The 71,457-nt window shown below is 51.6% G+C and overlaps 1 protein-coding gene across 1 annotated transcript; it reads right to left on the bottom strand.

The window, feature by feature from the left end:
- Positions 1-11,443: 11,443 nt before the first annotated feature.
- Positions 11,444-54,528, bottom strand: LOC119958406 (polyunsaturated fatty acid 5-lipoxygenase-like). Its single transcript, XM_038786921.1, has 14 exons — positions 54,291-54,528; positions 51,868-52,084; positions 47,787-47,868; positions 33,566-33,688; positions 32,143-32,249; positions 30,532-30,701; positions 30,064-30,207; positions 27,554-27,757; positions 25,887-25,973; positions 22,871-23,040; positions 21,321-21,442; positions 15,012-15,112; positions 13,720-13,890; positions 11,444-11,972 (listed from the first exon to the last, which is right to left on the bottom strand). The coding sequence occupies exons 1-14, from the start codon at positions 54,438-54,440 to the stop codon at positions 11,796-11,798; spliced, it is 2,025 nt and encodes a 674-aa protein (XP_038642849.1). The 5' UTR covers positions 54,441-54,528; the 3' UTR covers positions 11,444-11,795.
- Positions 54,529-71,457: the final 16,929 nt, after the last annotated feature.

The following is a 71,457-nucleotide window of genomic DNA, read 5'->3' as shown; positions in this document are numbered from 1 at the left end:
GCTTTGTTTGGGCGGGCAAGACCCTGCGGGTAAGGAAGGTCATGCTTGAGCGGAGTGGGGGGGAGAGGGCGGGCTGGCGCTGCCAATTTTTAGTAACTATTACTGGGCGGCGAATATAGCCATGATCAGGAAGTGGGTGGTGGGGGAGGGGTCGGCATGGGAGCGTATGGAGGCGTCTTCATGCAAGGGCACCAGTTTGGGGGCGTTGGTAACTGGGGGCAATGGAGGAGACATGTGGGAGCAGAGGGAGCATCGGTCTGGTCCCCAATCTGTAATAATCACCGGTTTGCCCCGGGAAGTATGGATGGGGGTCCGGATGTGGTGGCGAGTAGGATGGGGGATATGTTTATAGAGGGGAGCTTTCCGAGTATGAGGGCGTTGGAGGAGAAGTCTGGGTCGGCGAGGGGAAACAAATTCAGGTATCTGCAGGTGCGGGACGTCCTACGTAAACAGGTGTCAACCTACCCGCTCCTACCGCTAAGGGGGATCCGGGACAGGGTAGTTTCCAGAGGGTGGGTAGGAGAAGGGAGCGTCTCGGACATTTACAAGGAATTTACGTGGCCAGAGGAGACGCAGACCGAGGAGCTGAAGTGTAAGTAGGAGGAGGAGCTGGGGAGGGAGAGATAGAGGAGGGTCTGTGGACGAACACGTTCAGCAGAGTCAACGCGCCCACAACATGTGCCAGTCTCAGCCTGATACAATTCAAGGCCGTTTATCGGGCCCACATGACAGTGGCCCGGGATTAGCAGATTCTTTGGGGTGGAGGACAGGTGCGCAAAATGTGCGGGAGAACCAGCGAACCATGTCCACATGTTCTGGGCCTATCTGAAGCTTCGGGGATATTGACAGGAGTTGGCGGACGTCATGTCCCCGGTGTTTGAAACAAGAATGACACCGAGTCCAGAGGTGGCGATTTTCCGGGTGTCGGAAGACAGAACAGTACAGGCCCTTCGGCCCACAATGTTGTGCCGAACTAGTCTGAAACTAAGATCAAATCAACCTACTCCCAATCATTCTGGTGCACTCCATATGGCTATCCAATAACCGCTTGAAAGTTCCTAAAGTGTCTGACTCCACTACCACAGCTGAGAGTTCCTTCCCAACCACTCTCTGAGTAAAGAACCTACCTCGGACATCCCCCCTATATCTCCCACCCCGAACCTTATAGTTATGCCCCCTTGTAACTTGCATACAATTTACAGTACGGAAGGAGGCCATTCGGCCCATCGAGTCTGCACCGGCTCCTGGAAAGAGCACCCTACCCAAGGTCAACTCCTCCACCCTATCCCCATAACCCAGTAACCCCTAACCCCTAAGGGCATTTTTGGACACTAAGGGCAATTTATCATGGCCAATCCACCCTAACCCGCACATCTTTGGACTGTAGGAGGAAACCGGAGCACCCGGAGGAAACCCACGCAGACACGGGGAGGACGTGCAGACTCCGCACAGACAGTGACCCAAGCCGGAATCGAACCTGGGACCCTGGAGCTGTGAAGCGATTGTGCTATCCGCAATGCTACCGTGCAGCTACATCCACCCGAGGAAAAAGATCTCTGAACGTCCACTCTATCTATCCCCCTCTTCATCTTATAAACCTCTATTAAGTCTCCTCTCATCCTCCTCTGCTCCAATGAGAAAAGCTCTAGCTCCCTCAACCTTTCCTTATAAGACGTCCTCCTTGTGTGTGCGTGGGTTTCCTCCGGGTGCTCCGGTTTCCTCCCACAGCCCAAAGATGTGCGGGTTAGGTGAATTGGCCGTGATAAATTGCCCGTAGTGTCCTAAAAGTAAGGTTGGGGGGGGGGGGGGATTGTTGGGTAACGGGTATAGGGTGGATACGTGGGGTTAAGTAGGGTGATCATTGCTCGGCACAACATCGAGGGCCGAAGGGCCTGTTCTGTGCTGTACTGTTCTATATGTTCTATAAGATCTATCCTCCAATCCAGGCAGCATCCTGGTAAATCTCCTTTGCACCCTTTCCAATGCTTCCACATCCTTCCTATAATGAGGTGACCAGAACTGTACACACTACTCCAAATGTGGTCTCACCGGGGTCCTGTACAGTTGCAGCATAACCCCACGGCTCTTAAACTCAATCCCCCTGTTAATAAATGCGAACACACTATAGGCTTTCTTCATGGCTCTATCCACTTGAGTGGCAACCTTCAGAGATCTATGGACATGAACTCTGAGATCTCTCTGCTCCTCCACATTCTTCAGAACCCTGTCGTTGACCCTGTAATCCGCATTCACATTTGTCCTCCCAAAATGAATCACCTCACACTTATCAGGGTTAAAGACCCGGGAATCCAGGAGGAGAAGGAGGCAGATGTTCTGACCTTTGCTTCCCTGGTAGCCCGGAGACAGAGCTATTAGCTTGGAGGGACTCAAAGCCCCCGAAGTCGGAGACCTGGCTATCAGACATGGGTAGCTTTCTGTTTGGAGAAAATCAAATTCGCCTTGAGGGGGTCACTGTTAGGGTTCACCCGGAGGTGGCAACCGTTCGTCGACTTCTTCACGGAAAATTAATCGTCAGCAGAAGGGGGGCGGGGGGGGGGGGGGGGGGTAGTTTAGCTGAGAGTAGGTTAATAAAGGCGGGGCCTGTAAGGGAGGGGGACGGCTTTTGCTCTATGTTTATAGTTTCATGCACATTGTTTATTGTGTTGTTGTTATAATACCACAAAATACCTCAATAAAATGTTTATTTAAAAAAAAAAAAATTCCTCCTCATCTCTTGTCTGAAATGGGCGCCCCCCCCCCCCCCCCCCCCCCACTCCTCATTCTGAGATTCTGCCCTCTGGTCCCAGACTCTCCCACACGGGGAAACAGCCTCTCAGCATCGACCCTGTCAAACCCCCTGAGAATCCGAGATGTCTCAATAAGGCCGCCTCTCATTCTTCTCAACTCCCAATGAGGACAGGCCCAACCTGCTCAACCTCTCCTGATAAGCGGGTGCCAAGGTAGCACAGTGGTTAGCACTGTTGCTTCACAGTGCCAGGGTCCCAGGTTCGATTCCCGGCTCGGGTCACTGTCTGTGCGGAGTCTGCACGTTCTCCCCCGTGCCTGCGTGGGTTTCCTCCGGGCGCTCCGGTTTCCTCCCACAGTCCCGAAAGACGTGCTTCTCCCTCTGTGTACTCGAACAGGTGCTGGAATGTGGCGACGAGGGGCTTTTCACAGTAACTTCATTGCAGTGTTAATGTAAGCTGACTTGTGACACTAAAGATTATTATTAAACAGAAAATCCCTCGCTATTCGGGATCAATCGAGTGAACCTTCTCTGGACGGCCGCCTTCCTTAGATAACGGGACCAGAACTGTTCACTGTTGTTGGGTTACGGGCATAGGGTTGATACGTGGGTTTGAGTAGGGTGATCATTGTTCGGCACAACATCGAGGGCCGAAGGGCCTGTTCTGTGCTGTACTGTTCTATTGTCCAACGCCGACATCTCCACACCTTTGAAATAAAGGCAAAGGTTCGATACAGAGTCTGTCTGCCTGTGAAACACTCCCAGTACAAGTGCAGCCTGGGGTTAGGGTAAGATATATCCTGTCCTTTTGGGCCAATGATGTTGTGATGCTCCCTCCCTCAGACTGAATTGCTCACGGTTTTCTCACCGCTGCTGCTGTAGCGTCCATTCGCCAGCAGGGGGTGGCGGTGTATCACTTTAATCACAGGCCCTAAAAACAGGTTTGCGGGTAGAGGCACAGTAACTCTGAAATTCATTCAGCCCCAGACACACGATCTCCCGTTGCTGCAGCCCCAGCTGCTTCTGAGGGGAGGGGGGGGGGCAGGATGATGTACCTGGACAGGTGAGTGAGGGGGGGGGGGAGGGGGAAGGATGATGTACGTGGACAGGTGAGTGAGGGGGAGGATGATGTACCTGTACAGGTGCGTGAGGGGGAGAGAGAGAGCAGGGTGATGTACCTGTATAGGTGAGTGAGGGGGGCAGGATGATGTACCTGTACAGGTGAGTGAGGGGGAGAGAGAGCAGGGTGATGTACCTGGACAGGTGAGTGAGGGGGGCAGGATGATGTACCTGTACAGGTGAGTGAGGGGGAGAGAGAGAGCAGGGTGATGTACCTGGACAGGTGAGTGAGGGGGGAGGATGATGTACCTGGACAGGTGAGAGAGGGGGAGGATGATGTACCTGTACAGGTGAGTGAGGGGGAGAGAGAGAGCAGGGTGATGTACCTGGACAGGTGAGTGAGGGGGAGAGAGGGGGGATGATGTACCTGTACAGGTAAGTGAGGGGGAGAGAGAGAGAGAGCAGGATGATGTACCTGTACAGGTGAGTGAGGGGGGAGAGAGGGAGCAGGGTGATGTACCTGTACAGGTGAGTGAGGGGGGAAGAGAGGGGGCAGGATGATGTACCTGCACAGGTGCGTGAGGGGGGAAGAGAGGGGGAGGATGATGTACCTGGACAGGTGAGTGAAGGGAGAGAGGGAGCAGGATGATGTACCTGTACAGGTGAGTGTGGGGAGAGAGAGAGCAGGATGATGTACCTGGGCAGGTGAGTGAGGGGAGAGAGAGAGCAGGATGATGTAACTGGACAGGTGAGTGAGGCGGGCAGGATGATGTACCTGGACAGGTGAGAGGGGAGAGCGGGAGCAGGATGATGTACCTGGACAGGTGAGTGAGGGGGGAGGGGGGGCACGATGATGTACCTGCACAGGTGAGTCAGGGAAGTGGGAGGGCAGGGTGATGTACCTGGACAGGTGAGTTAGGAGGAGGATGATGTACCTGGACAGGTGAGTTAGGGGGAGGATGATGTACCTGGACAGGTGAGCGAGGCTTCCCAAGGTCCATCAGCCCAGGCTATATTGCCCATTGTCCCCTGGCTTTCAGAGACAGCAGCAGCTGATTCACACAATGAGTGAGTTAATAAATAACACGGCTAAACATACAGCAACACACACGGAAAACCACAGCAACACGGAGGGAAAACCTCAGCAACACACAGGGAAAACCACAGCAACACACAGGGAAAACCACAGCAACACACAGGGAAAACCACAGCAACACACAGGGACAGGGAAATCCACAGCAACACACAGGGAAAACCACAGCAACACACAGGGAAAACCACAGCAACACACAGCGACAGGGAAATCCACAGCAACACGGAGGGAAAACCACAGCAACACACAGGGAAAACCACAGCAACACACAGGGAAAACCACAGCAACACACAGGGAAAACCACAGCAACACACAGGGAAAACCTCAGCAACACACAGGGACAGGGAAAACCACAGCAACACACAGGGAAAACCACAGCAACACACAGGGAAAACCACAGCAACACACAGGGAAAACCTCAGCAACACACAGGGACAGGGAAAACCACAGCAACACACAGGGAAAACCACAGCAACACACAGGGAAAACCACAGCAACACGCAGGGAAAACCACAGCAACACGGAGGGAAAACCACAGCAACACTCAGGGAAAACCACAGCAACACACAGGGACAGGGAAAACCACAGCAACACACAGGGAAAACCACAGCAACACGCAGGGAAAACCACAGCAACACGGAGGGAAAACCACAGCAACACACAGGGAAAACCACAGCAACACACAGGGAAAACCTCAGCAACACACAGGGACAGGGAAAACCACAGCAACACACAGGGAAAACCACAGCAACACACAGGGAAAACCACAGCAACACTCAGGGAAAACCACAGCAACACACAGGGAAAACCTCAGCAACACACAGGGAAAACCTCAGCAACACACAGGGAAAACCACAGCAACACACAGGGAAAACCTCAGCAACACACAGGGAAAACCTCAGCAACACACAGGGAAAACCACAGCAACACACAGGGAAAACCTCAGCAACACACAGGGACAGGGAAAACCACAGCAACACACAGGGAAAACCTCAGCAACACACAGGGAAAACCACAGCAACACACAGGGAAAACCTCAGCAACACACAGGGAAAACCACAGCAACACGGAGGGAAAACCTCAGCAACACACAGGGAAAACCACAGCAACACACAGGGAAAACCACAGCAACACACAGGGAAAACCACAGCAACACACAGGGAAAACCACAGCAACACACAGGGAAAACCACAGCAACACACAGGGAAAACCACAGCAACACACAGCGACAGGGAAATCCACAGCAACACGGAGGGAAAACCACAGCAACACACAGGGAAAACCACAGCAACACACAGGGAAAACCACAGCAACACACAGGGAAAACCACAGCAACACACAGGGAAAACCTCAGCAACACACAGGGACAGGGAAAACCACAGCAACACACAGGGAAAACCACAGCAACACACAGGGAAAACCACAGCAACACACAGGGAAAACCTCAGCAACACACAGGGACAGGGAAAACCACAGCAACACACAGGGAAAACCACAGCAACACACAGGGAAAACCACAGCAACACGCAGGGAAAACCACAGCAACACGGAGGGAAAACCACAGCAACACTCAGGGAAAACCACAGCAACACGGAGGGAAAACCTCAGCAACACACAGGGAAAACCTCAGCAACACACAGGGAAAACCACAGCAACACACAGGGAAAACCTCAGCAACACACAGGGAAAACCACAGCAACACACAGGGAAAACCTCAGCAACACACAGGGACAGGGAAAACCACAGCAACACACAGGGAAAACCTCAGCAACACACAGGGAAAACCACAGCAACACACAGGGAAAACCTCAGCAACACACAGGGAAAACCACAGCAACACACAGGGAAAACCTCAGCAACACACAGGGACAGGGAAAACCACAGCAACACACAGGGGAAACCTCAGCAACACACAGGGACAGGGAAAACCACAGCAACACGGAGGGAAAACCACAGCAACACACAGGGAAAACCTCAGCAACACACAGGGACAGGGAAAACCACAGCAACACGGAGGGAAAACCACAGCAACACACAGGGAAAACCTCAGCAACACACAGGGACAGGGAAAACCACAGCAACACACAGGGGAAACCACAGCAACACACAGGGAAAACCTCAGCAACACACAGGGACAGGGAAAACCACAGCAACACACAGGGGAAACCACAGCAACACACAGGGAAAACCACAGCAACACACAGGGAAAACCACAGCAGCACACAGGGAAAACCACAGCAGCACACAGGGAAAACCACAGCAGCACACAGGGACAGGGAAAACCACAGCAACACACAGGGAAAACTATAGCAACACACAGGGAAAACCACAGCAACACACAGGGAAAACCACAGCAGCACACAGGGAAAACCACAGCAACACACAGGGAAAACCACAGCAGCACACAGGGAAAACCACAGCAACACACAGGGAAAACCACAGCAGCACACAGGGAAAACCACAGCAGCACACAGGGAAATCCACAGCAACACACAGGGAAAACCACAGCAACACACAGGGAAAACCACAGCAACACACAGGGAAAACTATAGCAACACACCGAAAAATACACACTTTAAATCTGGAAAGGAAACATTCACACTCTCACTGACTCAACCTCAGCAATCTCCCCCTGCTGGTCATTGTCATAATCACACACACTCACTGACTCAACTTCAGCAATCTCCCTCTGCCGGTCATTGTCATAATCTCACACATGATGTGGAGATGCCGGCGTTGGACTGGGGTGAGCACAGTAAGAAGTCTGACAACACCAGGTTACAGGGCCGGCTCAAGGCACCGGCAACTCGGGCAGTCGCCCGGGGCGCCATGTGCTAGGGGGCGCCAGAGACTCGGGTCCCGCGCATGCGCAGTTGGGCCGGTGCCAACCAGCGCATGCGCGGTGGCCGCACTCCCCCAGGGCGGCCCCCTCCCCCCGGTCCGCCCCCTCTGTCCGCCCCCCCCGGCTCGGTCCGCCCCCCCCGCCCCGCCCCCGCCCTCGGGTCCGCCCCCCCCTCAGGTCCGCTCCCCCCCCTCGGGTCCGCTCTCTCCCCCCCCTCGGGTCCGCTCCCCCCCCCGGGTCCGCTCTCCCCCGCCTCCCCCCCTCGGGCCCGCCCCCCCCCCCCCCCTCGGGCCCCCCCCCCCCCCCCCCCCTCGGGTCCGCTCCCCCCCTCGGGTCCGCCCCCCCCCCGCCCCCCCCCTCGGGTCCCCCCCGCTCGGCCCTGCCCCCCCCCCGCTCGGCCCCGCCCCCCGCTCCCCCCCTTCTCGGCCCCCCCCCCGCTCGCCCCCCCCCTCGGCCCCGCCCCCCCTCTCAGCCCCCCCCCCCCCCCCCAAGGGCGCCGAAGTTCAGCTTGCCCGGGGCGCCAGCAACCCTAGGGCCGGCGCTGCCAGGTTGAAGTCCAACAGGTTTGTTTCAAACACTAGCTTTCGGACCACTGCTCCTTCCTGAGGAAATTGCTCCGAAAGCTCGTGTTTGAAACAAACCTGTTGGACTTTCACCTGGTGTTGTAAGACTTCTTACTATAATCTCACACACTCACTGACTCAACTTCAGCAATCTCCCTCTGCTGGTGACCGGCATAATCACAGGTTGAGTTGGCGACGAGACGAGCGGTGTTCGGCCGAGTAAAGGCGACACTACTACAATGGGACCGCGATTTGGTATGGTATACCCGGCAAAGCTGCGGGTGACGTACAGCGCCTAAGATTTTTATTTTGAAGCAGTGGAGGCGGCTGAGGCATTCCTGAAGGCTTGGGGGACAGAAGTGAGGAGGGGAGCTGGAAGAGAGATTGTGGACTGTGTTTGGGGAGTTGGAAAATGTATCAATGTTATAACTTTCTTTTCATTGACCTGTATTGTAACTCACTTGACTTCACATTGTTATAGAGTTTTAATTTTTTGGTTTGGTTTGATTGACATTTTAGTTCCTTTGTTTGATGTTGTGCTGGTTATACGTTATTTTACTGAATTGTACAGATTAGATTGCTTATCTTTTCTTTTCTTCTGGGACTGGGTGGGAGGGGAGGGTATGCCTTTCCAGGGGCGGGGCCGGAGGCAGAGAGGGGGCACCCGCGCTTGCTAACTAAAGTCGGCGAGTGAACGGAGGTGAGAGGAGGGCATTGGAGCCTGATTAGCCTCGTAGATCGGCCTACGAGGCAAGTAAAAGGGGAGGGGGGTGTGGAATCGATACTGGTTGAGATTTCTTTCGAGGGGAAGTGCAGGGGGGATTCTGGCAGGGGGAAGGGGTTAATACTGGATGGGGCGGGACAAGCTCATGGGGCAGGGCCCGGTGGTATGATGATGGTGGATAAGAAGGGGGGGGGGGGAGAGTAGAGACCCCCCAGTTAGGATAGTCATGTGGAACGTGAGAGGGCTAGGAGGTCCGGTCAAGAGGTGCTTGCGCATCTTAAAAGCTTGAAGGCCGATGTAGCAATGCTGCAGGAGACTCACCTGCGGGTGAAGGGTCAAGTGAGACTTAAAAAGGGCTGGGTTAGTCAGGGGTTTCACCTGATGGAAGGGCTCGAGGGGTAACGGTGATGGTCTGTCTGTGTGTGTGTGTATATCTGCGTGTGTGTCTGTTGCTGCAAAGCCTATGAGTGTGTAATGTGTGTGTATGTATAAGTGTGTGTCTGTGTGTGTCTGTTGTGCAAAGCCTGTGTTTCTGTGAATGTCTGTGTGTGTTTATCTGTGTGTGTTTATCTGTGTGTGTTTATCTGTGTGTGTTTATCTGTGTGTGTTTATCTGTGTGTGTTTATCTGTGTGTGCTTGTCTGTCTGTGTGCTTGTCTGTCTGTGTGCTTGTCTGTCTGAGTGTGTGTCTGTGTGTGTGTGTCTCTCCGTGTGTGTACACACGTGTACTGAGGGAGCGCCGCAGTGTCAGAGGGTCAGTACTGAGGGAGTGCTGCACTGTCAGAGGGTCAGTACTGAGGGAGTGCCGCAGTGTCAGAGGGTCAGTACTGAGGGAGTGTCTCACTGTCAGAGGGTCAGTACGGAGGGAGTGCTGCACTGACGGAGGGTTAGTACTGAGGGAGTGCCGCACTGTCAGAGAGTCAGTACTGAGGGAGTGCCGCACTGTCAGAGGGTCAGTACTGAGGGAGTGCCGCACTGTCAGAGGGTCAGTATTGAGGGAGTGCCGCACTGTCAGAGGGTCAGTCCTGAGGGAGTGCCGCACTGTCAGAGGGTCAGTCCTGAGGGAGTGCCGCACTGTCAGAGGGTCAGTACTGAGGGAGTGCCGCACTGTCAGAGGGTCAGTACTGAGGGAGTGCCGCACTGTCAGAGAGTCAGTACGGAGGGAATGCCGCACTGTCAGAGGGTCAGTATTGAGGGAGTGCTGCACTGTCAGAGGGTCAGTCCTGAGGGAGTGCCGCACTGTCAGAGGGTCAGTACTGAGGGAGTGCTGCACTGTCAGAGGGTCAGTCCTGAGGGAGTGCTGCACTGTCAGAGGGTCAGTACTGAGGGAGAGCTGCACTGTCAGAGGGTCAGTACTGAGGGAGTGCCGCACTGTCAGAGGGTCAGTCCTGAGGGAGTGCTGCACTGTCTGAGGGTCAGTACTGAGGGAGTGCTGCACTGTCAGAGGGTCAGTACTGAGGGAGTGCTGCACTGTCAGAGGGTCAGTATTGAGGGAGTGCCGCACTGTCAGAGGGTCAGTCCTGAGGGAGTGCCGCACTGTCAGAGGGTCAGTACTGAGGAAGGGCTGTACTGTGGGAGGTCTTTCAGATGGGATAATAAATATCGGCCCCACTGCTCCCCCGTGGAAATAACCAATCTCATTGGCTCTAATTTGAAATTATCCTTCCGTTGACATCACAAACAGCAGATGTTCTCATTTTTATTGATAAACTGGATCCCAGCAAGTTGGTGAATTGTGAATCTAGACGCAAATCCTTTTATTGATAGTTGGTTGATATACAAAATGCAGCATTTCATATATTTGCATGCTTCACACTCCCAGCGGTCTCAGTTTATAAATGCTCTATGCACTTAATAAAGCAACACTCAGCGGCTGTGATTCTTACCAATATAATTAACACACCATTAATAACTAAAACCCCAGACATCAGGAACGCGGTCGGGAATTCAAGAGAAATTTCTTCACCCAAAGCGGTGAGAATTTGGAACTCACTCCCACAGGGAATGGTTGTGGTGAATGACATCGATACTGTTAAGGGGAAGTTAGCTAAACACGAGGGAGAAGGGAATAGGAATGTATGTTGATGGGGTTAGAAGAAGAGGGGTATAAGCTGGGTCAGTTGGGCCGAATGGCCTGATTCTGTGCTGTCAGTACTGTGTAAGTCTATGTATGTCATCAGCAGCATGGTGGTACAGCGCTTAGCACTGCTGCCTCACAGCGCCAGGGTCCCATGTTCGATTCCCGGCTTGGATCACTGTCTGTGCGGAGTCTGCACATTCTCCCCGTGTCTGCGTGGGTTTCCTCCGGGTGCTCCGGTTTCCTACCACAAGTCCCGAAAGACGTGCTGTTTGGTGAATTGGACATTCTGAATTCTCCCTCCGTGTACCTGAACAGGTGCTGGAATGTGGCGACTAGGGGCTTTTCACAGTAACTTCATTGTGGTGTTAATGTAAGCTGACTTGTGACACTAATAAAGATTATGATTATTATTACCACAGGCTTTCCCGACACTCTGGTGGTGCAACATTAGCATAAGATTGTCCAACTAAAACTTGAGGGCCCACAGAAACTATTACCCCAACACAAAATCTAAACATTGTGATTAAAACACACTGTGGGCGGCTCCGACACCCTAAAATTACCTCCACCCCCACCCCCAATCCCCCACCTTAATAAATAATTATCCAAGATCTTTAAATCCCTCGGGTAACCATCAACAATGCAGGAGGGATCCACACATGTTTTCCTGAGCCAGGCCACTCTGCCCATCAGATGGTGATGCTGTTCTCGATGTTCTCAGGATGCAGGTACTCGTATTTTAGGCTCAGGCGCGCGTTACGATCCTGGATCTTGCGATCGATCTTCTTCAGTTCTTCCTGAAATTCCCTGATGTGCTCCTTCGCTGCCCCGTCGGTGAAATGCCCCTCATAATCACCGAGTTTTCTCTGCGGGGAAAATGGATGGTTTGTATTTAGTTGGGGTGAGGACACGTTCAGTTGTAAACTGGGGCAGCTTTGTGCTGTTGGGCCCACGCCCAATAGGAATCGGGGGTGGGGGGGGGGGGGGGGGGGAGTGTGACAAACCCATTTCATTCAGGGTTCTTACATCCAGGGGGCTGTGGTGTCCACCCCCACAATCTGACTGGGAACCCACTCCACCCGGACTTGTCCCGAGCAACCGTCTCAGGCCGAACCAGACAGTTTGCAAACTCTGCGCCACGTCTGACCCACACTCACTCCCTATCTCTGTAACCTCCTCCACCTCCACCTCACAAAGGGGCAGCAGGGTAGCATGGTGGTTAGCATAAATGCTTAACAGCTCCAGGGTCCCAGGTTCGATTCCCGGCTGGGTCACTCTCTGTGCGGAGTCTGCACGTCCTCCCCGTGTGTGCGTGGGTTTCCTCCGGGTGCTCCGGTTTCCTCCCACAGTCCAAAGATGTGCGGGTTAGGTGGATTGGCCATGCTAAATTGCCCGTAGTGTCCTAATAAAAAAAGTAAGGTTAAGGGGGGGTTGTTGGGTTACGGGTATAGGGTGGATATGTGGGTTTGAGTAGGGTGATCATGGCTCGGCACAACATTGAGGGCCGAAGGGCCTGTTCTGTGCTGTACTGTTCTATGTTCTATGTACAGAAGGGGCTGATGGGTAATGGAAAGACCACCGGGGGGCAGCACTGGCGTGTATAAAAGCGGGACGCAGCCAGCCCTCTGCCTCTTTGGCTGATTTGACTGTGAGGAGAAGAAATTTATCTGGGGGCAGCTACTGTGGTCAGGCCTAGTTGTAGAGCATAGCAAAGGTGTAACTTTTCTACTAGTACAGTTCCTTAAGTAAGAGCTCACACAATTATTTTAAGTTGCGTTGTTCAATGAACCTTCTGTAAAACTTCTGGACGACTTTGAGCCTTTTTCCAAAGCCTCTACTGTAACTGAGTTGTTGAGTAGCACAGATTAGCTGCTCTACAGGTAACACAACACTCTGCACTCCTCTCGTTCTAGCCTTGTGAGAATCCAGATTGAATCCAGGGATGAAGGCCTCGTCTTGTGAAGAGAGATTGGGCAGTTTAGGCTGCAGTTCTGAAGAACTTAGAACTTAGAGAACTTAGAACACTACAGCGCAGTACGGGCCCTTCGGCCCTCGATGTTGCGCCGACCTGTGAAACCATCTGAAGCCTATCTGACCTACACTATTCCATTTTCATCCATATGTCTATCCAGTGGCCACTTAAATGCCCTTAGAGTTGGCGAGTCTACTACTGTTGCAGGCAGAGCGTTGCACACCCCTACTACTCTCTGAGTAAAGAAACTGCCTCTGACATCTGTCCTATATCTACCACCCCTCAATTTAAAGCTATGTCCCCTCATGTTGGTCATCACCATCCGAGGAAAGAGACTCTCACTGTCCATGAGGGGAAATCTGATTGAGGTGTTTAAGATGGTAAAGGGGATGCACAGGGTGGATGTAGAGCGGATGTTTCCCCGAGTTGGACAATATCGAACCAGAGGCTTTAGCTTTTGGCTAAGCGGGGAGAGGGAGGGGCGGGGGGGGTGCAGATTTGCAACAGAAATGAAGAGGAATTACTTTATTCAAAAGGTGGTGAATCTGTGTTTTCTACCCCAGAGTGCAGTGGTGTCAGAATGCTAAACAAATTTGAGGCAGAGATAAATATACTGAGGAATCGAGTGGCCATTGACTTACCATTGCAGGCTGTGGACGGCTCAGGGTCCAAGTGATGGCCATTTGAATGCAGGAATGGGGGATGTCCGGGAGCGATTCCATGATGTGCTCCATAGTCACCGTCCCCTTGCTGGTCGGGGGAGGTTTCCTCATGGAAGCGGGAGCGTTGGGCACCCAGGCCGTCCAATCAAACTGTTCGATAAAGGAGGAAAATCAAAAGCAGTCCCGAGGCAGGAGAACAACAGAAAGAACTTTCATTTACAGACCACCTCTTCCCCAATCCAGCTTCTCGGGTTGTCCAGGACTTTCTCCGGAGTGGGTGACTAACCCCACCCACCCCCCACCACCCACCACCAACCACCACCCAAGGTCAACACCTCCACCTTATCCTCATAACCCAGCAACCACACCCAACCCCACCTAAGGGCAATTTTTGGACACTAAGGTCAATTTATCACGGCCAATCCACCCTAACCTGCACATCTTTGGACTGTGGGAGGAAACCGGAGCACCCGGAGGAAACCCACGCACACACACGGGGAGGATGTGCAGACTCCGCACGGACAGTGACCCAAGCTGGAATCGAACCTGGGACCCTGGAGCTGTGAAGCTATTGTGCTACCCAAAATGCTACCGTGCTGCCCAGTGCCAATGTTAAATGTTTCTCTATCTCTCTTTCTCTTTGTTGGAATGGTACCTGTGTGAATGATGTCATGATTAGCAGACATGCAGATAATGATATACAGATAGGAAGCTAATGGACACAGAGAACAGGACATAACCAATGAGCAGGCAGGACACTCAGGGGTGGGATCTGACTATAAAAGGCACGAGGCGCTCACACAGCTCTTTCCGCCGATGAACATCTACAGAGTGAGTCAGGGTGTATGTACAGTATCACACCTCCAGCACGTGGCTAAGAGCTAGTTTGGCTCAGTCAGACAGAGTAACCACACTGAGGTTAGCAGAGAGCCGAGCTCATAGAGAACTGAGCTAACTGTGCGACAGGTTCAATAAACCAGATTGAACTAACTTCAAGGTCTGGAGTATCTTTTGGTCAAAGCTGCACCCAGTTGCAGCCAGTGTTACTCCAGAGTACATAACACATCAAATGTTCGCCAACAACAGATTTGAGATGGATTTGGAGACTCTGCAGTTCAATAATCTGTCGGTGCTTCATGTTAATGTTTTTACATGGTGAGTGAGTGAGTGAGTGAGTAAATGAGTACGTACGTACGTACAACAGCAAGAAGAAAATCTGACACACCAGCAATAAACCTGCCCAGGACACCTGAGCGATGTGAAAGAGTTACCTGTCCATTATTGACAGCCGCATGCTGGGCACTGCAGGTAAAGATCATCATGGTAGCAAATTTGCAGAGTTCCATCCTGGTGTTCAACGATGTCGGAAATCCTGAAAGATAAACATCTTTGGGATATGTATCAACAGGAAACCAAATTGTGGGATCTTCATAGACGAATCATAGAATTCCTACAGTACACTAATGCAAGGTGGCTCACAGGAAGCGTGAGACGGTGGTCTGCATGAGCAAGTTCTTTGAAGGGGTGGAGGGTAGGTGTGGGCAGTGTGTGGGAGCTTCCGCAAATCATGTCCACATGTTTTGGGCATGCCCGAAGCTTAAGGGATTCTGGCAAGAATTTGCTGATGCCATTGTTGTGTTCTGCTTCTTCATGCAGCATAAGCTGCTTCCTTAATGTATGCTGGGACAAAGTGTCACGTGAGAGTACCTCTAAGAAATGGATGTTTAAGCAATGTACCTTTAAGAAATGCAGCAGCTCATATTACTGAAGCGATGTCAGAGGGTGGGGGGAGCTGAGCTCACTTCTGCTTTTAGTTTCAGTTTGAGAGAGAGCAGCTGAAAAGTGCCTGGCTGGTTTGCTGTGAGCTGTTTGAAAGGAGAAAGCCAGTTTTGAGGAAAAGAGCTTGGGTGTGTCTGTGTTTGCAGTGAGCTGGATCTGCTGTGATCTCTGCCATGAAAGACTATCTCTGAATCATTTGGGTGATTTAAACTCATAATAGTAATGCCTTTAACCTGATGTGTTTCTGTTTAAAGGTGTTAAGTCTTTTGGAGATTTGAAGGAACAACTGAAGGATTATTTAGTGCTGTATTATTTTTGGGGTTATCTTTGAAGTAAGGGGTGTTAAGTGATCCAATGTTTATTTAAAAGGTTAAGTTGGAATAAACATTGTTTTGTGTTTAAAAACCCACGTGTCCATAATTGTAAGACCAAGCCGTGTGCTTCAAAAGCAACAATACATTAAAGGGAGAGGTTGGTTGAACTCCATGATACACTTTGGGGTTCTGAAAATGCCTCTCCCATAACACAAAGGAAGGTTCAGACTTGGAGATAGGTTTAACACATTTATTGAGCAGTTCACAATTCTCCTACTTGAGTTCCACTCTCCTGTTAATCTTGCTGTAGTAACTCAGTCTAACTAACCAGTCTGCTCTAAGCCACGTGGTGGGTGTGATGCTTCTGATCTGCCCCTGTCCTACTCTCTAAGTGTCGCCTGTGGAAAGAGACAGAGCATGTGTGCCCTGTCCTTATATATGAGTTGTGTAATGCCCCCTTGTGATAGTGTCACCTCTGGGTGTCTTGACTGCCCATTGGTCGTGTCCTATTCTATGTGTTCATTAGCTGTATGTCTGCATGTCGTGATGTCTCTGGTGCTCCCTCTAGTGTTTTTTTAGTCTTACTGTATTTACATTAACCCCTTGTGTATCTATAGTGATGCATATCACCACAGCCATGTCCATGGCCTTGAAGGTACGGGTGGTTTCGAGTCCAGAGGTTGCAATTTTGGTGCGTCGGAAGACCCGGGAGCCCAGGGGGGAAGAGAGGCCTTTGCCTCCCTGGTAGTCCGGAGACAGATCTTATTGGCATGGAGGAACTCGGAACCCCCAAAATCGGGGGTGTGGGCTAGTGACATGGCCGGATTTCTCACGCTTGAGAAGATTAAGTTTGACTTGAGAGGGTCGATGCTCGGGTTCGCCCGGAGGTGGTAATCGTTTATCGACTTCTTTTGGGAAAATTAAGCTGTCAGCAGATATAAGGAGGGGGGGGGGGGGGGGAGGGGGAGTGAAGGGAAAAAGGAAGGCGGGTTCTGACCTGAGATGGGTTCTGCTAGATTGGAGATAAAGAAGTTAGGAGTTAAAATATTTCATTTCATTGTTAAGCATTATTTAACTGGTAATTGTAAACTATTTATTTTATGATGTTAAAATTAGTTGAGGTGGGTTGCTTAGAACATAAGAACTAGAACTAGGAGCAGGAGTAGGCCATCTGGCCCCTCGAGCCTGCTCCGCCATTCAATTAGATCATGGCTGATCTTTTGTGGACTCAGCTCCACTTTCCGGCCTGAACACCATAACCCTTAATCCCTTTATTCTTCAAAAAACTATCTATCTTTACCTTAAAAACATGTAATGAAGGAGCCTCAACTGCTTCACTGGGCAAGGAATTCCATAGTTTCACAACCCTTTGGGTGAAGAAGTTCCTCCTAAACTCAGTCCTAAATTTACTTCCCCTTATTTTGAGGCTATGTCCCCTAGTTCTGCTGTCACCCGCCAGTGGAAACAACCTGCCCGCATCTATCCTATCTATTCCCTTCATAATTTTAAATGTTTCTATAAGATCCCCCCTCATCCTTCTAAATTCCAACGAGTACAGTCCCAGTCTACTCAACCTATCCTCATAATCCAACCCCTTCAGCTCTGGGATTAACCTAGTGAATCTCCTCTGCACACCCTCCAGCGCCAGTACGTCCTTTCTCAAGTAAGGAGACCAAAACTGAACACAATACTCCAGGTGTGGCCGCACTAACACCTTATACAATTGCAACATAACCTCCCTAGTCTTAAACTCCATCCCTCTAGCAATGAAGGACAAAATTCCATTTGCCTTCTTAATCACCTGTTGTACCTGTAAACCAACCTTCTGTGACTCATGCACTAGCACACCCAAGTCTCTCTGAACAGTGGCATGCTTTAATATTTTATCGTTTAAATAATAATCCTGTTTGCTGTTATTCCTACCAAAATGGATAACCTCACATTTGTCAACATTGTATTCCATCTGCCAGACCCGAGCCCATTCACTTAACCTATCCAAATCCCTCTGCAGACTTCCGGTATCCTCTGCACTTTTCGCTTTACCACTCATCTTAGTGTCATCTGCAAACTTGGACACATTGCCCTTGGTCCCCAACTCCAAATCATCTATGTAAATTGTGAACAATTGTGGGCCCAACACGGATCCCTGAGGGACACCACTAGCTACTGATTGCCAACCAGAGAAACACCCATTTATCCCAACTCTTTGCTTTCTATTAAATAACCAATCCTCTATCCATGCTACTACTTTACCCTTAATGCTATGCATCTTTATCTTATGCAGCAACCTTTTGTGTGGCACCTTGTCAAAGGCTTTCTGGAAATCCAGATATACCACATCCATCGGCTCCCCGTTATCTACTGCACTGGTAATGCCCTCAAAAAATTCCTTGTTGGCTGGGTGGGTGTTATTTGTTCTGTTGTTTTTTTTTCCTCTTGAAAATTGTTGTTAAAAATTATATATGCCTTAATAAAAAATCATTAAAAAAATTTCCTCCAGTGCAGAAGGAGGCCATTCGGCCCATCGAGTCTGCATTGGCCCACTGAAAGAGCACCCTACCTAGCCCCACTCCCCTGCTCCATCCCCATAACCTCAATTTTTAGCCTGGACAATTCGCCTAACCTGCCCATCGTTGGATTGTGGGAGGAAACCGGGGCACCCGGAGCAGACCGGGGTACAACGTGGAAACTCCACACAGACAGTCGGAATCAAATCCGGGTCCCTGGCGCTGTGAGGCAGAGGTGCTAACCACTGTGCCACCATGCAGTCACTCTCAGTTCATTCTGTAACCCACTGGGCTGTACTTGCACTGGAAGTTATGATGATCCCAGACCAGACCCCAACAGTTGCTAGGATACCCGACAGAAACCCCAATATTTCTAAATTTGGAAATCTGTGAGGAAAGGGTTCTTTGCTGTAGGAGTGATCCCACAGAGGGGCTATGGTTTATTAAATCAAACTTTATTATTAACTCAGTATTAAACTAACTTTAACATCATAAAATAAATAGTTTACAATTATCAGTTAAACAATGAAATGAAATATTTTAACTCCTAACTTCTTTATCTCCAATCTAGCAGAACCCATTTTAGGTCACAACCCACTTTTAAATACAGTTAGCTGTATAGTCTTGTCTTGGCGAGCGAGAGATATTTGAGGAAACAGCCTGGTGATTCTGGTCTGTGTTGAACCACTGTTCTTCCAGAAGCTGTTGGTCTGATCACAGTCAAATCTACACTGAACTTAAAACTGACTCCTTCAGCCCTGAATTTTCCCATTAATTTCATCATCTTCATCCTCCTAACTGGGCTATGACCATCTGACTAAGGGGAAACACAATGTCTCTAGTCATTTACTCCTCAGGGAACCACCTTTCAATTAACAAAATTCCGTTACCTCTATTTTGGTAAACCGTATACGTGGTTCGAATGAATTGCGATCTTACTTTTATGATATCTTAATTGCACACCTGCAGCCACAGTGTCTGTCTTTCTTTTAACCCCGGACTTAAGCTGAGGGAAAGGGTGTTCCATTCTCCAGCACTAATACCATCAGGCTTATGCACACACAACCAGGTGAAACTTCCCTTAACTCCCCAAAAATGCCACAGGCTTCAAGCCTGTCTCACCGATTGCAAAGATCATAGACCTTGAACAAAACTCCATATGCCCACCCTCACCCCGCGTATCTTCACTCCCTTATTCCAAACAAAATTCAATAAACTCAGTGACTGAACATCAACAGCTGTGTTGGGGTAGAGAATTGCAAAAATTCACAAACCTCTCAGGGTTAGGTACAGAGTAAAGCTCCCTCTACACTGTCCCCATCAAACACTCTCAGGACAGGTACAGCAGGGGGTTAGATACAGAGTAAAGCTCCCTCTACACTGTCCCCATCAAACACTCTCAGGACAGGTACAGCACGGGGTTAGATACAGAGTAAAGCTCCCTCTACACTGTCCCCATCAAACACTCCCAGGACAGGTACAGCTCGGGGTTAGATACAGAGTAAAGCTTCCTCTACACTGCCCCCATCAAACACTCCCAGGACAGGTACAGCACAGGGTTAGACACAGAGTAAAGCTCCCTCTACACTGTCCCCATCAAACACTCCCAGGACAGGTACAGCACGGGGTTAGATACAGAGTAAAGCTCCCTCTACACTGTCCCCATCAAACACTCCCAGGACAGGTACAGCACGGGGTTAGATACAGACTAAATCTCCCTCTACACTGTCCCCATCAAACACTCCCAGGACAGGTCCAGCACGGGGTTAGATACAGAGTAAAGCTCCCTCTACACTGTCCCCATCAAACACTCCCAGGACAGGTACAGCACAAGGTTAGATACAGAGTAAAGCTCCCTCTACACTGTCCCCATCAAACATTCCCAGGACAGGTACAGCACGGGGTTAGATACAGAGTAAATCTCCCTCTACACTGTCCCCATCAAACACTCCCAGGACAGGTCCAGCACGGGGTTAGATACAGAGTAAAGCTCCCTCTACACTGTCCCCATCAAACACTCCCAGGACAGGTACAGCACAAGGTTAGATACAGAGTAAAGCTCCCTCTACACTGTCCCCATCAAACACTCCCAGGACAGGTACAGCACGGGGTTAGATACAGAGTAAAGCTCCCTCTACACTGTCCCCATCAAACACTCCCAGGACAGGTACAGCACAGGGTTAGACACAGAGTAAAGCTCCCTCTACACTGTCTCCATCAAACACTCCCAGGACAGGTACAGCACAGGGTTAGATACAGAGTAAATACCCATCTACACTGTCCCCATCAAACACTCCCAGGACAGGTACAGCACGGGGTTAGATACAGAGTAAAGCTTCCTCTACACTGCCCCCATCAAACACTCCCAGGACAGGTACAGCACAGGGTTAGACACAGAGTAAAGCTCCCTCTACACTGTCCCCATCAAACACTCCCAGGACAGGTACAGCTCGGGGTCAGATACAGAGTAAAGCTCCCTCTACACTGTCCCCATCAAACACTCCCAGGACAGGTACAGCACGGGGTTAGATACAGAGTAAAGCTCCCTCTACACTGTCCCCATCAAACACTCCCAGGACAGCGACAGCACGGGGTTAGGTACAGAGTAAAGCTCCGTCTACACTGTCCCCATCAAACACTCCCAGGACAGGTACAGCACGGGGTTAGATACAGAGTAAAGCTCCCTCTACACTGTCCCCATTAAACACTCCCAGGACAGGGGCAGATCATCCATCACCGCTTTTGATGTGCTCCAATGGAAATGGATCATTTAATTATGAGGGTCGCTGTAGAGCAAGTAGGAAGAAACTATTTGGCCTGGTGAGTGATAATCAGAGGGCATAAAAAGAGTATAATTGTCAAAATAACCTGGAGGGAAAATGGGAAGAAATGGCCTCTTCCTGTGAGAACGATCCAATGGTTTGAGAAACAGAAGAACGGATATTGGGTTTTGGTCACAAACCAGTTCACATTCACTTACCAGAGTTTTTAACGTTGTGTAACCCAACGTCAGTGAGTTCCTGGATCCAGGCTTGAAGCTCAGGATCATTGGCTACTTGATGGTCATCCTTATAGTAAAACGTTACAATGTTGGTGACAAACCTGAAGATACCATTCAAATGTGTTAAAGGACCATAGTGACTGGATAAACACTTCATAGACAACAACGCACAGAGTTCCGGGTTCTCCAAATCCCTTTGAGGGAAAGGTCAGGACTGCCACTGGCTCCCTGGTTTCCCCAAGGAGGTGTTGGACACCTTCTTGAGCCACAGTTGACCACGTGATGATGGCACCCTCACACGGCCCGCTAGGGTGTTCCAGGATTTTAATCCAGTGACCGTGATGGAACGGCCAATGCACGTCCCAATTTGGGAAGATCTGTGAATAGCGGGGTGGGGGGGCAACGTGGAAGTCCGTCTGCCGCACTGCCTTTCTCGCTGGTGGACCTGGCAGGGGATTGGGTAGAAGCCTTCGTCAGGTGCACCATTCAGATAGATCTTGTTTAATCTTAATCGTGAATCCATTCACTGACTTGACTCCACATCACGTAATATCACTGTGTACCTATACCAACAATCTTAATTTTGAAATTTCCAATAGACCCCCCCCCCCCCCCGGCAGCATTTTGGGGGAAAGAGTTGCAGATTTCCACTATTGTGTGTTGAGAAGCGCTTCAGAATGGCTGAGCTCAGTTTTTAAGACCCCCCTCCCCCCCCACCACCACCACCACAGGTTCTAAAGGAAATAGTTTCTCTCTATCCACCTCATCAAATCAATCTTTAATCCTTCTGAACATCTCAACTACATCACCCTCTATCCTGCCCGCTCAGGGAAATGCAAATCACTCTGACAACTGAACCATTTTAGCCTCCGTATCATTGATTTCATAGATTTCATAGAATTTACAGTGCAGAAGGAGGCCATTCAGCCCATCGAGTCTGCACCGGCTCTTGGAAAGAGCACCCTACCCAAGGTCAACAACTCCACCCTATCCCTATCCCCATAACCCAGTAACCTCATAACCCAGTAACCCCATAACCCAGTAACCCCATAACCCAGTAACCCCATAACCCAGTAACCCCATAACCCAGTAACCCCATAACCCAGTAACACCACCCAACACTAAGGGCAATTTATCATGGCCAATCCACCTAACCTGCACATCTTTGGACTGTGGGAGGAAACCGGAGCACCCGGAGGAAACCCACGCACACACGGGGAGGACGTGCAGACTCTGCACAGACAGTGACCCAAGCCGGGAATCGAACCTGGGACCCTGGGGCTGTGAAGCGATTGTGCTATCCACAATGCTACCGTGCGCGGTGCCTGGAACGGAACGCACTAACCCCAAATATAGTTTCACCATATACAACAGTAGGCTAACTTCCAGCACTTTGTGAGCCAATCTCTTATGTGATAGAGGCAAACATTCCATTAATCTTTCCGTCTGTGGGTTTAACTTGTACACAGGGTCCCGAGAGCTCTCAACTCTAAAACGCCCCACCAGGTGGACGCAAATTTCTAATTTACCTGTGAATTGCAGACCATATCAACATACTATCGTCCCTGTAATAGTAATCCTTCAGGTCTTTGACTCCCTGATGCTCCAGATGTTCTGGTAGACAGAATGATTGGTAGGTCATGGCCAGGAACTCTTTCCGACACAGCAACAGTAACCCCTTAGCACCGACACCAAAGGTCTTCGGGAGTAAAGGTAGGAGACGTATTCAGAGATGGGCACAGGGTTGTGAGCATTTCAACATCCCAGCATTAATATTCAGCACGTTAACAAGCACAACATTGGACTTGCGGTGGCGGCCAAGGAATGAGGCATATTTGAACGAGAATTTCACCTAACAGCGGAAGGAAAGTTTGGAGGACCTGGCCCGGGCGGGGGACTCGATGAAGCTGGGGGTTGACCGTGTGGAGACGAGACTGGCAGCCCAGGGGCAGGTTATCCTGAGGTTGGAGGAGCTGGGTGGGGGAGCAGGAGGAAAAGTCCACCTCGATGACAGACCAGCAGTAGCGACCGCTGGAGAACGTGGAGGACTTGGGGAACCGCTCTCATCGGCAGAGCATCCGGATCGTGGACCTGCTGGACGGGAGCGAAGGAACGGACGCGGGTGCATATGTTGGCAATATGCTGGCGAAGTTGCTCGGGGAAGGTGCGTTTGACCTGCCGTTGGAGGAGGATAGAGCCCACAGGGAGCTGATGTGCAAGCCCCAGGAGAGCGAGCCGCCGAGGGCGATGGTTGCATCAGCTTTAGGGCAGCAGGGTAGCATGGTGGTTAGCATAAATGCTTCACAGCTCCAGGGTCCCAGGTTCGATTCCCGGCTGGGTCACTGTCTGTGTGGAGTCTGCACGTCCTCCCCCTGTGTGCGTGGGTTTCCTCCGGGTGCTCCGGTTTCCTCCCACAGTCCAAAGATGTGCGGGTTAGGTGGATTGGCCATGCTAAATTGCCCGTAGTATCCTAATAAAAGTAAGGTTAAGGGGGGGGTTGTTGGGTTACGGGTATAGGGTGGATACGTGGGTTTGAGTAGGGTGATCATGGCTCGGCACAACATTGAGGGCCGAAGGGCCTGTTCTGTGCTGTACTGTTCTATGTCTATGTAAGTTCCTGGATGAGGAACGCATCATGAGGTGGGCTCGGCAGACGAGGCGATGCACCTGGGAAGTCGCCGAGATTTGTGTATATCAGGACCTGGGGGCAGAGTTGGCAAAGAGGAGGACGAGTTTCAATAAGGTAAAGTCAGCCCCTGTACAAGAAGGGTTACGTTTGGTCTACTGCACCCGGCTGACCCATGGATGACCCATGGGAGCCGGGAGCTGTACTTTGGCTCGGCGGAGGAGGCTGTGGACTTTATGAAAGAGATGGACTGGCAGGAGAATGAGAAGCATGTACTGTACGGTGAAGACGTTTGGGTTTTTGGTGTTCGTTTCTTTTTCCGTTTATCTGTTTCTTCTGGTGTTCGGCTGGTTTCCAGTTCTTTGTTAAGGGATATGGGATATGTTTTCGCACCGTGGGGGGGGATTGTTTGTTTGTTTTTACTTTGTTGCCTTTGTTTTGACTGTTTGCACGAAGAGTGGAGGGAGGCTCATCAGTCGGGGGTAGGATGCGAGGCGCCCTGGGTGGGGGCTGCCAAGCTAGCTGGGTGGGGGGCTGCCAAGCTAGCTGGGTGGGGGGCTGCCAAGCTAGCTGGCCGGGGGCCTAGTTCACTAAAGCAAAGTGGGGGGTGAGCTGAAGATCGATGAGGGGAGGTGGGTGGATTGGAGGGGGAGGGGGAGTGGGTGTTGGGGGGGGGAGGGATTATACTATTGATGGGGGGGGGGGGGGGGGAGGGGACTTTCAAAGTGCAGGAGGAGGAGGAGGGTTGATGACGGTGGTTGTCCGAGGGCGGGACGGGGGAGGTGAGGGACATGGGCCGAAGACTGGCCAAGGAGAGGCTATGGTTGATCGGCAGGGGAGGGGGGGGGGGGGGGGGGGGGGGTGCCCCCTGACCAGGCTGGTCACGTGGAACGTTTGGGGATTGAATGGGCCGGTCAAAAGGGCTGGTGTGTTTGCGCACTTGAGGCAACTGAAGGCGGACGTGGCCATGTTCCACGAGACACATCTGAAGGTGGGGGACCAGGTTGGGTTAAGGAAGGCGGTAGTGGCCGCCCTGAGAGTGTGGGGGCAATGGAGACAGTGCTTGGGACTGGAAGGGGCGTCGGTGTGGTCACCGATCCGTGACAACCACCGGTTCGCTCCGGGGGTGGGGGGGTGGGGTGGGGGTGGGGTGTTAGACGGGGGCTGTAGGAGGTGGCAGCGGGCAGGGACTAAGTGATTTGGGGATCTCTTCATTGAGGAGGGTTTCCCGAGTTTGGAGGAGCTAGAGGAGGAGTTTGAGTTGCCGGGTGGGAACAGGTTCCGGTACTTCCCAGTGTGGGATTTTGTCCGGAGGCAGGTCCCAAGCTTCCCTCGCCTCCGTCTAAGGTGATGTCTAAAACAGGGGTCGGGGAGGGAAGGGTCTCTGAAATATATAAGGAACTGATGGAGTGCGAAGGGTTCCAATCGGGGAGGTGAAGAGGAAGTGGGAGGAGGGGTTGGGAGGGGAGTTGGAAGACGGGCTATGGGAGATGCCCTGAGGAGAGTCAGTGCATCCTCGTTGTCGCCAGGCTCAGCCTGATTCAATTCAAGGTGGTCTTCACGGCTCAAATGACTGTGGCCCGGATGAACAGGTTTTTTGAGGAGGTGGAGGAGAGGTACGGAGGAGGACCTGCGAACCATGTACAGCGGCTTCTTCAAGGCAAGTTTACCGTCAGCAGGGGTGGGAGGGTGGCATGGGAGTGATGAATAGGGGTACAAAAACCAATGTATGGGTAATTCGGGTTTAAGCTTGGGGGCGGGGGGGGGGCATGTTATTGTGGGCTTTTTGTGTGTGTGTTGGATCTCTTCGTTTAAGATGTTGCAATGATAAATGCCTCAATAAAATATTTTCTAAAAGCACAGCATTAATTACGCGCACAATGAGAAGGCTGGACAGAGATGTGTGGAGCATGACCCACTTTGGCAATAATTCCGTCTTGATCTATCAGACCGTTTCTGGCCTCGGTGTTAATTTGCATCGTATATCTCACGTGTGGAACCAGGAGCTGAAACCCAAACACAGGTTATTGACATTAGAAGCAGGGAAAATGTGCTGAGGTACTAAACTAAGAGATGTGTCTTGTTCCAGACGGTTTTTCAAACCACCTGGCTAAGGTGGGCTTGCATCACCTTTAAGAAGGGGGGACAAGATCTCGCTAAAGGCATCTTTGTCAATATGTTATCCACGTTCTGGGAAGTGCCACATCCGAGTTCAATAAACCGAAGAGGGTGCTGGGAAATCTGACAAGGATCCACTCAGCCATCTGTCCTCTTCCTTGGTGGCACGGTAGCACAAGTGGCTAGCACTGTTGCTTCACAGCGCCAGGGTCTCAGGTTCGATTCCTGGCTTGGGTCACTGTCTGTGCGGAGTCTGCACGTTCTCCCCCCGTGTCTGCGTGGGTTTCCTCCGGGTGCTCCGGTTTCTTCCCACAAGTCCCCGAAAGACGTGCTTGTTAGGGGAATTGGACCTTCCAAATTCTCCCTCTGTGTACCCGAACAGGCGCCGGAATGTGGCGACTAGGGGCTTTTCACAGTAACTTCATTGCCGTGTTAATGTCAGCCTACTTGTGGCACTAATAAAGATTATTATTATCTCCATGCGGCCTACGTACACGATTCCGACACAATGGCCGAAATTCTTCTGCCATTGGGATTCGCTGTAAGTTCCCCGACGGCGTAGAGGACGGGAAATCCCATTGACAAGCGGTGGGAGTAGAGAATCCTGCTGCCAGCGAACGGCGCGCCGCTGTGAAACACGTGGCGGGGGGATCGGAGAACCCCGCCCATCATTTCTTCTAACAGTAAATAACCGAGGCTATGCTATTGCAGGTCTCTGAGGAGTACAAGACCTATCAGAAAATTCATACTGTTATGGGCCAGGGTTTAAAAGCTCCAAAGTGTATTATGGAGTTCACCTGACCTATAACCTTTTATTGAATTTGGCTCGGATGAGCACAAGAGCCTTCATTGCAGGTGTGATTCAACAGTCTTCCCAGATCTTTAATCAAAACAAACTTTATTCTAAGAACTCAGTTAACATTTATATAAACACACAGCAAGAATTTTTAGCAATTATAAAAATAAAGTCACCCCACAGCTACAGTAATCTATTTATAACACTCAATGAATTCCCCCTTAACTGTTCCAATTCAAAAACAAAATCCCATAAACCAAAAACCCCTATTCAAGGGCATGGCCCAGCACTCCGCATTCTCACTTGAATAAGACTGGCTTTTCCTGCGATTCTGACCCCTTCTCACCAGCTGGTTTAAACCCTTCCCAAAAGCAAACTGTATCTAAAGCCATCACCAAGGTGCTGTTTACTGGAACAGATATTTAAAACGAAACCAAGGGGTGATTTTAACCCTGCCCTCCGTGGGAACTGGGCAGGGGGTTAAAGTTGCTGATGTTCCAGAGGCTGCGATTTTAACCTGCTTTTGCCAGAAAATGATACAGGAACTTCATGGAAAACGGTGTGACCCTCGTTGAGGTTCACAGACCGGGATCCGATGAGATCCGGTTGCAGCAACCACCTACCTTGGCCCCGAATTAAACTGACCGCGACATTCTGCCCCGTGTCTCGTACCTTGTAAATGGGATGCACGGATGGCAGCTGGCGGAGGGTGGCAACGCTGAATGTCTCGGCCATCAGGTGGGTCTTCAGGAGATGGGTGATCACCTCAAAATACTGAACATATGAACTCCGCACCCATATCTTAGCCAGGAGCCAGTCCATTTCTGTGTCCGAGGGAAGGAAAATGGGATTGTCGTCTCCTGGGGTTTGATTCAGCTGTGAGGAACGTCAATGTGGAAGATTATGAACGTTATCAATCATGCAACAACAAGCTGAATTTATATAGCGGCCCCCCGCAATGTACAAAATATCCCAAGGTGATTCTCAGGAGTGTTATCAATCAAAGTGTAACACCAAATCGTGCAAAGATATGTTAGGTTAGATACCCAAAAGAGGTGGATTTCAAGGAGGGTTTACGAAGTGCAGAGGGGGGAGAGGCCGAGTGAGGGAATTCCTGAGTTTGGAGTGTACAATGACGGAGCGATGTCGGGGAACACTTCAGCAGTCAAGGGCATTCAGCCTCTGATCTCCGGGTAAGCGTTCTCCAAGGCGGCCTTCAGGACGCGCGACAACGCAGAATCGCCGAGCAGAAACTTATAGCTAAGTTCTGCACACACGAGTGCGGCCTCAACCGGGACCTGGGATTCATGTCGCATTACATTCAGCCCCCACCATCTGGCCTGGGCTTGCGAAATCCTACCAACTGTCCTGGTTTGAGACAATTCACACCTCTTTAACCTGGGGTTACCCCTATCTCTGGATCTGTAAAGATTTGATTACCCGCAAATGCTCGCATTCCAAGCATTGTCCAGCATCTCTGACTTTGTCTATATATATGTCTGTTTCTGGAACATATCTCTTCATTCACCTGAGGAAGGAGCAGTCAAATTGAAAATTGAAATTGAAAATCGCTTATTGTCACGAGTAGGCTTCAATGAAGTTACTGTGAAAAGCTCCTAGTCGCCACATTCCGGCGCTTGTCCGGGGAGGCTGGTACGGGAATCGAACTGTGCTGCTGGCCTGCTTGGTCTGCTTTAAAAGCCAGCGATTTAGCCAAGTGAGCTAAACCAGCCCCTCCGTGTGCTCCGAAACCAGTGCTTCGAAAGCTCGTGTTTGAAACAAACCTGTTGGGCTTTAACCTGGTGTTGTGACACTTCTCTCTGTGCTCACCCCAGTCCAACACCGGCATATCGACATCGGAGCAATTAAAGTCAGGGTCTTGTGTCAAGAGGTCAGAGTTCGAGGAGCGCCAAGGTCACAGTGATCTCGAAGGTTAGAAGGGCTGGAGGAGGTTACAGAGATAAGGAGGGGATGAGGCCGGAGAGGGGCTGGAAAAGAAGGCTGAGAATTTTCACGTTGAGCCAATGTGGGTCAGCGAGCACAAGGGGGAACAATCGATTAACGAGACTTGGATCCCATGTTGCCCTGAAACATGTAAAGAAAGTGTCCGGCCCTGATTGGTGCGTTGTTCATAGAAATAGGAGGCAGTGACATCTCTCTGATGCTGTATCTGATACTCCACATGGGGCAATGTATGGCACCAGCCCCAACTCACACACTGCTCAAGGAACACCAGCCTGAGAGAGGCTGCAGCATCAGGGAATGGATTGGGTTGGATTGGATTGGGTTGGATTTGTTTATTGACACGTATACCGAGGTACAGTGAAAAGTATTTTTCTGCAAGCAGCTCAACAGATCATTAAGTACATGGGAAGAAAAGGGAATTAAAGAAAATACATAATAGGGAAACGCAAGATATACAATGTAACTACATAAGCACCGGCATCGGATGAAGCGTACAGGGTGTAGTGTTAATGAGGTCAGTCCATAAGAGGGTCATTTAGGAGTCTGGTGACAGTGGGGAAGAAGCTGTTTTTGAGTCTGTCCGTGCGTGTTCTCAGACTTCTGTATCTCCTGCCCGATGGAAGAAGTTGGAAGAGTGAGTAAGCCGGGTGGGAGGGGTCTTTGATTATGCTGCCCGCTTTCCCCCGGCAGCGGGAGGTGTAGATGGAGTCAATGGATGGGAGGCGGGTTCGTGTAATGGACTGGGCAGTATTCACGACTCTCTGAAGTTTCTTGCGGTCCTGGGCCGAGCAGTTGCCATACCCAGGCTGTGATGCAGCCCGATAGGATGCTTTCTATGGTGCATCTGTAAAAGTTGGTAAGGGTTAATGTGGACACGCCGAATTTCCTCAGTTTCCTGAGGAAGTATAGGCGCTGTTGTGCTTTCTTGGTGGTAGCGTCGACGTGGGTGGACCAGGACTGATTTTTGGAGATGTGCACCCCTCGAAATTTGAAGCTGTCAACCATCTCCACCCGTTGATGCTGACAGGGGTGTGTACAGTACTTTGCTTCCTGAAGTCAATGACCAGCTCTTTAGTTTTGCCGGCATTGAGGGAGAGATTGTTGTCGCTACACCACTCCACTAGCTTCTCTATCTCCCTCCTGTATTCCGACTCGTCGTTATTCGCGATCTGGCCCCAGGGGGTGTGAAAGGCCATGGACTACCTACAGCCTCCTACCTGGATAGCAATGGGCATCAACTGGTGCTGTTCGTTCTGGTGGAGCAGACAGATGGGTGCTGCCAGGTACTGCTGGACACCATCAATTACATTGGCAGGAAGCCCATCCAACATCTCGTAGCTCACAATGAAGATGTTACCTTTCTGTAAAAAACACAAAGCGGAGGAAACAACAGAAAGTGTTTAATAGCCAGATATTGTCTGAACTCATTTATCACGGCAAGATTTCAATGGTGTCCTTGCCAACCTCATATCTCCTATCCACCATCATCTAAGCTCCTAACTCGCGCCAAGTTGCATTCACTCATCAACTCCATCGGCTACTGATCCACCAACACCTCCATTTTAAAACACCCACGTCCTGCAGTGGACCAAAGCTCTGCCAGACGGAGCACAGAACCATCCAGGATTGCCCATGTCTGGCGTGACCTCTGACTTGCAGGGTGAAAGGTTGAATCTCAATCAGACCTTTATCTCCTCTTCCAGGGTGGAGTGGCCAAGCGAATCCCCGACCATGGCGTCCGTCACGGGAAAATTCGCCGGCATTTTGTCACATTTCCGTATCAGGGTTGGGTCGAGACTGTTCAGGAACTGATATCCGAAGAACCAGTCCTCCTTCCACTGTTCCCTGACAAATACTGGGAGGGGAAACAAAAAGGGAAATTAGAATCATCGGCTTTGATTCACATTAACCTGAAGCCAATCTGGAATATCAGTATCATTACAGGCCCGGAAAATCCCTGCAGAGGAGAATTTCCCCATTGCACTGAGAATATGGAAGTTTGGGGGTGGGGAAAAGGTCAAGATTTGAACCTGGGCTCTGGGTTGTTTACCCGAGGCCCCATTTGCCCAATGAGGTCAAAGGAGAGTATTTGGCAAAGAGGAATGGAGTTCTCCCCAGTGTTCTGGACCAACATTGTACCCTGTGATGTAGGAATTTCAGCTATGTTTCCACGTAGTTATTTGGTGCAGTAAGGGTTGAAATCCTGGGTTAGAGTGTGTATGACTGCTGCGGTCATGTTTTAAAAGAACTTTGGTTTGAAAGACAAACGCGATTCTCCGCTGCCCAGGCCGGGTGGGAGAATCGCGGGAGGTCTGCTCTCGCACCTCCCGCGATTCTCCCACCCCCCCCCCCAAAATGGCGTGTCGCGTTTTGCGACACGCCGCTCGGAGAATCGCGGGCCGCTGCTTTTCACGGCGGCCCGCGATTCTCCGACCCGGGTGGGCCGAGCGGCCTGCCGTTCCCGACCATTTCACGACGGCGGCAACCACACCTGATCGCTGCCGTCGTGAAAACAGCGGGATATGCCCGTTTGGGGCTTGTGGTGAGCCTAGAGGGGAATGAGCACTACGACCGTGCTCGGGAGGGGACAGGCCCGCGATCGGTGCCCACCGATCGTCGGGCCGGCGTCTCAATCGGACGCACTATTTCCCCTCTGCCGCCCCGCAAGATCAAGCCGCCACGCCTTGTGGCTGAGGGGAAGACGGCAACCGTGCATGCGTGGGTTGGCGCCGGCCAACCTGAGCATGCGCGGCTGACGTCACTAGGCGCGTCAGCCGCGTCATTTTCGGCGCGCCGGGCCTTGACGCCAGCATCAAGGCCCCACGGCCATGTTTCCCGGCACGGCCCTCCTATCCCTTCCCGGGGAGGGGAGAATAGGGGGCCAGGAGAGACCTCCGACACCGTCGGGAGAATTTCGCCCCATGTGTGTTTTGAGAGCCAGGGTTGCAGTTAAGCCATCGTAAAATTTTTTGGGCTAATGCAGTTTTGTTTGGATTAATTAACCCCCTGTGTGGGGGTCCGGGGGTCGTCTCGGGGGGGGGGGGGGGGGGGCCGGGAGATCGAGGCACCATTTAAAAATGGGACTAAGTGAGGCCTCGTTGGTGTGTTTGCTGCTGAGGCCTCGGATAGCAACAGAGTCCCGTTCGATAGCGTGGTCTTTCTTGGTGCTGAAGATGCCAGTAAATACCCGCTAAACGTGCTCAACATGGGACTCCGTTAAATCGTGTGCTTTGTATTGTTGGATTTTCCTGGGGCTGTAGACAATTCGGAACCTAATCCTAATTGTTGACTATTACCTGCAATGGGACTCTTGACATTCGTAAAGATATGATCAAAGTCTTCAACAGTAGTCCAAGATTTTCCAACCATGCTCATAAAGTTGCCCAGCACCAAGTCTACAGCACTGAAGAAAATAATCAGAGAAAGGGGGGGGGAGGCGATTAAATAAAGCCTTTCTTGTTCTGAGCGGCGAATTAAGCTTCAAACTATCAATGCTGACCCCATGGCTTTGAAAAGACATGAAAAGAGGGGCTGGGTTTAGCACACTGGGCTAAATCGCTGGCTTTGAAAGCAGACCAAGGCAGGCCAGCAGCACGGTTCAATTCCCGTACCAGCCTCCCCGAACAGGGACCGGAATGTGGCGACTAGGGGCTTTTCACAGCCTACTTATGACAATAAGCGATTGTCATTTAATTTCATTTCACATGTTGTCGAAGCTTTCCATCTTGCACTCATCAGAACAAACTCAAGAATGCCAAATTTCAAACCATCACAGCACCAAAGAAAAGGGCGTGGATTGGTCGTCTAGTTAACTCTGATTGGCTGAGCTGTTGGCATAGGGGATGCATCAGGTAACCACAGGCTCCAAGCTCCCGGGCAATTCAAAAAAGGTGCAAGGTTTGAAGGGTAAATGAACCGCGTTCCGAGCCCGGCTGATGACCTGTGTTTGGTTGTTTATGTGGCTAATGGCACACTCAGGCTTGTGATCATTTGAAACTTGCCATTCTGGCCTTTGCCCTGTGCCCACGAACTCCAGAACCAATGAACATTGATTCCATCGCTACGTCTGCCACAGTGGACAAAGAACAAAGAAGAACAAAGAAAATTACAGCACAGGAGCAGGCCCTTCGGCCCTCCCAGCCTGCGCCGATCCAGATCCTTTATCTAAACCTGTCTCCTATTTTCCAAGGTCTACTTCCCTCTGTTCCCGCCCATTCATATACCCGTCTAGATGCCTCTTAAATGATGCTATCGTGCCCGCCTCTACCACCTCCGCTGGTAAAGCGTTCCAGGCACCCACCACCCTCTGCGTAAAAAACTTTCCACGCACATCTCCCTTAAACTTTCCCCCTCTCACCTTGAAATCGTGACCCCCTTGTAACTGACACCCCCACTCTTGGGAAAAGCTTGTTGCTGTCCACCCTGTCCATACCTCTCATAATTTTGTAGACCTCAATCAGGTCCCCCCTCAACCTCCGTCTTTCCAATGAAAACAATCCTAATCTACTCAACCTTTCTTCATAGCTAGCACCATACCAGGCAACATCCTGGTGAACCTCACAGTCTAGGACCAGGGGGCAGTCTAAACATTTGTGCCAGACGTTTTGGGAGGCTGGATGAACGTTGCAAATATGTCCGATAAAACCATAATTGCTGATTTTAAATCAGAGAGTGATATTTGTTAAAATGCTGTCTCACAGTTACCAACGTGACACCTACGCTTTTGTCGAGGACTGTTTGAAATATCGCTCTTTCTTGGCACTGAACCTCATATCCACAGGAAGGTCACTCACTGAATCAGCGTCAATGCACTGTGGCATATTGGGGGCCCAAGTCATCCACCTAGAACACAAAGGAAAATCCTGCTAGAGTGTGGGGTAAAGACAAGTCTGGATAAAAATTCATTTGGATTTGACTGTGATTTATGAAGATTTGAAATTGAACCAACATTTATTTTTGCGGCCGCCATGAGCTTTTCAACCTCTACCAAGTGGGCACCAAAAGGGTGTAAGGTTCCCCAAACTAACCCCCCCCCATCCACTGTGGTGCTAGTTAAAATGCCAAACAACCCAGCAACCCAGTTCTATGTCTATATCTGTAACATTCTCAAAGAAGTCCAACAATTTTTAAAAGGCAGCACGGTAGCATGGTGGTTAGCATAAATGCTTCACAGCTCCAGGGTCCCAGGTTCGATTCCCGGCTGGGTCACTGTCTGTGCGGAGTCTGCACCTTCTCCCCGTGTCTGCGTGGGTTTCCTCCGGGTACTCCGGTTTCCTCCCACAGTCCAAAGATGTGCAGGTTAGGTGGATTGGCCAGGCTAAATTGCCCTTAGTGTCCTAAAAAATAAGGTTAATTTGGGGGGGGTTACTGGTATAGGGTGGATATGTTGGCTTGAGTAGGGTGATCATTGCTCGGCACAACATCGAGGGCCGAAGGGCCTGTTCTGTGCTGTACTGTAAAGGCAGAAAAACAACGGGAGAGGGGAACCTCCACCCTGGAGCAGGGAGGACCGTGCTGCGGTCAAGCCAGACCCCACGGAAATGGTCAGCGCAGACCCGGGCAATGGTGCAAACGATGATGGAGTTTATTACTACTGAGCTCCAGAGGCACAGGGAAGCGATGAAGGAGGACCCCTTGGTGGCAGTGGGGTCAACAGACGAGGCCGCGATGGCCCCAATAAAGGAAGCAATGGGCAGAGTGGAGCAGAGGCCGGAGGCACAAGAGGCAACGGTGCGGGGTGTCGGACCAGCCAGGGTTGGAAACGGGAGCGGAGGCCGATGTTGTAGCCTTCGCCTCGTTGATCGCCCGAAGGCGGATCCTGCTGGGATGGAGAGCGGCCTCTCCACCCTGTGCCCTGGCGTGGCGGGGGGACCTGTTGGAATACTTGACCCTTGAGAAGGTTACGTTCGAACTGAGGGGAAGCTCGGAGGGGTTCCACAAGTCACGGGAACTATTTATTACGCACTTTCAAGGACTGGATAACATCGAACATTAGTTGAGGAGGGATGGGTGGGTGGGTGAGGGAGGAGGGGGGCTGTGTATGTTAAAGATGGCTATGGGTAATCCCTGATTCCTTTTTTTTTCTTTGTCATTTGTTTATATTAACATGCGGGCTGATGTCTGGGGCAGGGTGGGAGTATGGGATCATTGTTACTGTTATGGGGTTTGAGATATTTGTTGTTGGTTATTGATTGTTGTTGGGTGTAAATTCGGGAGAAAAATTGTGAAAAAGGAGCAGAATAAAAATATTAAAAAAAAAAAAGAGGCAACGGTGCGGGATCGAGAAAAAGCCGCCACGGACCAGGGAGACCGGAGTGCCGCGTTGGGGTAACGAGGCCGGTCAAGACCCAGAAGGCACTGAGAGAAAATGTCGATGACCAGGACAACAGGACGTGCCGGCAGACCCCGCCAGATGGTTGGATTGCCGGAGGACTCAGGGAGGAGGAACCCGCACACAGTACGTAGCGGCGATACTCGGGAAGCTGGCCAGGGAGGAAAGCTTCGCAAAGCCGCAAAGAGGTGCGCCACACCCACAGGCCGCTGCGGCAGCTGACCCAAGGCGGCGAATCACTGCAGGCGATGGGAGTGAGGCTCCATCGCGCGGACGTGCAAGTGGGAAGGACACACCATCCGCTTGTACCAGAATATTGGAGCAGATCGGCCCACAGGCTGGGCAGAATTTAACAGCGCCAAATCCACACTGTTCGAGAGCAAGGTGCGGTTTGGCATGCTATACCCCGCCAGACAATGGGACGCCGACCAGGGATAGGAATATTTCTTGACTACCCGGGGAAGCCAACACGTTCGCGGAAGAACGAACTTCGAGAAGCATCAGTAAAGGACAACGATCTGAATGCGGCAGGGTAGCACGGCGGTTAGCACTGTTGCTTCACAGCTCCAGGGTCCCATGTTCGATTCCCGGCTTGGGTCACTGCCTGTGCGGAGTCTGCACGTCCTCCCCGTGTGTGCGTGGGTTTCCTCCGGGTGCTCCGGTTTCCTCCCACAGTCCAAAGACGTGCAGGTCAGGGTGGATTGGCCGTGCTGAATTGCCCCTTAGTGTCCAAAAAGGGTGGGTGGGGTTACTGGGTTACGGGGATAGGGTGGAAGTGTGGGCTTGAGTAGTGTGCTCTTTCCAAGGGTCGGTGCAGACTCGCTGGGTGGCGTGGGGGGGGGGGGGGGGTGGGGGGGGGGAGGGGGGGGGTTGTGGGGGGAGTTGGGGGGGGAAGGGGGGGCGGTATGGAGTATAGGGGAAGATCCAGATGGTTTGTAAAAATGAGAACTGGACCATTAGGGGGAGCTGCTACGCTATTGGACAACCTGGTTTATAGAAGTGAAAAGGGGGGAGGCATGCGACGCACCTCCCGGGAGGGAGGAAGTGCCAGGTTGAGGGGGGTGGGCGCAAGGGGTGAAAGCAACAACCTAGGGGGGCTAGGGGCGGTGATCGGTCAGGGAACAGAGGGGGGGTTAGGGGAGACGGAGGAGACAAAGGGGGAGTGGGGAAAAGGGAGAGGGGATCACATGGGTAGAGGGGCCTGGGGGGGGGGGGGGAGTCAGGAGATAAGATGGGGGGAGGGGAGGGGGGGAGGGAAGAGGACTGGTTGCAGCAGGTCGCACGTGGCGATTGCGGAAAAGAGGAAGGAGACGGCGGCCTCAACGGGCTGGTGAAAAGATCCAGAGTCAAAACCCTGAGGGTGGACATGGGCCTTCCCACAAGCGACGCACCTGGGAGAGAGGGACCGACTGAGGGTGAGGAAAAGCTGTGTGGGACAAAGGTTTCAGGCGAGGTTCGACACGAGGGCGAGGGGGTAGGCTGTACTAATTCACAGAAAAGTAGCATTCACAGCGACGGACATGGTGACGGACCAGGGCGACGGTTCATAATGATCAGCAAGACCCTGGAAGGAGCCATGGCGGTTCTGGTAAATATATACCCCTCAAACTAGACGATGCACAGCTTGTCAAGAAAACTACGGCGGACATTCCCGACTTCGACTCCCACCGACGCATCATGGGAGACTTCAACTGTGTGCAAGACCCGAAGGTGGACAGATCCAACCCCGGGATGGGGGCCAGATCAGGGATGACATGAGAGCAGATGGGGAGGAGGGGGGTGGTGTGGACTCATGGAGGTTTAGTCACCCCAGGGAGAGGTTTGTCTTCTCCCATGTGCACAAGGCACACGGACTTCTTCAGAGCAGGGAAAATGGTGCTTCCAGGGTTACGCTGATCTCCGAGCATGCTCCACACTACCATGGGCGTGAGGTTGGAGACTGGCCGGGCCCAGTGCCCCCACGGAGGCCTGGATTCAGCCCTCCTTGCCGACAAGGCATTCTGTGAAAGAATAGCAACGGCTACCTCAAAGGAAACAGCACAGGTAAAGGCCGAGACCGGGAAGACGATCGCGGCCCCGAGCGAGAAGTTCGCAAACTTCGACCGGGGCCTGTAAACCTCGGAGCCCCCAGAGGGCCGGATACACCAGTTGTGGGAGAAGACAGGAGACAGGGGCTGGAAGCACAGCTGGGGCTGGTTGAGATCATGGAGGGCACCAGGGCCAGGCGAATTCTCGGTGGACTGGGGGATGTTGAATGACTCGCTGTCGAGAGAGAGGACCTGCCACTCATTGCTGTAAATATCATTCGGCCCGTTGATTCTGGCTAGGCCCAACCCCCCATCCTATTCCTGAAATTGCACCCGAAAGGGTAATTGAGCCTGGCCAATCCACCTAATCTGCACTGGGGCTGGTTTAGCTCACTCAGCTAAATCACTGGCTTTTAAAGCAGACCAAGCAGGCCAGCAGCACAGTTTGATTCCCGTACCAGCCTCCCCGGACAGGTGCCGGAATGTGGCGACTAGGGGCTTTTCACAGTAACTTCATTGAAGCCTACTCATGACAATAGGCAATTTTCATTTGGATAATTAAGGAGTGAAGGTTGTTTGATTTACAATCTTTTGGGCAGCAGGGTAGCATGGTGGTTAGCATAAATGCTTCACAGCTCCAGGGTCTCAGGTTCGATTCCCGGCTGGGTCACTGTCTGTGTGGAGTCTGCACGTCCTCCCCGTGTGTGCGTGGGTTTCCTCCGGGTGCTCCGGTTTCCTCCCACAGTCCAAAGATGTGCGGGTTAGGTGGATTGGCCATGCTAAATTGCCCGTAGTGTCCTAAAAAGTAAGGTTAAGGGGGGCAGGGCGGGGGGGGGGGGGGGGGGGGGGGTTGTTGGGTTACGGGTATAGGGTGGATACGTGGGTTTGAGTAGGGTGATCATTGCTCGGCACAACATCGAGGGCCGAAGGGCCTGTTCTGTGCTGTACTGTTCTATGTTCTAATCTGGAAATTCTGCCAATGAATCACAGCAAAACAGGTCACTGGCACAGGCGCCTGGCTAGGATATCCTCAGCGAGTCCAGTAGATGTTCGTTCGATTGAGCGTAGACATAGTTAAGTGGGCTTTTAAGCTCCCTTAACTACACAAGTCTGGATCCTGCTCGTTGTGGGCGGAATCCAGATTATGAGTTCTTACAAGATCTCGCGACGACCATCGGGAATCCTGGGAGAGGCTTCTCCTGGGATCTATTGGCCGGGGTCTGTCCAGATTCCGGCAGAAAGCGGCCGGTAAACTGCCGCCCAGTAACTCTGTTTGTCTCTGGGTTAGCACGGTGGCGCAGTGGGTTAGCCCTGCGGCCTCACGGCGCCGAGGTCCCAGGTTCGATCCCGGCCCTGGGTCACTGTCCGTGTGGAGTTTGCACATTCTCCCCGTGTCTGCGTGGGTTTCGCCCCCACAACCCAAAGATGTGCTAGGTCGGTGGATTGGCCAGGCTAAATTGCCCCTTAATTGGAAAAAAAATAATTGGGTACTCTAAATTTATAAAAAAAACAAAAAAGAAAACAACTCTGTTTATCTCTGCCTGATCTGCTGAATTTAGATAGATAGATAGGGAAATACAGCGCAGAACAGGCCCTTCGGCCCACGATGTTGCGCCAAACTTTTGTCCTAGGTTAATCAAAGAATTCTGGACAATTTTTCATGGCCAATCCACCCAACCTGCACATCTTTGGACTGTGGGAGGAAACCGGAGCACCCGGAGGAAACCCACGCAGTCACGGGGAGGATGTGCAGACTCCACACAGACAGTGACCCAAGTCGAAATCGAACTTGGGATCCTGGAGCTGTGAAGCAATTGTGCTATCCACAATGCTACCGTGCTGCCCTTAAGAAGTTAACCTACACTCCATTATTCTACCCTAATCCATGTACTTATCCAATAGCCGCTTGAAGGTCCCTAACGTTTCCGACTCAACTACTTCCACAGGCAGTGCATTCCATGTACCCACTACTCTCTGGGTAAAGAACCTACCTCTGACATCCCCTCTATATCTTCCACCATTTATCTTAAATTTATGTCCTCTTGTAATGGTGTGTTCCACCCGGGGAAAAAGTCTCTGACTGTCTATCTATTCCCCTGATCATCTTATAAACCTCTATCAAGTCGCCCCTCATCCTTCTCCCTTCTAATGAGAAAAGGCCTAGCACCCTCAACCTTTCCTCGTAGGACCTACTCTCCATTCCAGGCAACATCCTGGTAAATCTCCTTCGCACCTTTTCCAAAGCTTCCACAGCCTTCCTAAAACGAGGCGACCAGAACTGCACACAGTACTCCAAATGTGGCCTGACCAAGGTTTTGTACAGCTGCATCATCACCTCACGGCTCTTAAATTCAATCCCTCTGCTAATGAACGCTAGCACACCATAGGCCTTCTTCACAGCTCTATCCACTTGAGTGGCAACTTTCAAAGACCTATGAACATAGACCCCAAGATCTCTCTGCTCCTCCACATTGCCAAGAACCCTACCGTTAACCCTGTATTCCGCATTCATATTTGTCCTTCCAAAATGGACAACCTCACACTTGTCAGGGTTAAACTCCACCTGCTACTTCTCAGCCCAGCTCTGCATTCTATCTATGTCTCTTTGAAGCCGACAACAGCCCTCCTCACTATCCACAACTCCACCAATCTTCGTATCATCTGCAAATTTACTGACCCACCCTTCAACTCCCTCATCCAAGTCGTTAATGAAAATCACAAGCAGCAGAGGACCCAGAACTGATCCCTGCGGTACGCCACTGGTAACTGTGCTCCAGGCTGAATATTTGCCATCCACCACCACTCTCTGTCTTCTATCGGTTAGCCAGTTTGTTATCCAACTGGCCAAATTTCCCACTATCCCATGCCTCCTTACTTTCTGCACAAGCCTACAATGGGGAACCTTATCAAATGCCTTACTAAAATCCATGTACACTACATCCACTGCTTTACCTTCATCCACATGCTTGGTCACCTCCTCAAAGAAGTCAATAAGATTTGTAAGGCAAGACCTACCCCTCACAAATCCGTGCTGACTATCCCTAATCAAGCAATGCCTTTCCAGATGCTCAGAAATCCTATCCCTCAGTACCCTTTCCATTACTTTGCCTACCACCGAAGTAAGACTAACTGGCCTGTAATTCCCAGGGTTATCCCTATTCCCTTTTTTAAACAGGGGCACGACATTCGCCACTCTCCAATCCTCTGGTACCACCCCTGTTGACAGCGAGGACGAAAAGATCATTGCCAACGGCTCTGCAATTTCATTTCTTGCTTCCCATAGAATCCTTGGATATATCCCGTCAGGCCCGGGGACTTGTCTATCCTCAAGTTTTTCAAAACACGCAACACATCTTCCTTCCTGACAAGTATCTCCTCGAGCTTATCAGTCTGTTTCACACTGCCCTCTCCAACAATATGGCCCCTCTCGTTTGTAAATACTGAAGAAAAGTACTATGTTCAAGACCTCTCCTATCTCTTCAGACTCAATACACAATCTCCCGCTACTGTCCTTGATCGGACCTACCCTCGCTCTAGTCATTCTCATATTTCTCACATATGTGTAAAAGGCCTTGGGGTTTTCCTTGATCCTACCTGCCAATGATTTTTCATGCCCTCTCTTAGCTCTCCTAATCCCTTTCTTCAGTTCCCTCCTGGCTATCTTGTATCCCTCCAGCGCCCTGTCTGAACCTTGTTTCTTCAGCCTTACATAAGTCTCCTTCTTCCTCTTAACAAGACATTCAACCTCTCTTGTCAACCATGGTTCCCTCACTCGACCATCTCTTCCCTGCCTGACAGGGACATACATATCAAAGACACGCAGTACCTGTTCCTTGAACAAGTTCCACATTTCACTTGTGTCCTTCCCTGACAGCCTATGTTCCCAACTTCTGCACTTCAATTCTTGTCTGACAGCATTGTATTTACCCTTCCCCCAATTATAAACCTTGCCCTGTTGCTCGCACCTATCCCTCTCCATTACTAAAGTGAAAGTCACAGAATTGTGGTCACTACCTCCAAAATGCTCCCCCACTAACAAATCTATCACCTGCCCTGATTCATTACCAAGTACTAAATCCAATATGGCCTCCCCTCTGGTCGGACAATCTACATACTGTGTTAGAAAAGCTTCCTGGACACACTGCACAAACACTACCCCATCCAAACTATGTGATCTAAAGAGTTTCCACTCAATGTTTCGGAAGTTGAAGTCACCCATGACTACTACCCTGTGACTTCTGCACCTTTCCAAAATCTGTTTCCCAATCTGTTCCTCCACATCTCTGCTGCTATTGGGGGGCCTATAGAAAACTCCCAACAAGGTGATTGCCCCTTTCCTATTTCGGACTTCATCCCGTACTACCTCAGTAGGCAGATCCCCTTCGAACTGCCTTTCTGCAGCTGTTATACTATCTCTAATTAACAATGCCACCCCCCCCCCCCCACCTCTTTTACCATCCTCCCTAATCTTGTTGAAACATCTATAACCAGGGACCTCCAACAACCATTTCTGCCCCTCTTCTATCCAAGTTTCTGTGATGGCCACCACATCGTAGTCCCAAGTACCGATCCATGCCTTAAGTTCACCCACCTTGTTCCTGATGCTTCTTGCATTGAAGTATACACACTTCAACCCATCTCCTTGCCTGCAAGTACTCTCCTTTGTCAGTATTACCTTCCCCACTGCATCACTACGTGCTTTGGCGTCCTGAATATCGCTTCCTTAGTTGCTGGACTACAAATCTGGTTCCCATTCCCCTGCCAAATTAGTTTAAACCCTCCCGAAGAGTACTAGAAAACCTCCCCCCCAGGATATTGGTGCCCCTCTGGTTCAGATGCAACCCATCCTGCTTGTACAGGTCCCACCTTCCCCAGAATGCGCTCCAATTATCCAAATACCTGAAGCCCTCCCTCCTACACCATTCCTGCAGCCACGTGTTCAACTGCACTCTCTCCCTATTCCTAGCCTCGCTATCACGTGGCACCGGCAACAAACCAGAGATGACAACTCGGTCTGTCCTGGCCTTTAACTTCCAGCCTAACTCCCTAAACTTGTTTATTACCTCCACACCCTTTTTCCTACCTACGTCGTTGGTACCAATGTGCACCACGACTTCTGGCTCCTCACCCTCCCCCTTCAGGATCCTGAAGACACGATCCGAGACATCCCTGGCCCTGGCACCCGGGAGGCACATACCTTTCGGGAGTCTCGCTCGCGACCACAGAATCTCCTATCTATTCCCCTTACCATTGAATCTCCTATTACTATTGCTTTTCTATGCTCCCCCTTCCCTTCTGAGCCCCAAGAGCCAGACTCAGTGCCAGAGACCTGGCCGCTGGGGCCTTCCCCCGGTAGGTCATCCCCCCCAACAGCATCCAAAACGGTATACTTGTTTTGAAGGGGAACGGCCACGAGGGATCCCTGCACTGTCTGCCTGTTATCCAAATACCTGACTGTAACCCAGCTACTCTTGTCCAGTACCTTTGGTGTGGCTACCTCCCTGTAACTCTTCTCGATAACCCCCCTCTGCCTCCCGAATGATCCGAAGTTCATCCAGCTCCAGCTCCAGTTCCCTAACACGGTCTCTGAGGAGCTGGAGCTGGGTGCACTTCCCGCAGGTATAGTTAGTGGGGACACCAGTGGTTTCCCTCACCACCCACATCCTACAGGAGGAGCATGCAACTGCCCTAGCCTCCATCCCCTCTTACTTTACAGATTTAGCTGCCTTGTAGACCAACTGGACCTCTGCCCTCTGACTCTGCTTCCAGTCAGCTGTACTCTAAACTCCTGGCTCCCTTCACGCTCTTTGATAAATATAGGAAAGGAAATGTAAGGAGCACCTTACTCCCTCCTCACCTAACTCCCTCAGTCACCAAACTCTCACTGTCGCACTCAAATGCCACAAGTTCAGCACTCTAGTATTTTCCAGTATTTTCTATTTCTTTTCCAGCTTTCCAGCAATTGCAGTATTTTGCTTTGACTTCATTTATCTTGCATCATTTCAAATATGACTTTTTGACTCTTTGGACACATCTCAGTTGAAACAGAAGTAGGATTACAAATATTTAGAACATAGAACGATACAGCGAGGTACAGGCCCTTCGGCCCTCGATGTTGCACCGACATGGAAAAAAACTAAAAGCCATCTAACCTACACTATGCCCTTATCATCCATATGCTTATCCAATAAACTTTTAAATGCCCTCAATGTTGGCGAGTTCACTACTGTTGCAGGTAGGGCATTCCACGGCCTCACCACTCTGCGTAAAAAACCCACCTCTGACCTCTGTCCTATATCTATTACCCCTCAATTTAAGGCTATGTCCCCTCGTGCTAGCCACCTCCATCCGCGGGAGAAGGCTCTCGCTGTCCACCCTATCTAACCCTCTGATCATTTTGTATGCCTCTATTAAGTCACCTCTTAACCTTCTTCTCTCTAACGAAAACAACCTCAAGTCCATCAGCCTTTCCTCATAAGATTTTCCCTCCATACCAGGCAACATCCTGGTAAATCTCCTCTTTGTGGAGCTTTGCCCAACACTTGCTTCAATTTCCAACAATCTGCCTTGACATGTTCCCTCTGACAACGTAACTGTTGAGTCATTGAGTCCCCCCCTTGAGTCATTCTTCCTGGTAAGATCTTGTCCTAAAATGGACACTATTTTTCATCTTTTCCATAAATATTATTTCTCTAAGGCAGGCATTGTCAAACTCGGGGTCGCGGCCCGCGGGTGGGTCGCAGGCGGGTGTCGGAAGGGTGGCGGAGCCGTCCGTCGCCCGAAGGTCGGCCGGGTTGGGTCCCGAAGGTCGGCCGTGTTGGGTCGCGAAGGTCGGCCGGGTTGGGTCGGGAAGGTCGGCTGGGTTGGGTCGGGATGGTCGGCCGGGTTGGGTCGGGAAGGTTGGCCGGGTTGGGTCGTGAAGGTCGGCCGGGTTGGGTCCCGAAGGTCGGCCGGGTTGGGTCGTGAAGGTCGGCCGGGTTGGGTCCCGAAGGTCGGCCGGGTTGGGTCCCGAAGGTCGGCCGGGTTGGGTCGGGAAGGTCGGCTGGGTTGGGTCGGGATGGTCGGCCGGGTTGGGTCGGGAAGGTTGGCCGGGTTGGGTCGGGAAGGTCGGCCGGGTTGGGTCGGGAAGGTCGGCCGGGTTGTGTCGCGAAGGTCGGCAAGCGTAGGTCCCGAAGGTCGGCCGGGTTGGGTCGGGAAGGTCGGCCGGGTTGGGTCCCGAAGGTCGACCGGGTTGGGTCCCGAAGGTCGGCCGGGTTGGGTCCCGAAGGTCGGCCGGGTTGGGTCGGGAAGGTCGGCCGGGTTGGGTCGGGAAGGTCGGCCGGGTTGGGTCGGGAAGGTCGGCCGGGTTGGGTCGGGAAGGTCGGCCGGGTTGGGTCGGGAAGGTCGGCCGGGTTGGGTCGGGAAGGTCGGCCGGGTTGGGTCGGGAAGGTCGGCCGGGTTGGGTCGGGAAGGTCGGCCGGGTTGGGTCGGGAAGGTCGGCCGGGTTGGGTCGCGAAGGTCGGCCGGGTTGGGTCCCGAAGGTCGGCCGGGTTGGGTCCCGAAGGTCGGCCGGGTTGGGTCGGGAAGGTCGGCCGGGTTGGGTCGGGATGGTCGGCCGGGTTGGGTCGGGAAGGTCGGCCGGGTTGGGTCCCGAAGGTCGGCCGGGTTGGGTCCCGAAGGTCGGCCGGGTTGGGTCGGGAAGGTCGGCCGGGTTGGGTCGGGAAGGTCGGCCGGGTTGGGTCGCGAAGGTCGGCCGGATTAGGTCCCGAAGGTCGGCCGGATTGGGTTGGGAAGGTCGGCCGGGTTGGGTCGGGAAGGTCGGCCGGGTTGGGTCGGGAAGGTTGGCCGGGTTGGGTCCCGAAGGTCGGCCGGGTTGGGTCCCGAAGGTCGGCCGGGTTGGGTCGGGAAGGTCGGCCGGGTTGGGTCGGGAAGTTCGGCCGGGTTGGGCCCCGAAGGTCGGCCGGGTTGGGTCGGGAAGGTCGGCCGGGTTGGGTCGGGAAGGTCGGCCGGGTTGGGTCGGGAAGGTCGGCCGGGTTGGGTCCCGAAGGTCGGCCGGGTTGGGTCGCGAAGGTCGGCCGGGTTGGGTCGTGAAGGTCGGCCGGGTTGGGTCCCGAAGGTCGGCCGGGTTGGGTCGGGATGGTCGGCCGGGTTGGGTCCCGAAGGTCGGCCGGGTTGGGTCCCGAAGGTCGGCCGGGTTGGGTCGGGAAGGTCGGCCGGGTTGGGTCCCGAAGGTCGACCGGGTTGGGTCCCGAAGGTCGGCCGGGTTGGGTCCCGAAGGTCGGCCGGGTTGGGTCCGGGAAGGTCGGCCGGGTTGGGTCCCGAAGGTCAGGCCGGGTTGGGTCCCGAAGGTCGGCCGGGTTGGGGTCGGGAAGGTCGGCCGGGTTGGGTCGGGAAGGTCGGCCGGGTTGGGTCGGGAAGGTCGGCCGGGTTGGGTCGGGAAGGTCGGCCGGGTTGGGTCGGGAAGGTCGGCCGGTTGGGTCGCGAAGGTCGGCCGGGTTGGGTCGCGAAGGTCGGCCGGGTTGGGTCCCGAAGGTCGGCCGGGTTGGGTCCCGAAGGTCGGCCGGGTTGGGTCGGGAAGGTCGGCCGGGTTGGGTCGGGAAGGTCGGCCGGGTTGGGTCGGGAAGGTCGGCCGGGTTGGGTCCCGAAGGTCGGAGGGCTGGGTCCGAAGGTTGGGTCCCGAAGGTCGGCCGGGTTGGGTCGGGAAGGTCGGCCGGGTTGGGTCGGGAAGGTCGGCCGGGTTGGGTCGGGAAGGTCGGCCGGGTTGGGTCGGGAAGGTCGGCCGGGTTGGGTCGGGAAGGTCGGCCGGGTTGGGTCGGGAAGGTCGGCCGGGTTGGGTCGGGAAGGTCGGCCGGGTTGGGTCCCGAAGGTCGGCCGGGTTGGGTCCCGAAGGTCGGCCGGGTTGGGTCGGGAAGGTCGGCCGGGTTGGGTCGGGAAGTTCGGCCGGGTTGGGCCCCGAAGGTCGGCCGGGTTGGGTCGGGAAGGTCGGCCGGGTTGGGTCGGGAAGGTCGGCCGGGTTGGGTCGGGAAGGTCGGCCGGGTTGGGTCCCGAAGGTCGGCCGGGTTGGGTCGCGAAGGTCGGCCGGGTTGGGTCGTGAAGGTCGGCCGGGTTGGGTCCCGAAGGTCGGCCGGGTTGGGTCCCGAAGGTCGGCCGGGTTGGGTCGGGAAAGTCGGCCGGCGTGGGTCGCGAAGGTCGGCCGGGTTGGGTCGGGATGGTCGGCCGGGTTGGGTCCCGAAGGTCGGCCGGGTTGGGTCCCGAAGGTCGGCCGGGTTGGGTCCCGAAGGTCGGCCGGGTTGGGTCCCGAATGTCAGCCGATTGGTAAAAATGGGTCCCCGGAAAAAAAGTTTGAAAACCACTGACCTAAGGGTGTTAAAACCTCGTTCAATCTTCGAAGCCCGCTACCAGCTATCAAATATAATTTCCTTTTCCCAAGACAATTCCACAGAAGTTGAGGGACATCGATAAGTTAGATATTCAACATCTTTTCCCAATGGTGGAGGAGTCTAAAACTAGTGAGCATAGGTTTAAGGTGAGAGGGGAGAGATACAAAAGGCCAGTGTGGGTCAATTCATTCACACAGAGGGTGCTGAGTGGCTGGGACGAGCTGTCAGAGGCAGTAGTAGAGGCGGGTTGATCGAGAGCTACATGGCAAAAACGTGACAGCATGGACAGGTTGGACTGAAGGGCCTGTTTTCATGCTGTAAATATCTATGACTCTATTGTTATGGGAGCGGCATTTTCATGGAGTTCAACCAACCTCTCCCTTTAATGTATTGTTGCTTTTGAAGGACACGGCTTGTTCCCCAGGTGTGGTATTACAAATATAGACACGTGGGTTTTTAAACACAAAACAATGTTTATTCCATGAATTCAACTTAACCTTTTAAATAAACATTGGATCCCTTAACACCCCTTACTTCAAAGATAACCCTGAAAATAATACAACACTAAATAATCCCTCAAAATGTTCCTTCAAACCTCCAAAAGACTTAACACCTTTAAACAGAAACATATCAGGTTAAAGACATTACTATTATGAGTTTAAATCACCCAAATGATTCAGAGATAGTCTTTCCTGGCAGAGATCACAGCAGATCCAGCTCACTGCAAACACAGACACACCCAAGCTCTTTTCCTCAAAACTGGCTTCCTCCTTTCAAACAGCTCATAAGCAAACCAGCCAGGCACTTTTCAGCTGCTCTCTCTCAAATTGAAACAAAAAAAACTCCCAAAAAGCAGAAGTGAGCTCAACTCAGCTTCCCCCACCCTCTGACATCACTTCAGTAATATGAGCTGCTCCATTTCTTAAAGGTACGTTGCTTAAACATCCATCTCTTAAAGGTACTCTCACATGACACTCTGACCACTGAAGTGAGACAGTACGGAATAAACTTTTAAAGTGCTGAATGTCCGTTAAGTGTGAAAAATGATGTTACCTTTGGTCTGGACAAATAGATGTGATTGTTTATGATGTGACCCCCATTCCTAGAAGTCTGTAACTTGCTTAAAGGGACAGTACCCTTTGTACATGGGCGTTCCGTGATTTCAGCGTGTCGACACCCAGTCAGGATATTAGTCAACAAAGCTGAGATGTTTGGGGGGTTACCTGTAGCGCTGTTGTCTCTCCAGCAGTTCATCCTGGCGATGGGTCAGAAATACTTCCAGCTGGTCATCACAGCGTAGCTTAGCTGCAACGGAACATTCCGGAGTTGAGTACAAAACATGAATTACAGACTGGAACCTGAGGCTGAGGTAAAACTTGTTCATGTAGAAAGAAGATTAGACGCTCCAGAACTGAAATCTAACAAAGGGGTAGGAATGCTTTATCTATACAATATTAGATTGCAGAAATGGACACAGACTGAAGCTAATCATGGGTTCAGATTGGTTTTAGAAAAACTCACCCATGCAAGCCATCTACAAGATGCGCTGCAGTAACTCTCCAAGGCTCCTATTTTGTCCTACGTTTTTTAGAGTACCCAATTATTTTTTTTTCCAATTAAGGGGCAGTTTAGCATGGCCAATCCACCTCACCTGCACATCTTTGGGTTGTGGGGGTGAAAGTGCGTCTATTTCAATGCCAGGAGCATCCGGAATAAGGTGGGTGAACTTGCGGCGTGGGTTGGCACCTGGGACTTCGATGTTGTGGCCATTTCGGAGACATGGATAGAGCAGGGCGAGGAATGGTTGTTGCAGGTGCCGTGGTTTAGATATTTCAGTAAGCTCAGGGAAGGTGATAAGAGAGGGGGAGGGGTGGCATTGTTAGTCAAGGACAGTATTACGGTGGCTGAGAGGACATTTGATGAGGACTCGAATACTGAGGTAGTATGGGCTGAGGTTAGAAACAGGAAAGGAGAGGTCACCCTGTTAGGGGTTTTCTATAGGCCTCCGAAAAGTTCCAGAGATGTAGAGGAAAGGATTGCAAAGATGATTCTGGATAGGAGCAAAAATAACAGGGTAGTTGTTATGGGGGAATTTAACTTTCCAAACATTCACTGGAAACACTATAGTTCGAGTACTGTTTTTGTCCAATGTGTGCAGGAGGGTTTCCTGATGCAGTATGTAGATAGGCCAACAAGAGGCGAGGCCGTATTGGGTTTGGTACTGGGTAATGAACCAGGACAGGTGTTAGATTTGGAGGTAGGTGAGCATTTTGGTGATAGTGACCACAATTCGATTACGTTTACTTTAGCGATGGAATGGGATAGGTATAAACCACAGGGCAAGAGTTATTGCTGGGGGAAAGGCAATTATGATGCAATGAGGCAAGACTTAGGATGCATCGGCTGGAGAGGAAAACTGCAGGGGATGGGCACAATGGAAATGTGGAGCATGTTCAAGGAACAGCTACTGTGTGCCCTTAATAAGTATGTACCTGTTAGGCAGGGAGGAAGTGGTCGAGCAAGGGAACCATGGTTTACTAAAGCAGTTGAAACATTTGTCAAGAGGAAGAAGAAGGCTTATGTAAAGATGAGACGTGAAGGTTCAATTAGGGCGCTCGAGAGTAACAAGTTAGCTAGGAAGGATCTAAAGAGAGAGCTAAGAAGAGCCAGGAGCGGACATGAGCGTTCTATAGATATGTCAGGAATAAAAGACTGACTAGGGTAAGAGTAGGGCCAGTCAAGGACAGTATTGGGAAGTTGTTCGTGGAGTCCGAGGAGATAGGAGAGGTACTAAATGAATATTTTCCGTCAGTATTCACACAGAAAAAAGACAATGTTGTTGAGGAGAATACTGAGATACAGGCTACTAGACTAGAAGGGCATGAGGTTCATAAGGAGGAGGTGTTAGCAATTCTGGAAAGTGTTAAAATAGATAAGTCCCTTGGGCCGGATGGGATTTATCCTAGGATTCACTGGGAAGCTAGGGAGGAGATTGCTGAGCCTTTGGCTTTGATCTTTAAGTCATCTTTGTCTACAGGAATAGTGCCAGAAGACTGGAGGATAGAAAATGTTGTTCCCTTGTTCAAGAAGGGGAGTACAGACAACCCCGGTAACTATAGACCAGTGAGCCTTACCTCTGTTGTGGGCAAAGTATTGGAAAGGTTTATAAGAGATAAGATGTATAATCATCTAGAAAGGAATAATTTGATTAGAGATAGTCAACATGGTTTTATGAAGGGTAGGTCGTGCCTCACAAACCTTATTGAGTTCTTTGAGAAGATGACCAAACAGGTGGATGAGGGTAAAGCAGTTGATATGGTGTATATAGATTTCAGTAAAGCATTTGCTACGTTTCCCCATGGTAGGCTATTGCAGAAAATATGGAGGCATGGGATTCAGGGTGATTTAGCAGTTTGGATCAGAAATTGGCTAGCGGGAAGAAGACAAAGGGTGGTGGTTGATGGGAAATGTTCAGACTGGAGTCCAGTTACTAGTGGTGTACCACAAGGATCTGTTTTGGGGCCACTGCTGTTTGTCATTTTTATAAATGACCTGGAGGAGGGCGTAGAAGGATGGGTGAGTAAATTTGCAGATGACACTAAAGTCGGTGGAGTTGTGGACAGTGCAGAAGGATGTTACAAGTTACAGAGGGACATAGATAAGCTGCAGAGCTGGGCTGACAGGTGGCAAATGGAGTTTAATGCAGAAAAGTGTGAGGTGATTCATTTTGGAAGGAATAACAGGAAGACAGAGTACTGGGCTAATGGTAAGATTCCTGGCAGTGTGGATGAGCAGAGAGATCTCGGTGTCCATGGACATAGATCCCTGAAAGTTTCCACCTAGATTGAGAGGGTTGTTAAGAAGGCGTACGGTGTGTTAGCTTTTATTGGTAGAGGGATTGAGGTCATGTTGCAGTTGTACAAAACTCTGGCGCGGCCGCATTTGGAGTATTGCGTGCAGTTCTGGTCCTGCATTATAGGAAGGATGTGGAAGCATTGGTAAGGGTGCAGAGGAGATTTACCAGGATGTTGCCTGGTATGGAGGGAAGATCTTGTGAGGAAAGGCTGAGGGACTTGAGGCTGTTTTCGTTAGAGAGAAGAAGGTTAAGAGGTGACTTAATTGAGGCATACAAGATGATCAGAGGATTAGATAGGGTGGACAGTGAGAGCCTTTTTCCTCGGATGGTGATGTCTAGCATGAGGGGACATAGCTTTAAATTGAGGGGAGATAGATAGAGGACAGATGTCAGAGGTAGGTTCTTTACTCAGAGAGTAGTAAGGGCATGGAATGCCCTGCTTGCAACAGTAGTGGACTTGCCAACATTAAGGGAATTCAAATGGTCATTGGATAGGCATATGGACGATAAGGGAATAGTGTAGATGGGCTTTAGAGGGGTTTCACAGGTCGGCGCAACATCGAGGGCCGAAGGGCCTGTACTGCGCTGTAATGTTCTATGAGGGTGTACCCACACCTCACGGACTGCAGCGGCTCAAGAAGGCCGCCCAGCCACCACCCTCATGGGCGATTCAGGATGGGCAATAAACATTGGCTTGGCCAAAAATATCCACATCCTATAAAAGAACAAAAATACTCTGATTTTGAGCCAATGAGGAGCTATGTAACTAAAGTTGCTGGCACACTTCTGCACTACCTGAGGAGATGGTCAGCTCTGAATTTTGACCCGTCCCTTATTTGGAAATACGTTTCAGGAACGTGAGTTTAATCCTGGCTCAGTGTTCGGAAAATGTGCGGTCGGTGCTCAGATTTAGCCTACAAAGTGCAATCTCTCGGATTAGACTTTAAACTAAGGCCCTGTCTGCTTTCCCAGGCGGATGTGAAAGATCCCATGGCACTATTTTGAAAAACAGCAGTGGAGTTCTCCCCGGTGTCCAGGACAACATTCATCCCTCATCTAACATCACCAGGGGCTGGTTTAGCACACAGGGCTAAATCGCTGACTTCGAAAGCAGACCGAGGCAGGCCAGCAGCACGGTTCAATTCCCTGAACAGGCGCCGGAATGTGGCGACTAGGGGCTTTTCACAGTAACTTCATTTGAAGCCGACTTGTGACAATAAGTGATTTTCATTTTCAAATAAACGATAATCTGGCAGTGATTTCACTGCCGTCTGTGGGATCTTGCTGTGTGTTATATTTCTTGCAACAATGAGAATGCCCCGAAAACACTCTGTTGGCTGTGAAGCTCCCACGGGGGCTCCTGAGGCTGTGAAAGGCGTTGCTGAATGGAACTTATTTCAGTGGGTCAGTTTTACCAACTCCCCCTGTCTCAGGCTGCGCCATCTCACCTGATCCTTCCCGAAGGCGTATGGTGCAGTTGTCCAGCCATCGGTGGCAGGGGAAATGGATGTTCTCTCCCGAGGGGGTCTCCACCGTCACTGATGAACAGAACCAGTAATCTTGTGCCTGCGACAAGTATTTTGCGAGGGGGCGTCGATAAACCTCCAGCTCCAGAAAATGCATGGTGTCAAGGTCCTGGGCACTGGTGATTGGGTACTGATCCACCTACAGGTGACATTGAAATGAGGGTTTAGAGTACAACATCGAAAGGGATAACTCAGTAGGGGATGACACTGTCCAGTGTGGCTGGAGACCAGAAAGTGTGGGTTAAAACCTCTGCTCTGTGCTGAGAAAGGATATAAAATTGCCGTCGCACAATAGACTCCAGGGCCGGGGTTCTCCCCCACCCGGTGGGGCAGGGGGTCCCGGCGTGATGGAGTGGCGTGAACCACTCCGGCGTCGGGCCGCCCCAAAGGTGCGGAGACACTGGCTGGCGTGAACGGCCTTTAGCGCCAGCCGGGGCCGAAGGGACTTCGCCGGCCGGCGTAAGTCCGCACATGCGCCGGAGCGTCAGCGGCTCCTGACGTCATATCGGCGCATGCGCAGGGGAGGGGGTCTCTCCCGCCTCCACCATGGGGAAGGCAGAAGAAAAATAGTGCCTCCACGGCACAGGCCCGCCCGCCGATCGGTGGGCCCCGATCGCGGGCCAAGCCACCGTGGGGGCAACCCCCCTCAGGATCAGATCTCCCCCCCCCCCCCAGGACCCCGTGCCCGCCCGCGCCGCCAATCCTGCCGGTCAGGTTTAATCCACGGCGGCGGGAGAGGCTTGTCAGCGGCGGGACGTCGGCCCATCGCGGGCCGGAGAATCGCCGCGGGGGGCCCGCCGACCGGCGCGGCTCGATTCCCGCCCCCGCCGAAGCACGTGGGGGGGGGGGGGGGGGGGGGGGGTCGGAGAATCCTGCCCCAGATTACAAGATGGTGGTATGTCGCCAGAAACTGTGTGTGCCTGTGCCATGCAAGAACAGCGTTAGACTGGGCAACGATGCCTTCCACAGTCAAACAGACTGCCAACAACAGCAAGTTGCATTTATATAGCGTCTTTAAAGCTGTGAAATATCCCACGGTGCTGCACAGGAGCGTTTCGCGCATTTGACCCTGAGCCACACGAGGTGATAGTCAGACAGTTAACCCAAAGTTCGGACAAAGGGTAGCTTTTAAAGAATATCTTTAAGGGTGAGGCAGGGGAAGGTTTAGGGAGGAAATCGCAGAGTTTAAGGCCCAGGCAACTGAAGCTTGGGCGCTCGAGAGTTGAAGAGATCCCGGAGGGTTGTAGGGCTGGAGGAGGTCACAGAGATTGGATAAAGGGGGTGGGGGTGATGAGACCAGGGAGGAATTTGAACACAAGCAGAAGAATTTTTGAAAAAAAAACAACCTTTCATGAAAAAAGAGTTAGGGTCAGTTCCTCCCGACGACCCCGTTTAACCACTTCACCTCCCATTCAGACCCAAAGCCCCCCTTCAAAATATTATCCTGCCTTTTTCAAAAGGACGTGAGAAATAGGAGCAGGGATAGGCTACTCAATTCTCAAGCCTACCAGGGCAGCACGGTGGCCTAGTGGTTAGCCCTGCTGCCTCACGGAGCCGAGGTCCCAGGTTCGATCCCGGCTCTGGGCCACTGTCAATGCGGAGTTTGCACATTCTCCCCATGTCTGCGTGGGTTTCGCCCCCACAACCCAAAGATGTGCTGGGTAGGTGGATTGGCCACGTTAAATTGAAAAAACTAATTGGGTACTCTAAATTTATTTTAAAAAAATTCTTAAGCTCGCTCCTCCATTCAATGAGATCATTGCTGATCTTTGTCTTCAAGAGCATTTTCCTGTGCTACCTCCACATAGAATACCTACCGAGCACAAGGAGGCCATTCGGCCCATTGAATCTACACCAACCCTCTGAAGGAGCGCCCTACCTCGGCCCAGTAAGCCCATAACCACACCTAACTTGGGCACCAAGGGGCAATTTATCACGGCCAATCCACCTAACCTGCACATCTTTGGACTGTGGGAGGAAACCGGAGCACCCGGAGGAAACCCACGCAGACACGGGGAGAACGTGCAGACTCCGCACAGTCACCCGAGGTCGGAATCGAACCCGGGTGTCTGGTGCTGTGAGGTAGCGGTGCTAACCCACTGTGCCACCCCATCTCAGTCTCTCAATGACCTACCCTTTGCCCTGAGACTGTGCCCCCTGATTCTAGATTCACCAACGAGGGGGACCGACAGCGTTCGACAAGACCTGCTCTCCGTTCACAACCAGCTTTTGCTTTCATTCCTGCCCTCCAGCAACCATGTTTTCAGTCTCTCTCTACAGAAGTGATGAAGCCTGCAGGCCAAACAGCTGCATTCCGAGCTGCCTCGCTCGACACCTTCACTTACAGCTCCTCGCTTCAGGTCCATTCGCAGCTTCCTGTTCACGGTGATTCTGCGGCTCAATCCGCCCAGTCCGATCAGCGTGCAGTGCACGTTATTTTTCGTTCCCGCATGCTCTTGAGTCCCGGTTCTGAAAGTGGCTCTGTATGTGGCCATTATCACAGCTGGAGAAAACTAGATCTTGACCTGTGCCGATCCCAGACTGTCCTAAGACCCGGCGCCTGAGCACATTTAGAAACGGGAGGATGTGGACATCATTTATCGCCCATCCCTAATTGTCCCTTGAGCAGGTGGTGACGAGTCGGATTCCTGATCTGCTGCAATCCATGTGGTGCAGGCACACCCACACTGCTATTAGGTATTCCAGAAATGTAACCATCTTTCTACCTTGCTCGAGCAGCACGGTAGCATGGTGGTTAGCATAAATGCTTCACAGCTCCAGGGTCCCAGGTTCGGTTCCCGGCTGGGTCACTGTCTGTGCGGAGTCTGCACGTCCTCCCCGTGTGTGCGTGGGTTGCCTCCCACAGTCCAAAGATGTGCGGGTTAGGTGGATTGGCCATGCTAAATTGCCCGTAGTGTCCTAAAAAGTAAGGGGGGGGTTTGTTGGGTTACAACATCGAGGGCCTGTTCTGTACTGTTCTCTGATGACAGCTGAAATCAGTCCTCGCGTTTTAAAAAAGGGGCCTCACGGTAGCATGGTGGTTAGCATCAATGCTTCACAGCTCCAGGGTCCCAGGTTCGATTCCCGGCTGGGTCACTGTCTGTGCGGAGTCTGCACGTCCTCCCCGTGTGTGCGTGGGTTTCCTCCCACAGTCCAAAGATGTGCGGGTTAGGTGGATTGGCCATGCTAAATTGCCCGTAGTGTAAGGTTAATGGGGGGATTGTTGGGTTACGGGTATACAGGTTACGTGGGTTTAAGTAGGGTGATCATTGCTCGGCACAGCATCGAGGGCCGAAGGGCCTGTTCTGTGCTGTACTGTTCTATGTACCTTGGAGATTTGTATGCAATCTAAATGGGACATTAGGGGTCGGACACGATAGGCACATGGAGCACACCAGAATGACAGGGAGTGGGATAGGTTGATCTTGATATCGGACAATGCTCGGCACAACATCGAGGGCCGAAGGGCCTGTTCTATGCTGTACTGTTCTATGAATGAAGTTTATGGAGTTAGGTTGACAAATGGAGATTCAGTAGGCCATGATGATTTATTTTTTTGGGTGGTCAGACAAGCTTGATGCCTGAGGCCTAGTCCTTCACTTCCTTTCGCATTGAGGTAAACTTGTCTTGTTTGTCTGTGTGTAATCCTGGTAGTAGTGGTGCTGGTGAATGGAACACCTATTATCTCGGTTCTCCCAGTGCAGGGACTGCCCAGGTGATGGGGGAATAAAACTCTGTCGATTTGATTTCCTGGTGGTTCATTTCCCAAAGATGTTTATTGTTGTGACCGGCGGTAAGGGACTCCGCGCATTGATCTTTCGGGATTCCCAACATCGTGGGATGGAAATCTGCAAATTTCTTACCCTGCTGACGTTCACATGCGGCGCCCAGCATTCAGCCGTCAATAGTGGACAGGTAACTCTCTCAGATGCAGAGGCGGATTTACGGTTCACCGAACCCCTCGTTCATCTTCGTTTCGGCCACCCCCTCAAGTCTGTCCCCCCCCCCCCCCCCCCCCCCCCCCCCACCCGACGCGACCATCAATCCATTCAGAGACACGAGTTGCAGTAAACTGTGGCTTTAATCGGCTTACAACTGAGCCTGCCTGCGACTGTGCTGAACTGAGGGCGGTCTCGCAGGGCCGCAGCACTTATACTTCCTGCTGGGGGCGGAGCCGAGGGCGGAGCCCTGTACATGCTCCTCATCTGCCCCTGTTGGCAGAGGCAACACAGGTGGGGCCCACGGGGACACAGTCGTGTACAGTGTGAATTATAGTGGTTACACATTCACCATCGCCCCCCCCCCCCCAACAATCTCACTCAGCCCGCTCGTCTGGGTCACTGGGCTGCCCTGGGTCGGGTCGCAGACCTGCTCAACTTTCGCAAGAACGGTCAAACCTCAGCAGCCTCTGCCTCTCCCTCCTCGCCCTAGTCTCCTCTCCTTGTTCCTGGTGCCTGCGCACCCCAAGCTAACCGTTCATACAGTTTGGACCTGTGTTTTCCCGCTCTTTCCAACTCACTAGCCAGAGTCTGATTTTGCTCTGCGTTGCCCGCTGATGGGCCCACTGGTGTTTGTGGAGCCTGAGGCTGGTTTAGCTCACCGGGCTAAATCGCTGGCTTTTAAAGCAGACCAAGCAGGCCAGCAGCACGGTTCGATTCCCGTACCAGACTCCCCCGGACAGGCGCCGGAATGTGGCGACTAGGGGCTTTTCACAGTAACTTCATTGAAGCCCATTCACTGAGGCAGCAGGGTAGCATGGTGGTTAGCATAAATGCTTCACAGCTCCAGGGTCCCAGGTTCGATTCCCGGCTGGGTCACTGTCTGTGTGGAGTCTGCACATCCTCCCCGTGTGTGCTGGGTTTCCTCCGGGTGCTCCGGTTTCCTCCCACAGTCCAAAGATGTGCGGATTAGGTGGATTGGCCATGATAAATTGCCCGTAGTGTCCTAAAAAGTAAGGGCCTGTTCTGTGCTGTACTGTTCTATGTGCAGGTTAGGGTGGATTGGGGCAGCATGGTGGCGCAGTGGGTTAGCCCTGCAGCCTCACGGCGCCGAGGTCCCAGGTTCGATCCCGGCCCTGGGTCACTGTCCGTGTGGTGTTTGCACATTCTCCCTGTGTCTGCGTGGGTTTCGCCCCCACAACCCAAAAATGTGCAGATTAGGTGGATTGGCCACGCTAAATTGCCCCTTAATTGGAAAAAATGAATTGGGTACTCTAAATGTAATTTTGCCCCCCCCCCCCAATCTATCACCATTTAATACTCTGTCATTGTGTCCGTCCGTCCAAAGTGGATAACTTCACATTTATCTACGTCAATTACTGGAGGACATTGGTTTAAGGTGCGAGGGGCAAGGCTTAGAGTAGATGTACGAGGGAGGTTTTTTTCCACAGAGGGTAGTGGGTGCCTGGAACTCGCTGCCGGAGGAGGTGGTGGAAGCAGGGACGATAGTGACGTTTAAGGGGCATCTTGATAAATACATGAATAGGGTGGGAAAGAGGGATACGGACCCCGGAAACTCTGATGGATTACTTTTGGTTGCCTAGTCCAATCATTAATCCCAGAGCTGAAGGGGTTGGATTATGAGGAGAGGTTGAGTAGACTGGGACTGTACTCGTTGGAATTTAGAAGGATGAGGGGGGATCTTATAGAAACATTTAAAATTATGAAGGGAATAGATAGGATAGATGCGGGCAGGTTGTTTCCACTGGTGGGTGACAGCAGAACTAGGGGACACAGCCTCAAAATAAGGGGTAGTAGATTTAGGACTGAGTTTAGGAGGAACTTCTTCACCCAAAGGGTTGTGAATCTATGGAATTCCTTGCCCAGTGAAGCAGTTGAGGCTCCTTCATTACATGTTTTTAAGGTAAAGATAGATAGTTTTTTTGAAGAATAAAGGGATTAAGGGTTATGGTGTTCGGGCTGGAAAGTGGAGCTGAGTCCACAAAAGATCAGCCATGATCACATTGAGTGGCGGAGCAGGCTCGAGGGGCCAGATGGCCGACTCCTGCTCCTAGTTCTTATTGTTCTTATATGTATATTGTGACTAGCTGAGGCCCAAGTATTGATCCCTGTAGCACTTCACTAGTCACTGCCTGCCAATTGTCAAAAGAGCCATTCATTCCTAGGCCCTGTTTCCTGTCTGCTAGCTAATTCTCAATCCATGTCACATTATGATCACCAATCCAGGTGCTTTAATGTTGTGCATTAACCTCTTAAGTGGGATTTCTGATCATCACATCGCCTGGCTCACCCTTTCCTATTCTGCTAATTACATCCTCAAAAAATTCCAATAGTTTTGTCAGACATGACTTCCCTTTCATGAATCCATGTTGACTTTGTCTAACCCTGTTGCTATTTTTTAAATGTCCTGTTGTTGAATTCTTAATAATAGATTCTAGCATTTCCTTCCTCCTGATGTTAGGCTAACCGGTCTGTAATTCCCTGTTTTCTGCCTTATTCCTTTTTAAAATACGGGGTTACATTTGCCACCGTCCAATCTGCCAGGCCTGTTCCGGGATCTACAGAACTCTGGAAGGTGACAACAACGAATCCACTATCCATGGCTACCTCCTTCCGTACCCTGGATGTAGATTATCAGGCCCAGGCTATTTATCAACGTTCAATCCCATTATTTTCTCCAATATTATTTTTCTAGTAGCATTAATTCCCTTCAATTCCTCTTTCTCACTGGACCCTGGATGCCTGAGCCTTTCTGGGACGTTATTTGTGGGCACACTGGATATGTGGAGCTTGTTCAAGGAACAGCTATTGCGTGTTCTTGATCAGTACGTACCAGTCAGACAGGGAGGGAACCGTGGTTTACCAAAGAAGTGGAATCTCTTGTTAAGAGGAAAAAGGAGGCCTATGTGAAGATGAGGCGTGAAGTTTCAGTTGGGGCGCTTGATAGTTACAGGGAAGCGAGGAAGGATCTAAAGAGAGAGCTAAGACGAGCAAGGAGGGGACATGAGAAGTCTTTGGCAGGTAGGATCAAGGAAAACCCAAAAGCTTTCTATAGGTATGTCAGGAATAAAAGAATGACTAGGGTAAGAGTAGGGCCAGTCAAGGACAGTGGTGGGAAGTTGTGTGGGGAGGCTGAGGAGATAAGCGAGATACTAAATGAATACTTTTTGTCAGTATTCACTCAGGAAAAAGATAATATTGTGGAGGAGAATGCTGAGACCCAGGCTATTAGAATAGATGGCATTGAGGTGAGTAGGGAAGAAGTGTTGGCAATTCTGGACAAGGTGAAAATAGATAAGTCCCCGGGGCCTGATGGGATTTATCCTAGGATTCTTCTGGGAAGCCAGGGAAGAGATTGCTGAGCCTTTGGCTTTGATTTTTAGGTCATCATTGGCTACAGGAATAGTGCCAGAGGACTGGAGGATAGCAAATGTGGTCCCCTTGTTCAAGAAGGGGAGAAGAGATAACCCCGGTAACTATAGGCCGGTGAGCCTAACATCTGTGGTGGGTAAAGTCTTGGAGAGGATTATAAAAGATACGATTTATAATCATCTAGATAGGAATAATATGATTAGGGATAGTCAGCATAGTTTTGTGAAGGGTAGGTCATGCCTCACAAACCCTATCGAGTTCTTTGAGAAGGTCACTGAACAGGTGGACGAGGGTAAAGCAGTTGATGTGGTGTATGTGGATTTCAGTAAAGCGTTTGATAAGGTTCCCCACGGTCGGCTATTGCAGAAAATACGGAGGCTGGGGATTGAGGGTGATTTAGAGATGTGGATCAGAAATTGGCTAGTTGAAAGAAGACAGAGAGTGGTAGTTGATGGGAAATGTTCAGAATGGAGTTCAGTTACGAGTGGCGTACCACAAGGATCTGTTCTGGGGCCGTTGCTGTTTGTCATTTTTATAAATGACCTAGAGAAGGGAGCAGAAGGATGGGTAAGTAAATTTGCAGACGACACTAAAGTCGGTGGAGTTGTAGACAGCGCGGAAGGATGTTGCAGGTTACAGAGGGACATAGATAAGCTGCAGAGCTGGGCTGAGAGGTGGCAAATGGAGTTTAATGTGGAGAAGTGTGAGGTGATTCACTTTGGAAAGAATAACAGGAATGCAGAATATTTGGCTAATGGTAAAATTCTTGGTAGTGTGGATGAGCAGAGGGATTTCGGTGTCCATGTACATAGATCCCTGAAAGTTGCCACCCAGGTTGATAGGGTTGTGAAGAAGGCCTATGGTGTGATGGCCTTTATTGGTAGAGGGATTGAGTTCCGGAGCCATGAGGTCATGTTGCAGTTGTACAAAACTCTAGTACGGCCGCATTTGGAGTATTGCGTACAGTTCTGGTCGCCTCATTATAGGAAGGACGTGGAAGCTTTGGAACGGGTGCAGAGGAGATTTACCAGGATGTTGCCTGGTATGGAGGGAAAATCTTATGAGGAAAGGCTGATGGACTTGAGGTTGTTTTCGTTAGAGAGAAGAAGGTTAAGAGGTGACCTAATAGAAGCATACAAAATGATCAGAGGGTTAGATAGGGTGGACAGCGAGAGCCTTCTCCCGCGGATGGAGGTGGCTATCACGAGGGGACATAGCCTTAAATTGAGGGGTAATAGATATAGGACAGAGGTCAGAGGTGGGTTTTTTACGCAAAGAGTGGTGAGGCCGTGGAGTGCCCTACCTGCAACAGTAATGAACTCGCCAACATTGAGGGCATTTAAAAGTTTATTGGATAAGCATATGGATGATAAGGGCATAGTGTAGGTTAGATGGCCTTTCGTTTTTTTCCATGTCGGTGCAACATCGAGGGCCGAAGGGCCTGTACTGCGCTGTATCGTTCTATGTTCTATTTGTGTCTTCCTCATTGAGACAGAGCTTAAGTAGATGTTTAAATTGCTCTGCTATTTCCTTGTTCTCTATGGGCAGCACCGTAGCATGGCGATTAGCACAGTCGCTTGCCAGGGTCCCAGGTTCAATTCCCGGCTTGGATCACTGTCTGTGCGGAGTCTGCACGTCCTCCCCGTGTGTGCGTGGGTTTCCTCCGGGTGCTCCGGTTTCCTCCCACAGTCCAAAGATGTGCGGGTTAGGGGGATTGGCCACGCTAAATTGCCCTTAGTGTCCAAAAAGAGGGGTTAGGGTTTTTGTGTTACTTGCAAGCTTTGTCTCATACTCTATTTTTCCCGCCTTAATCAACCTCTTTGCCCTCCCTTGCTGAACACTGAACTGCTCCCACTACTCAGACTTGCTATATAAAGCTACCATTGATTTATTTTGTAAGCCGTAGTCGGGCCACTTTTGATTTGTTTTTGTGCTAGAGAGGAATGGTGTAACTGTTGCAACACATGCATCTATTCCTTAAATATTTTCCCATTGCCTAGCCACCATCATGCCAATCTATCTTAGTCATCTCATGCCGCATACCGCGGTTTCCTTTGCCTAGATTTAATTCTTTTTAAAATTTAGTGTACCCAATTATTGTTTTCCAATTAAGGGGCAATTTAGCGTGGATAATCCACCCAACCTGCACATCTTTGGGTTGTGGGGGGTGAAACCCACGCAGACACGGGGAGAATGTGCAAACTCCACACGGACAGTGACCCAGGGCCGGGATCGAACCCGGGTCCTCAGTGATGTAGGCAGCAGTGCTAACCGCTGCGCCACCGTGCCGCCCATTTCTTTAGATATAAGACTCTAGTTTCAGATCAGACTTCTCCACTTTCCATCTGAATGAAGAATTCTATCATGTTATGGTCACTGTTTCCTAAAGGACCCCACACAAGAAGATTATTAATTAACCCTTTCTCGTTGCATAATACTAAATCAAGGATAGCATGTTTCCCGGTTGCTTCCTCAACATACTGGTCTAAAAACCCGTCTTGTACATACTCCAATACTGGACAATCCGAGAAGCTGCAAAGCTCTCTGGGATTGGGGAAGAGGTGGTCTGTAAATGAAAGTTCTTTCTGCCGTTCTCCTGTCTCTGACTGCATTTGATTTTCCTCCTTTATCGATCAGTACGATTGGGCGGCCTGGGTGCCCAACGCTCCCGTCTCCATGAGGAAACCTCCCCCGACCAATTTATGTGGCACATACCTTGAGTAGCCATAGAACATACAGTGCAGAAGGAGGCCATTCAGCCCATCGAGTCTGCACCGACCCCCTTAAGCCCTCACTTCCACCCTATCCCCGTAACCCAATAACCCCTCCTTACCTTTTTTTTTTGGTCGCTAAGGGCAATTTAGCACGGCCAATCCACCTAACCTGCACATCGTTTGGACTGTGGGAGGAAACCGGAGCACCCGGTGGGAACCCACGCAGACACGGGGTGAACGTGCAGACTCCGCACAGACAGTGACCCAAGCCGGGAATCGAACCTGGGACCCTGGAGCTGCGAAGAGACTGTGCTAGCCGCCATGCTACCGTGCTGCCCACAAAGTAAAGTCGCCACAATCCCAGATGACCATGGGCTACTTTCCCCTTTGAGGGGGGAGAGCTGACTGGGGTGATTTAACCTGAGGGTCATCACCCCTCAGGAAAGGGGCAGGGTAGAGAAGGCGGTGGCCTTCATGAATAACCTCAGCCGGTACGGGAATTGAACCCGGACTGTTGGCCTTGTTCTGAATCGTGAACCAGCTACCTAGGCAAGTGAGCTAAACCGGTCCAATAATGAATAATTCCACATGGTGGAATTGCTCCTGGATATCACACAGACCTACATCCAGCTGGGAGTTGCCTGGGTCCTTAGCCGCCCACTATCTGGAATGGTAAGGAAAAGGCTAGTCAACTCAACAGCATCAATCCGTATTTATATAGCACCTTACATGTCAAGCAACGATTATCAAACATTTAACACAGAGGCACATGTGGGGCTGTTCGTGCAGATGGCTAAAAGCTTGGTCCAAGAGGCAGATTTTCAGGAGTGTCTTGGAGGAGAGAGAGAGAGATGGAGATGTTCAGGGAGGGAGTTCCAGAGCTTTGCACCCATGGACCTGATGTTACGGCCACCAATAGCGCAGCATTTAAAACCGGCAATGGTGAAGAGGCCAGAATTGGAGGAGTGCGGCAAAGAACAAAGAAAAGTACAGCACAGGAACAGGCCCTTCGGCTCTCCATGCCCGTGCCGACCGTGCTGCCCGTCTAAACTAAAATATTCTGCACTTCCTGGGTCCGTATCCCTCTATTCCCATCCTATTCATGTATTTGTCCAGATGCCCCTTAAATGTCACTATCGTCCCAGCTTCCACCACCTCCTCCGGCAGCGAGTTCCAGGCACCCACAACCCTCTGTGTAAAAAACCTGCCTCGTACATCTCCTCTAAATCTTGCCCCTCGCACCCAAAAGCTCACTGGGCTAAATCGCTGACTTTTAAAGCAGACCCAGCAGGCCAGCAGCACGGTTCGATTCCCGTACCAGCCTCCCCAAACAGGCGCCGGAATGTGGCGACTAGGGGCTTTTCACAGTAACTTCATTGAAGCCTCCTTGTGACAATAAGCGATTTTCATTTCATTTTAAACTTATGCCCCCCTAGTAATTGACCCCTCTACCCTGGGGAAAAGCCTCTGACTATCCACTCTGTCTATGCCCCTCATAATTTTGTGGACCTCAACCTCCGTCATTCCAGTGAGAACAAATCGAGTTTATCCAACCTCTCCTCATAGCTAATGCCCTCCATACCGGGCAACATCCTGGTAAATCTCTTCTGCACCCTCTCTAAAGCCTTCACATCCTTCTGATAGTGTGGCGACCAGAATTGAACACCATACTCCAAGTGCGGCCTATCTCGGCAGGCTACATCTCAAAGGATGTTATGGAGATAGGGAGGGGGGAGCAAGGCAATGGAGAAATTTGAAAACAAGGATGAATGTTTTAAGATTGAAGCCTTAGTTAACCAGTAGCCAGCACAGGTCAGTGAGCACAAGGGTAATGGGTGAACAGGAATTCGGCGTGGGTGGCAGAGTTTTGGATCACGTCAAGATTACGAAGATGTGGGAACGTGGGAGACTGATGCATGATCAATTACCACAAAGTCGTGGAATAATCGAGGCTTTATTGAGCAAAGATGTTGTGCCTCCCGCAGCTGGAACCAGAATGGCTACAGCTCGGGGAGCACACACTCTTGTATGCCGCCTACTGGGCGGGACTACAGCAGGCAGGGATTTACCCATGTACCTCTAGTTTATGTGTCTTACCGTAATACATATAATACAGTTAGTGGTGACTACCACAGTGACCAGCCGGGAATGCGTTGGGTCCGGAGGCAACAATGGCTTCTGCGGCAGGTGAGCGAGACAGGGGGAGAGTTGGACAACGTTAAGGAGGGAGGAACGGAGTGGATTTGTGGTCGGAATCTCACCTCGGGGGTCAGACGTGGCGCAGAGTTTGCAAACTGTCTGGTTCGGCCTGAGACGGTTGCTCAGGACAAGTCCGGGTGGAGTGGGTTCCCAGTCAGATTGTGGGGGTGTGGACACCACAGCCCCCTGGATGTAAGAACCCTGAATGAAATGGGTTTGTCACTCCCCCCCACCCCCCCCCCCCCCCCCCACCCCCGATTCCTATTGGGCGTGGGCCCAACAGCACAAAGCTGCCCCAGTTTACAACTGAACGTGTCCTCACCCCAACTAAATACAAACCATCCATTTTCCCCGCAGAGAAAACTCGGTGATTATGAGGGGCATTTCACCGACGGGGCGGCGAAGGAGCACATCAGGGAATTTCAGGAAGAACTGAAGAAGATCGATCGCAAGATCCAGGATCGTAACGAGCGCCTGGGCCTAAAATACGAGCACCTGCATCCTGAGAACATCGAGAACAGCATCACCATCTGATGGGCAGAGTGGCCTGGCTCAGGAAAACATGTGTGGATCCTCCCTGCATTGTTGATGGTTACCCGAGGGATTTAAAGATCTTGGATAATTATTTATTAAGGTGGGTGATTGGGGGTGGGGGTGGAGGTAATTTTAGGGTGTTGGAGCCGCCCACAGAGTGATTTAATCACAATGTTTGGATTTTGTGTTGGGGTAATAGTTTCTGTGGGCCCTCAAACTTTGGTCGGACAATCTGAAGCTATAGCTTCAAGTCCAGAGCATCTAGAAAACATGTGTTGATGACATACATAGACTTACACAGTACTGACGTGCTCAGAATCAGGCCATTCGGCCCAACTGACCCAGCTTATACCCCTCTTCTCCCAACCCCATCAACATACATTCCTATTCCCTTCTCCCTCATGTGTTTATCTAACTTCCCCTTAACAGTATCGATGTCATTCACCACAACCATTCCCTGTGGGAGTGAGTTCCAAATTCTCACGCTTTGCGTTAAGAAATCTCTCTTGAATTCCCTGGGGTTAATTAGTGATGATCTTATATTTCAGAGCTGTTAATTGTTTTTTTTTTTTATAAATGTTTTTTTATTGAGTTTTCATATTTTATATATGACAAATTACAAGTTATTAGAGAGAGAGAAAAAAAAAGGAAAACACAAAAATTTAACATGAATATTTACAGGTAAGCATCTTCATAACAATAATTGTGGCCGCCCCCTTTAGCCAGCATACATATTTTACATTCCCCAATATGGCCGAGGCACATGTTTCTCGGCATTTATTTATAGTTTGGTTTTGGGCCTTGGCTTGCCATCAAACCCCCATACCGAGCCCGTAGCACCCCCCCCCCCCTCCCCCCCCTCCCCCCGGCTACCTTCCCCCGATTCCCGTCCATTTTCCCCTGGTTCTTGGCCACCCGACTATTCTTCCTCATGTACGTTGGCCACAAACAGGTCCCGGAACAGTTGCATGAATGGCTCCAACGTTCTGTGGTGGTGCTGACCGCCAGCCAAACAGGATTCTACGGCGGGCAATCAGGGAGGCAAAGGCAAGGGCGTCCGCCCTCCTCCCCAGGAATAGATCTGGCTGGTCTGAAACCCCGAAGACCGCCACTATCGGGCATGGCTCCACCCTCACCCCCACCACTTTGGACATAGCCTCGAAGAAGGCTGTCCAGTACTCCACAAGTCTGGGGCAAGACCAGAACATGTGGGCGTGGTTGGCCGGGCCTCTCTGGCACCGCTCACATTTGTCCTCCACCTCCGGGAAGAACCTACTCATACGGTTTCTCGTTAAGTGGGCTCTATGTCCCACTTTTAGTTGCGTCAGGCTGAGCCTTGCGCACGTGGAGGTGGAGTTGACCCTATGCAGTGCTTCGCTCCAGAGTCCCCACCCTATCTCCATCCCCAGGTCGTCCTCCCATTTCCTTCTTGTTGCGTCCAGTACGGTGTCGTCCCTATCTACCAGTCGGTCATACATGTCACGACAGTTCCCTTTCTCTAGGATACTTGCGTCCAGTAGGTCTTCCAATAGTGTCTGTCGTGGCGGTTGTGGGTACGTCCTTGTCTCCTTTTGTAGGAAGTTTTTGAGCTGCAGGTACCGTAGCTCGTTCCCCCCAGCTAGCTGAAATTTCTCTGTCAGTTCGTCCAGTGTTGCGATCCTGTCGTCCGTGTATAGGTCCCTGACTGTCAGTGTCCCCCCGTCCTGCCTCCACCTTTTGAAGGTGGCGTCGGTCAGTGCTGGTTTGAACCTATGGTTGTTGCAGATGGGAGCCTTGTCCGACATTTTGTACAGGCCAAATTGCTGCCGCAGTTGGTTCCAGGATTGGAGGGTGGCTGTCACCACTGGGCAGGTGGAGTGTTTTTTGGGTGGGGATGGGAGTGCTGCCGTGGCGAGGGCCCGGAGGGAGGTTCCCATGCAGGAGGCCTCCTCCGCACGCACCCACTCGGCTTCTGGCTCCTGGATCCATCCCCTTACTCGCTCGGCTGTTGCCGCCCAGTGGTAGAATTGTAGATTCGGGAGGGCTAGCCCCCCCCTGGATTTTGTTTTTGTATGACCTTCTTTGGGATCCTAGCATTTTTACCCCCCCCATACGAACGCCATGATATGTTTGTCCAGCGCTTTGAAAAAGGCCTTGGGGATGTAGATCGGAATGGATCTAAACAGGAAAAGGAACCTGGGCAGTACGTTCATTTTGATCGTCTGGACTCTCCCCGCGAGGAAGAGCGGGAGTTTGTTCCATCTTTGCAGGTCCTTTTTAACTTCCTCCGTCAGGCTGGTGAGGTTCCATTTGTGGATCCCTTTCCAGTCATGGGCTATTTGGATCCCCAGGTAGCGGAATTTATTTCGGGCTTGTTTGAACGGCAGGCCCTTTAGCGCTGCCCCCCCACCCCCCCCCCCCCCCCCCCCTTGCGGGTGTACTGGGAAGATCTCACTTTTGCTCATGTTGAGTTTGTAGCCCGAGAAGGCTCCAAACTCTTTCAGGAGCGCTATGATTCCGTCCATGCTGCTTTGTGGGTCCGAGATATAGAGGAGCAGATCATCCGCATAGAGTGAGACTCTGTGCTCTCTACCTCCCCTTCGGATCCCCCTCCAATTTTTTGCTGCCCTGAGCGCGATTGCTAGCGGTTCGATTGCTAGTGCGAACAGCAGCGGGGACAGTGGGCATCCTTGTCTGGTGCCCCTGTGCAGCTGGAAGTATTGGGAGTTGGTATTGTTGGTCCGTACACTCGCCATGGGAGCGTTGTATAGGAGCTTTACCCAAGCGGTGAACCCTGTTCCAAGCCCGAACCGCTCCAGTACCTCTATGAGGTATTTCCATTCGACTCTGTCGAAGGCCTTTTCTGCGTCCAGGGAGACGATCACCTCTTGTGTTCTCTCCCCGGAGGGGGTCATTATCACGTTCAGCAGGCGCCTGATGTTCGCGGTAAGCTGTCTACCTTTGACGAAGCCCGTCTGGTCCTCTGTGACCACCTCAGGTACACAGTCTTCTAGCCTTTTGGCTAGGATTTTGGCCAGTATTTTGGCGTCTGCGTTCAGCAGAGATATGGGTCTGTATGACCCACATTCCGTTGGGTCTTTGTCTTTCTTAGGTATCAGCGAGATTGAGGCCTGTGAGCTGTTAATTGTTAATGTTGTGTTAATCATGCTGTTAAGTACCGCAGCTGCTGAATGTTTTTTACTTAAGTATGTAGAGCATTTAAAAAGGGAGACCGCTGGGAATGTAGAGCGTACAAACATATGGAATACTAAAATCTGGGAATCTACCAACTATCAATAAAAGGATTTGCATCGAGATTCACAATTCACCAACTCTATGGTATACAGTTTACCAATAAAAATAAGATAATCTGGTGTTTGTGATGCCGCCAAAGGATGACTATTGGCCAAAATACGAGGGAGATCTCCGTTATTCTTCTACAAAATAGTGTACATTGCGATCAGTTATTTCCACAGTTGGTGCCGAAATTTATTATCCCATCTGAAAGACCTCCCACAGTGCAGCGCTCCCTCAATACTAACCCTCCGTCAGTGCAGCACTCCCTCAGTACTAACCCTCTGACAGTGCAGCACTCCCTCAGTACTGACCCTCTGACAGTGCGGTGCTCCCTCAGTACTGACCCTCTGACAGTGCAGCACTCCCTCAGTACTAACCCTCTGACAGTGCGGTGCTCCCTCAGTACTGACCCTCTGACAGTGCGGTGCTCCCTCAGTACTGACCCTCTGACAGTGCGGCGCTCCCTCAGTACTGACCCTCTGACAGTGCAGCACTCCCTCAGTACTGACCCTCTGACAGTGCGGCACTCCCTCAGTACTGACCCTCTGACAGTGCGGCACTCCCTCAGTACTGACCCACTGACAGTGCGGCACTCCCTCAGTACTGACCCTCTGACAGTGCAGTGCCCCCTCAATACTAACCCTCTGACAGTGCGGCACTCCCTCGGTACTGACCCTCTGACAGTGCAGCACTCCCTCAGTACTGACCCTCTGACAGTGCGGCACTCCCTCTGTACTAACCCTCTGACAGTGCGGCACTCCCTCAGTACTGACCCTCTGACAGTGCGGCGCTCCCTCAGTACTGACCCTCTGACAATGCAGTACTCCCTCAGTACTGGCCCTCTGACAGTGCAGCACTCCCTCAGTACTGACCCTCTGACAGTGCGGACCTCCCTCAGTACTGACCCTCTGACAGTGCGGTGCTCCCTCAGTACCGACCCTCTGACAGTGCAGCACTTCCTCAGTACTGACCCTCTGACAGTGCGGCACTCCCTCAGTACTGACCCCCTGACAGTGCAGCACTCCCTCAGTACTGACCCTCCGACAGTGCGGCACTCCCTCAGTACTGACCCTCTGACAGTGCAGCACTCCCTCAGTACTGACCCTCTGACAGTGCGGAACTCCCTCAGTACTGACCCTCTGACAGTGCGGTGCTCCCTCAGTACCGACCCTCTGACAGTGCAGCACTTCCTCAGTACTGACCCTCTGACAGTGGGGCACTCCCTCAGTACTGACCCCCTGACAGTGCAGCACTCCCTCAGTACTGACCCTCCGACAGTGCGGCACTCCCTCAGTACTGACCCTCTGACAGTGCGGCACTCCCTCAGTACTGACCCTCTGACAGTGCGGCACTCCCTCAGTACTGACCCTCTGACAGTGCAGCACTCCCTCAGTACTGACCCTCTGACCGTGCAGCACTCCCTCAGTACTGACCCTCTGACAGTGCAGCACTCACTCAGTACTAACCCTCTGACAGTGCAGCACTCCCTCAGTACTGACCCTCTGACAGTGCAGCACTCCCTCAGTACTGACCCTCTGGCAGTGCGGCACTCCCTCAGTACTGACCCTCTGACAGTGCAGCACTCCCTCAGTACTGACCCTCTGGCAGTGCGGCACTCCCTCAGTACTGACCCTCTGACAGTGCGGCACTCCCTCAGTACTGACCCTCTGACAGTGCGGCACTCCCTCAGTACTGACCCTCTGACAGTACAGCACTCCCTCAGTACTGACCCTCTGACAGTACAGCACTCCCTCAATACTGACCCTCTGACCGTGCAGCACACCCTCAGTACTGACCCTCTGACAGTGCAGCGCTCCCTCAGTACTGACCCTCTGACAGTGCGGCACTCCCTCAGTACTGACCCTCTGACAGTGCAGCACTCCCTCAGTACTGACCCTCTGACAGTGCGGCACTCCCTCAGTACTGACCACCTGACAGCGCGGCACTCCCTCAGTACTGATCCGCCCAGTAGGCGGAGTATAAATATGTGTGCTCCCCGTACAGCAGCCATTTCGCCAGCTGCTGTGGGAGGCCACACATCTTAGAGTAATGAAGCCTGAGTTGTATTCAACTCTCGTCTCTGTCTCAACTAGCGCTATCAATGACGTTTGCCTCGCGCAATATACAGGTCTACACCCCCAGCCGCGCGGCCCACCCCTCTTACGCATCGTGGACTCCACAGACGGCCGCGCCAGTGGGGGCCTTACCCTGCCAATAGGCCTGTGCCACGCGCCAGCCTGCCAACCCCAGGGGTCCCCGATGTTACATCTGCAGCCCCCCTCGTTTACGCACAATGGGCACCGCCATCTTCACCTCCCCGGACCACACGCGGCCAGTGGGCGCCACCATCTTCTCCCCCTCAGACCACGCACGGCCAGTGTGTCCCGCCATCTTCCCCTCCTCGGAGCTCGTGTGGCCCATGGGCGCCGCCATCTTTTTCAACCCCCGCCAAGTGCGGCCCGTGGGCGCTGCAATTTTGTCCACCCCAAGATCTCCAGGCGCCGCCATCTTGTCTTCCCCACAGCACATGGGCACCACCATCGTTCCAGGACCCGTGCCCCCCGGGCACACCATCGTCTAACACCAGCGACGACCAGCCACGAATCGCCTCGGTCACCATCGACCAGTCTCCCCCGCACAGCCTGGAACATTCGAACCTCCTTATACGTGACGCCTTTGTTACGGGTTTTGTGAGAGCCACGAAGAATCCAGCACGAGTCTTCAGGATACAAAGAAATAATTTTTTTTTACAATAACATATATATATATACACACAACAGCAGCAGCAACGTCCCTTGCTGCTCACTCCTCTCTCTCTCTGCTGGTTCCAAACTGGCCAGCTCTATTTATACAGGGAGTCTGCTAATGATTTCTCCGCCCCCCCTCATTGGGGATGCTCAAACTCCCACAGGATTGTGGGATTGTCATTAGTCCCCAGCCAATGGTAAGCAGGCAGGTTATAACAACGGGGATTGGGTCAGACCTCATACGCCAGCGACTTTTAGAGGGGGCCACGCTCGACCTCACAGAGACAAAGAAAGTAGTGGAGTTGACCTGTGCGCTCTCATCTGAGTCGTGCAGTGGAGCCGGCGACTCTTCGTGGCGCATGGACCACTCTCTTGGCGTCGTGACGCTCTCTGTGGGCTTGTACTGCTTGCTGTCTCTTGGCGTTAGGCCGCAGCAGAATCCTGCACTCATGGATCGGGATGTCCTCTATGCTGGTGCTGAGGTTGCCACATCCAATGATGAAATCATTGTGCGAGTCGTCGTCTTCAAGGACTAAATCATATCTTAGGGCGGTGCTAACTGCTTGTTGCAGGGTTCTGCGGAGGTTATTTTTCAGCTACTGGTCGAAGTTCAGGCATTGTGCTGTCGTTTCAGGTGAAAGAATTGTGTTTACTGGCTTTAAAATTTTTCTTCACTATTTTTGGACATTTCCCCTTTAAGTGGGCGTGGTC

The sequence above is a fragment of the Scyliorhinus canicula genome, chromosome 29 (genome assembly GCF_902713615.1).
Source record: "Scyliorhinus canicula chromosome 29, sScyCan1.1, whole genome shotgun sequence".
Classification (NCBI taxonomy): Eukaryota; Metazoa; Chordata; class Chondrichthyes; order Carcharhiniformes; family Scyliorhinidae; genus Scyliorhinus; species Scyliorhinus canicula.
This window is presented reverse-complemented; position numbering and strand designations above follow the sequence as displayed.

What these genes read in the sequence shown, in the direction of transcription:
- LOC119958406 (XM_038786921.1), bottom strand. Translation starts at nt 54,440, where the DNA reads ATGGCCACATACAGAGCCACTTTCAGAACCGGGACTCAAGAGCATGCG. An exon ending in ACGCCTTCGGGAAGGATCAG is followed by an intron (nt 47,869 to 51,867) that starts GTGAGATGGCGC and finishes GTTCCGTTGCAG; the next exon opens with CTAAGCTACGCTGTGATGAC. An exon ending in GCCGTCCACAGCCTGCAATG is followed by an intron (nt 11,973 to 13,719) that starts GTAAGTCAATGG and finishes TTTTCCCCGCAG; the next exon opens with AGAAAACTCGGTGATTATGA.